The sequence below is a fragment of the Tasmannia lanceolata genome, unplaced genomic scaffold (genome assembly GCF_043159265.1).
Source record: "Tasmannia lanceolata isolate RefF3 unplaced genomic scaffold, GAP_Taslan_0.1 ptg000015l, whole genome shotgun sequence".
Classification (NCBI taxonomy): domain Eukaryota; kingdom Viridiplantae; phylum Streptophyta; class Magnoliopsida; order Canellales; family Winteraceae; genus Tasmannia; species Tasmannia lanceolata.
In genome coordinates this window covers 2,919,467-2,991,555 of record NW_027518692.1, presented here as the reverse complement: position 1 = coordinate 2,991,555, position 72,089 = coordinate 2,919,467, and the positions used below count along the sequence as shown (strand labels likewise).

The 72,089-nt window shown below is 38.3% G+C and overlaps 1 protein-coding gene across 1 annotated transcript; it reads right to left on the bottom strand.

The window, feature by feature from the left end:
- Positions 1-24,038: 24,038 nt before the first annotated feature.
- Positions 24,039-58,728, bottom strand: LOC143845802 (P-loop containing nucleoside triphosphate hydrolases superfamily protein). Its single transcript, XM_077354211.1, has 4 exons — positions 57,880-58,728; positions 30,871-30,940; positions 25,049-25,211; positions 24,039-24,601 (listed from the first exon to the last, which is right to left on the bottom strand). The coding sequence occupies exons 1-4, from the start codon at positions 58,406-58,408 to the stop codon at positions 24,383-24,385; spliced, it is 981 nt and encodes a 326-aa protein (XP_077210326.1). The 5' UTR covers positions 58,409-58,728; the 3' UTR covers positions 24,039-24,382.
- Between the last annotated feature and the right edge of the window lie 13,361 nt (positions 58,729-72,089).

Below are 72,089 nucleotides of genomic sequence, written 5' to 3'. Positions count from 1 at the left end.
ACTGATTATGCTTAAAATACACCCATATAATATTTGAAAATTTTAATCTTGGGCAACAAATTATTCTCACAATAAAATTTAATCTTGGGCAATAAAACAAGTAATTCCCGAAATAAAAATCAGCAAAAGACAGCACTTCTGGCCTAACTTGTAAAACTCATATCTCCCAATCCGCTCATCCGATTTTGATGATTCTTGATGCGTTGGACTCTTATTCGAGTCTACTTTTTAACCATCAAGATTGATCAGATCAAAAATCATAATAAGTAGATCGAAATTACAGATCTTTACACAACAGTCCATATGTTGATTAATTAACACTACGGAGTAACAACCTCGGATAGCAGGGATAAAACGTCCGACTCACTGCGGATATACCACATGATCTATATTTGGTTAATTTAATCCCCTAATATGAGCCCTATTTGCTCTGATACCACTTGAAGGAAGGTTATCCCCTTCCAGCAAGATCGATATGTGCAGCATAACAAAAAATTGCATAAAACTTTAAAATTTTCTTTTCAATCTTGCTTTTGCCCAATATCCTAGAGTCTAGATTAGTTAATTATGTTAATCAAACATAAATAAATACCTCATTGAAGAAGAAATCAAGGAATCACGCTGCTTGATTTACTCCTCTAACGGTTGGGATCGTTCTAAACGTCGCGGACCCATCAAGTTGAACCGATGGATTGTTTTTCTTTGCTTAGACTATTGTGGATGTGAATAACTCTGATCCACCTATTTAAGGTCTGATCTAATCACTACCTTTGATGTAGAGAATAGAGAAATTGATTGGAAGCATTTCTCTTTGAAACAATTTCAATTGGAAGATAAATCCTTTATATAAAGTAGCATTTTGGTTTGATAAATCCTTGTTTCTCTCTTCCAATTCCAATCCAATTGAGAAACCAACTTGAATTGAGACTCCTCGAGTGAATGGGACTTTCCCAAACCTCCAAGGCTGGGTGGGGACACTTAAGATACATAGGAGAAAATGTATGGACGCCTCTCTCCAACCCTTGTGGCCTTATCTCGTATGAGTTGGTGTTGGAAATAAATTGCTGGCTTTGTAGATCCTACAATTTAGCAATTCTTATTCAACAAGGAGTTTGAGTGCAACTCAAAGTCCTTGAGCAATTGAGACTCTTTTCTTCAGCTCTCCAACTGATTTAGAAGTGTTGTGGGCCCCACAAACCTTATCCAAATGTGTAGTCATATCCCAATTCCGTTCCAATTCTGCAACTTTTGTAAAACCGGTTTTAGAATAACAATCATCATTTGGATTACATATTATTATGCTTATTATTAATCAAATTAATAATACATAATAATGTATAATAATTAAATAATTAATTAATTAATAATTTAATTGATTAAAAACTCACATCCAATGGGAGTTATTTCGGCTCCAATTTGTCTTCGAAAAATTCTCTTACTGTCTCTTGTTACTTACATAACAAAGACATGTATATATACATATATCAGCATATATATATATATTTAATTAATATCCATATTAATCTAACGAATCATATCCATCCGTGCAATTACATAAAATGCGGAACCCTGATCCATTTGGATGTTACCGGGTCATTTGAGTTATGAGTGGGATCGTCGCAGGGATCCAATGGTCAATCCTGCAGAACCCTATGGTGGGCCCCACTGCGATCTCACTCTGTAGTTAAACTACACTCACATTAGGTCAGTGGCCTCCATCGAGACGTAACCCTGAAGATGACTGTCAGATCATCTTACCCCTAATCACATCATGTATGTGTAAGTCCTTTCTTCGTAACCACATCTACTAAGTTGAGTCATACAGGAGGTGGACACCATTTACCCCCTTGGTCCACTCTTGGTATACCATTTTGATCAAGCGGTGTTCGGCCTCCAAATGCATTTGTAAAAATCCTTTGAAAAAAATTCAATGTTTAATAATAATTTCCGATAAATATTTTATCAAATCCGCCTGGCCAGGTTATTTAATATGCCTACCGCTCTGACAAAATTGTAGATGTCAATCCCTAAATTTTAGGACAAAGAATCCCTTATTAAGTATCACTATTGGTCTCGAGGGTTTGCTCTAGGATATAATTCTATCCGAATGTGACTCTAAAATAAAATCACTATAAGATAGACTAACACCCTAGAACGAGCCGACAGACCAATAAAATTCCTCAGGTTTAAGGGTCCTATCTGGAAGAACAACTTTATACTTTCTTGTCCAAAAGTTGTTCTTTATTTGATCCGATTCGGTTACGTGATCCAATCGTCGCACCCACTCTTCTTGCTTAGGGTCCACTACCCAGATGACTGAGATAAGTCACCTCAGCACACGTGCATGTAGGCAAGATTTGTGCTAGTTGTGTACAGAAAGAGATGTCCAATCTCTTTCCCAACTAGGAAGTAGTAAGGCTTGTATAGAACCGAGATGACATATCTCCTTGCTCCCTTAAATCTGTGAATCCTTTGAGCATGGCATTTCTACTATGCTACCTAAGGACGAAAATGTGTCAATAAACAAGCACATCACACACATTCATTAATATAATTACCCATTCATGTGATGATACTAGCTTTTCAAGGCATATACTCTAACAGTGTCGGCACGGCCCACGACGTGCCACCCACGTCGGGCCGTGCCGGGTGTGCCGAGGGCCGGCACGGCCCAATTGCCACCTTGACATTCACGGTAACGAGATAAATAGGCCTATACTAATTTACCCCATGAACAAAAGCAAGCAAGCTGGAGTGAGGACACACACACACAAAGAAAAAGGTGAGCCTATTGCTTTACATCTGTTGGAAATAAAATCTGAGGCAGCTTGGTATTTGTGGATTAAACAGCCCTTTATTGGAGGGGAGTTGATGCAGTTATAGCACAATTACCATGGGATGCAGATTTTAGGCCTAATTCCACCTGCTTTTCGCATAATCTGGAGTTCCGGACAACTCATCATGCATGCTACATTCCATAGCACATGCCATAGCTCATGATGGTGCCTAAAAATGGTTAGTAAATGCCATCGCTACATGCCACAGCACATGCAATAGGTACATGCCATAGCACATTTTATGACCATGTGGATTGGGGGCTTCTGGACTACTTAATGGAAAGAATGGGGGTTGGGGGTAAGTGGTGGTGGCGGTGGATGAGGCGATGCCTCTCTTCAGCATCGTCCTTTGTCTTAATAAAATGAACACCAAAGGGGTTCTTCAATAGCAGCCGGGGATTGAGACAGGGGGATCCACTTTCACCGTACCTCTTCATTATTGTGGCTGAGGCGTTTAGTGCATTATTAACAAAGGCGGAAAGGTGTGGTTTTATAACCGGCCTCAACCCGTCTCAGAATTCATCCACGGTATCTCATCTGCAATTTGCAGATGATACGGTTATACTTATAGAGAATCGCACATCTCAAATGGTGAATGTTAAAAGAATTTTTCGGTAGTTTGAAATAATGACAAGCATTAATATAAACTTCCTAAAGAGTGCGATCGCCAGAATCAATTTGGAGCTAGTGGAGGTCATTGCTTTCGTGCGGATTCTGGGAAGTTGTGAAGTATCACTCCCAATCCGATACTTGGGATTACCATTAGGTTTCAGAACTCCAAATGAAAACTTATGGGAGCCAGTTATCGAGTGAATAGAGAGAGAGCTAGCGATGTGGTAGAGGAGGTATTTATATTTGGGTGGGAGAAATCACACTCATCAAAGCAGCACCAGCAAACATGCCGGTCTATTATATGTCTCTGTTCAAGATACCAGCGAAGGTAGCTCAACAGATAGAGAAGCTTCAACGGGATTTCCTATGGGAAGGCAGAGAGTGGCAAAAAATAAAGCATTTGATGAAATGGGAAAAAGTCTGTAAAGCTAAATCGAAAGGCGGCTCAGGAACATATGATTATTAGGCAAATGGCTTTGGCACTTCGGGGTGGAAAAGGAAACCGGCATTCTTTAATTGTTGAAAATTTTGGAACAGAATGGGGGGAATGGATGACCAGAACTCCTTCATCAAGATTAGGATCTGCAATTTGGATATCGATCTACTCAACAAGGAATTTGTCCATTAATAATATCAGATTTAGGGTTGGGAAGGGGCTGTCGGTACGCTTTTGGGTAGACTTATGGCTGGGAAATAATCATCTTGTTGTTCAATATCCGGCGATTCACCAGTTGGTCTTGGTGTCGGATTCAAGGGTGGCGGATTATTTGGTCAAAGACAATGGGGATGGAAGAGCCTTTTGGGACATAAGATCGAACAATTCGGTTCACTCATGCAAACCTTGGAATCTCACTATATCTCAAGGAATGCAGAGGACAAGTGAATATGGATGTTGATCCTGAAGGTGGGTTCTCTATGCGGTCTTTTTTCTAGAAAATGTGTGAAGGAAATGGTAGAAAGTCCAGATGGGCATGAGTATGGTGTACCGCAGCCCCACTACGCATAACAGCTTTCATATGGATGATGGTTCACAGGAGTATTAACAATGGGGATAGACTCAAGAAGAGGGGATTCCGGCTTGCCAGTTGGTGTGCTGTGCCGTAAGTCAGAAGAAATGATTGATCACTTATTTTTACACTGCCGATACGTAAATTGGGTGTGGATGGATATTCTAAAACAATTTGTGATGTCCCGGGTCTTCCAACAAAAAAACACCAGTGTTGTATTGAATTGGAATGGGGCCTTCCCCGGATGCATCGGTCAATCCATGTGGAAAGCCATCCCTTATGCACTAGCATGGCTTCTATGGGTGGAACGAAACAATAGAATCTTCAACGATAAAGAGAGGGTCCAGCAATATATAACACTAGATATTAAGATATATATCATCTCATGGGCCCGGGCGAGAGGGGGGATTCCATATTCAATGGGAATTATTTGTCGTCATTGGAATAAAGTGGTAGGAGAGAAGAAATGTCATCACAAAATATCACCTCGATGGGAACCTCCACCGGAAGGGGTCTTCAAACTCTTTGACGGCAGCTCATTCGGAAATCCAGGACGGGCCGGAATTGGGGATGTCATTCGTGATCACAGTGGAAATATTGTTCTCTTATTCTGGCCCCTCGCGTATTTGTGATGCAAACGAAGCGGAAACCCCAGCCTTGTTATTCGAGTTACGATGCTTCGTGTCACATAACTTAGGGCCCTTGATTGTGGAAGGAGATTGAACAAATGTGTTCGCATAGGCAGCGAACCTGTGGTCCTTGGCGCCTGGCACATAGTAGTGATGAAATTCGTGATTTTGTGGAATCCATCAGACCCCAACTCACTCACAAGCGGAGGTCTACAAATGTCTTGGCAGATGGCTTGCCTAAGGCAGGTGTGAATCGGGATAAGATAATGGTTGAGGAAGGAATCATAGTGGGGGATAATGTGTAAATTGAACATAATGTTCTGTGGGTTCACATTGTAACAGCCTTCTAGTGCGGACGTCTTGTCCTCTGTTTCGTTTTGTTTTAATAAAATTTTGTTAATACCCCCCCCCCCCCCCCCCCCCCCACCCCCCACCCTCACCCCCCAAAAAAATGATAATATATGATATGCTTGACAAGCCCATGATTTTCTAAAAAACGAAATGGCTAGTAAAGAGAAGAAATCAAATAGTTCATACTCACGTGATCGGTGAGTTGCTTTAAATAATGTCATCATAACGAGGACCATTGGATGCAAGGGTCCAGATCATACCGATTTAGATCTTCTTCTTTTTTCAAATTTGGATAAAAAAACAGAATGCTTTATGAGAAAAATGATGTCCATGTAATGCAAGTTTTCTACAAATAATGTATGATGAAGGCTACTGAATAAAGAGGCATTCTTTTGGGGAAGCCAAGAGAAATTCCAATAAGAATTTTTTTGCACACTTACTAGATTTGTGAAATTAGATTTGGTTCCATTGCATGGTATGATCTGCCAGAACCGGATGGGTGTGGCTCTTTGGCTTAAAATCATGGGTATGCTCCCCAGTAAGAGAGTTTGAATCCCCCTGTAGTAAACCCGACGCTCGTAGTTTACGTGTGATTGTGCGCATCCATAGGGACTGGTCCTTTCTAAAATGGGGTGGGGATACCCTATGTCATAAAAAAATGAACAATGGTGGTTTCTATCAAAGATTGTGTACCCTTATCTAGGAGTTAATTTCATAGTAAATGCCATCCCCACTAAAGCCTGCACCAGCGTCTAGATGCGACCATTGTTATAACAACCCGGATTTGGGGCTAATTTTTTTGAAATGAATATTTTTTTTAAATCCCAAAATCCGAATCGCTACCCCAAAAAGGGAAACGACGGCTAAACTTCCATCGAACATGATAATAAGTCGCCTCGAAAAGAAATTATGTGAGTACTCTTTCCCATCCTAAGTATCACCTAACTCTATTTATCGGCAAGGGCTCCTGAATTTTTCCTCACCTATAAAGCCTGAAAAATATTCTAAGTCAAATAGCATGCTCATGTGACTGGCTTGAATAATAAAAGTGACAAGAATGAAGATCTTTATTATAGAAGTGTTTCTCATGGCATTCACAAGGGATAAGGAAAAGCAATAAGAATTATAAGATTTATTGCTAAAGATAAAGAATATAAAAAAAGCATATGCGAATGTTAAGGAATATACTAAAGATGGGAAATTATGGAATCATATAAGAGAGCCTCAATCATACGGAGTACATATAGACAGTTAATTACGAGAAGTATCATGTCATCTCGATGATGTATATGGGTCATATCTATCTCCTCAAAAGTATATATTGAAGGAAGGTTATCCCCTTCCAGCAAGATCGCTATGCGCAGCGAAACAAAATCGCATAGAATTTTAAAATTTCTTTTGATCTTGCTTTTGTCCAAGATCTTAGAGTCTAGATTAGTTAATTAAGTTAATCAAACATAAATAAATACCTCTTTGAAGAAGAAATCAAGAAATCACGCTGCTTGTTCTACTCCTCAAATGGTTGCGATCGTTCTAAATGCCGCGGACCCCGCAAGTTGAACCGATGGATTCTTTTTCTTTGCTCGGACTATTGTGGATATGAATAACTCTTATTCACCTATTTAAGGTCTGATCTAATCAGTACCTCTATTGTAGAGAACAAAGAAACTGATTGGAAGCCTTTCTCTTTGAAACTAGTTCAATTGGAAGAGAAATAAAGAGAGAAAGAGATGGAAAACTATTTTTTCCAAAGGGGGAACAAAGGAGAATGAATTTTTTAGTATTCCACACTTGAAATTTTGTTCTCAACTCTCTTTTATATAAAGTAGAGTTTTGGTTTGATAAATCCTTATTTCTTTCTCCCAATTCCAATCCAATTGAGAACCCGACTTGAATTGAGGCTCCTGGAGTGAATGGGACTCTCCCAAACCTCCAAGGCTATGTGGGGACACTAAATATGCATGGGAGAATGTGTATGGAGGCCTCCTTCCAGCCCTTGTGGCCTTATCTCATAAGAGTTGGTGTTGGAAACAAATTGCTTGCTTTGTAGATCCTGCAATTTAGCAATTCTTATCCAACAAGGAGTTTGAGTGCAACTCAAAGTCCTTGAGCAATTGGGTCACTTTTTTCCAGCTCTCCAACTAATTTAGGAGTGCGGTTGGCCCCATAAACCTCATTCAAATGTGTAGTCCTATCCCAATTCCCAATTCCGTTCCAATTATACAACTTTTGCAAAACCGGTTTGGGAATAACTATCCTCACTTGGATTACACATTATTATGATAATTATTCGTCAAATTAATAATACATAATAATTAATAAATTAATTAATAATTTAAACGATTAATAACTCACATCTACTGGGAGTTATTTCGGCTCCAATTTGTCTTCGAAACATTCTCTTACTATCATTTATTACTTTCCTAATAAAGACATGTATATATATTATTAATATCCACATTAATCTAACGGATCATATCTGTCCGTGCAATTACATAAAATGCGGAACCTGATCCATTTCGATGTTACCGGGTCATTCGAGTTGTAAGTGGGACCATCGCGAGGATCCGACTATCAATCCTGCAGAACCCTATGGTGGACCCCACTGCGATCTCGCTCTGTAGTTAAATTACACTCGCATTAGGTAAGTGGTGTCCGTCGAGACATAACCCTGAAGATGACCGTCAAATCATCTTACCCCTAATCACATCATGTATGTGCAAGTCCTTTCTTCGCAACCACATCTCCTGAGTTGAGTCATACAGGAGGTGGACACCATTTATCCCCTTGGCCCACTCTTGATATAGCATTTTGGTCAAGCGGTGTTCGGCCCCCAAATGCATTTGTAAAATCCTTTGAAAACAATTCAATGTTTCATAAAAATTTCCGATAAACGTTTTATCAAATCCGCCTGGCCAGGCTATTTAATAGGCCTACCGCTCTGACAAAATTGTAGATGTCAATCCCTAAATTTTAGGACGAAAAATCCCTTGTTGAGTGTCACTATTGGTCTCGAGGGTTTGCTCTAGGATATAGCTCTATCCGAATGTGACTCTAAAATAGACTCACTATAAGATAGACTAAGACCCTAGAACAGGCCGACAAATGAATAAGATCCCTCAAGTCTAAGGACATGTGAAGGGTCCTGTCTGGAAGAACAACTTTATACTTTCTTGTCCACAAGTTGTTCTTTATTTGATCTGGTTCGGTTACGCGATCCAATCATCGCACCCACTCTTCTTGCTTAGGGTCCACTATCCAAATGACCGAGATAAGTCACCTCACGACACGTGCATGTAGGCAAGATTGGTGCTAGTTGTATACAGAAAGAGATGTCCAGTCTCTTTCCCAACTAGGAATTATTAAGGCTTGCATAGAACCAAGATGTCATATCTCCTTGCTCCCTTAGATTTGTGAATCCTTTAAGCCTGGCATTTCTACTATGCTACCTAAGGACGAACATGTGTCAATAAACATGCACATCACACACATTCATTATTATAATTACCAATTCATGTCAAGAAATAAACCTTTATTAATTTATAAATGTCATTCTGCTGGCTTTTCAGGGCCTATAGTCTAACAATCTCCCACTTGCCCTCAAAGCCAATCATGCATGTATCTTAGACTCATTCCCTCCAAAAGCTCGTCAAAAACCTTTTGAGTAAGGAACTTGATCAAAGGATTTGCCACGTTGTCCACTGAAGCTACTTTAGCTATGGCCACATCCCCTCTGTCGATAATCTCTCGTATCACATGATATTTGCGAAGGACGTGCTTTAACTTCTGATGAGACCTTGGTTCCTTTGCTTGAGCGATCGCCCCACTGTTATCACAATACAGCGTAATAGGTCTCTCAACAGAGGGTATGACTCCAAGTTCGTCTATAAACTTCCGTAGTCATACCGCCCCCTTCGCCGCATCGCTTGCAGCGATGTATTCCGCCTCAGTTGTGGAGTCCGCCGTGGTGTCTTGCTTGCCACTCTTTCATGAAACTGCTCCATTAGCTAAGGTGAAGACAAAACCTGATGAGGATTTTATGTAGTCAACATCTGACTGAAAATCCGCATCATTATATCCAGAAACGACTAATTTGTCTCCTTCAAATATTAACTAGTAATGTTTAGTTCTTCTAAGGTACTTAAAGATATGCTTAATTGCTGTCCAATGCTCTGGACCTGGGTTTGATTGATATTTACTAACCACACTTACAGAGAAACAAATATCTGGCCTTCTACATAACATGGCATACATCAAGCTTCCCACTGCCAAAGGATAGGGAATTCTATTCATTTCTTCCTTTTCTTCAAATGTCTTAGGACACATCTTCTTAGAGAGCCTGATTCCATGCCTAAAAGGAATTAACCCTTTCTTGGAATCTGTCATATGATACTTGGTCAATATCTTCTCTATGTAAGTTTTCTGTGATAGTCCAAGTGTCCTATTCCTACGGTCTCTAAACAATGTAAGGCCACGGATATAAGACACTTCACCCAAATCCTTCATCGCAAAGGTTCTAAATAGCATACTTCTGTATTACACAACATTCCAGCATCATTCCCAATGAGTAGAATGTCATCTACATACAAAACAAGATATGCTACAGCACTCCCATTGACCTTTTTGTAAACACAAGCCTCACCTACGTTTTGTGTATAGCCAAATTCTTTGACTGCTTGATCAAAACGAAGATTCCAACTATGGGATGCTTGCTTTAATCCATAAATGGATCTTTGCAACTTGGATACTTTCTGACTTCCTTCTCCGGCAGCTTCAAAACCTTCTGGTTGAATCATATAGATATCATCTTAAATGTTTTCATTCAAGAAAGCAGTTTTGACATCCATCTGCCATATCTCGCAGTCACAATGTGCTGAGATAGCTAATAGAATCCTACATAGACTTTAGCATGGCTACTGGTGAGAAGGTTTTCTCATAGTCAATTTCAGCCCTTTGACTATAGCCCTTCGCCACTAACCGTGCTTTGTAGGTCTCTAACTTACCATCAGGGCCTTTCTTCCTCTTGAAGATCCATTTGCATCCAATGGGCTTAATGCCTCGAGGTGGATCCACTAAAGTCCAAACACCATTAGTGTACATGGAGTCCATTTCGTATTTCATAACTTCCATTCATTTTCCCACATCGATGTCTAACATCGCTTCTTTGTAGTTAAGGGGATCATTAGCATTTTTATTTGAAATCATATCATATTTTTCACCCAAGTAGACTAATCTATCAGGTTGTGTGATCACCCTTCTACTATGTTGGAGTGTTTGTATAGGTATAGTGGGCTCTTGCTCAATGTTTTCTCTTTCCATTGGAGTTTCAGGTTGCTCTTCTGAGGCAATCATGTCCTTCTTGACAGTACATTGGATGAACTTTTCCTGCAAAAATACCGCATTCCTGCTTACAAAACAGTTTTGCTCACTTAGGTTATAGAATATATAACCCTTTGTTTCCTTAGGATATCCAATGAAAATACACCTTTCGGTTCTTGTCTCTAACTTATCAGCACTTATCTTTTTAATATATGTGAAACACCCCTATATCCTCATATGATTCAATGAGGGTTTTCTGCCTGTCCACATCTCATATAGAGTAGATGATACTGATTTAGTTGGGACACAATTTAAGACATAGAGCGTCGTTTCTAGGGCATATCCCCATAGAAACAGAGGTGCTTCTGCAAAACTCATCATAGATCGGACCATGTCCAACAAAGTCTTATTTCTACATTCTGAAACACCATTCAATTCTGGTGTTGCAGGTGGGGTCCATTGAGAGATGATTCAATTTTCCCTTAAGTAATCCCTAAACTCATCCGAGAGATACTCTCCACCCCTATCAGAGCAAAGAGTATTTATTCTTTTATTTAACTGATTTTCTACTTCATTCTTGAACTCTTTGAACTTTTCAAAGGTCTCAGACTTACGTCACATAAGGTACAAATATCCGTACCTTGAATGGTCATCCGTAAAAGTCATGAAGTATATCAGCCCTCCCGCTGCCGGGTGAGAAATGGGACCGCATACTTTACTATGTATAATCTCCAACAAATCTTTGGATCTTCCACTCTTGCCCTTGAAGGGAATTTTGGTCATTTTCCTTGAAGACATGGTTCACAACTTGCAAAAGGTTCCACTTGGATAGAATCCAATGGACCGTCTTTTACCAATCTTGTAATCCTATCTAGGTTAAGATGGCCTAATCGAAGATGCCATAGATGTGTAGGATTGGTCGTATTCCTTGCCCTTTTGAGGTTTGGAATATTCTGAATAGGAATATCCTCAATGTTACTTACATTTTATAAAGCATTTATTATAAATAATCCGTCAACTAATGTACCTTCTGTAATCAACGAATTACCACGTTTGATAAAAACACTACTTTTATTAAAACTTGTAGAATAACCATCAATCAATAGTTTAGAAACTGAAATCAAATTTCTTCTAATGGAAGGTAAATAAAGACAATTATTTAAATGTAAATATCCTCCTGAAAATGCTAGTAGTAGATCACCCACAACTTGGACTGCAACCGTTGCATCAGTTCCAACCTGTAGGTAGAGTTCGCGCTTAGTTAACCTTCTACTTTTCCTGAACCCTGCAAAAAATTGCATATGTGTGAGGTTGCAACAGTATCCACACAACAGGAATAAGTAGGATCAATCAAATTGGTTTCTCCAACAAAGATTTGCAACATACCTTCAGAAGTCTTGTTGCTCTTTTGGTTGCAAAATAATCCCTGCAATTACGCTTCCAGCGACCAACTTTTCCACAGTGGAAGCATGCATCCTTGGATTTAGTTGACTTCTTCTTGAAATTTTTCTTGTTCTTGACTTTGAAAATATTTTTCTTGGAACCTTGGCCTTTACCTTTTCTTTTTCCCTTGCCTTTCGGTTTCGGCATTGAGACTACATTAGCTTCAACTAAGAAAGATGATTTTTTATTCTTTTTCTGAAGATCCTCAGTAGATTGAAGATGATTCAATAATTCTGTCAACATCATTGACAGTTTGTTCATATGGTAATTCATGACAAAGTCAGTGAATGATGGTAGTAGGGATGCTAACACCATGTCGACTAGCGACTCAGCATCTAATATGGCCCCCAAAACTTCGAGCTCATTTAGATAGCCCATCATCTTCAACATATGATCTTTAACTGGGGTTCCTTCCACCATTTTTGTGAAAACCAGGCCCGTAATCGCTATTTGTCTGGCACTGCAATTTTCTTGTCCAAACATCTCCCTAAGATTGTACATAATATCCACGGATGAAGCCATTCCAACATGCTATTGTTACAACACGTTTGACATCGACCCAAGGATATAGCACTTAGCTATTTGGTCATCTTCATGCCATTTTGTGGCTCTGTCCCTAACATCCTGGGGAGCATCGGGACCAGGCAACTCAGGTGCCTCAGTAGTCAAGACCCAATGAACTTTCGATGCTGTGAGCACTAGGGTTAAGTTCCTCTTCCAGTCCACGTAATTTGGACCAGTAAGTTTGTTGTCCTCAAGAATCCTAGCTAATGGATTGAAGGATGCCATATCTATGCAAAGGAAAGAGGCATAAAATTAGCAAGACTAACCATTTTAGATTTATCATGACATGTAACCATTAGATCTGGGTTTTTGATCTATAATGGTACTGCCCATTGTTTGTCACATTTATGTGCCCCTCAAACACATAAATCAAGAGAAATAACATGATTTCTCCAATGGGCATCGGAATCTCATTAACAACAACTTTGTTAAGTACAAGTGGATTCATCTAATCTATCAATATGATATCCGATTTGATTTTGGCCTCCAAGCATCGCAGTGTATCTATCATTTGGGCATCAACACTCTTTACTTGGTTAAGTTAACACCCATTGCCTCGGAACCATTTTACAAAACATACTAGCTTCTCTTTGGCATATGACTAATGTATTTTGCAAATATCCCTTATCCTTATAGGAATCTATTAGTTACTCTAGATAGAAAATCAAGATCAGCTTCTGCTTTGGCATATGATCGTCTTGTTCTCTAAACTAGCCAACCAATAGATGGATATGGAAGGCCATGGAGATTAATCATTTCGATTTAAATCCCCATTTACAACTTGATATTTTATAAAGAGGGTTTCTTTTAAGTAGAAAAAACTTATTCCTATGCATGCATCTAAAACAAATCATCTAATGGAAATCCATACATAAGAAAATGAAAATGCAATCATCCATCACACATCCAAACCACAGAAAAGTTAATCAACCACATCCATAAGCTTAGTTTTGGCATCTTGGATTTATAGGGATTCTCCCACTAACCTTTTAATAATTATCTAACCATTTTAAAGTTAGTTAATCCCCATAATTCCATATTACCAAAATTAGGGGTGAAATTTGGGCAACTATTAGCTATTCGCAATAGGAAAAATCTGCCAACCTCAAGGTGATTTTTCAAAGGTAATTGTACTGATATACTGCATCATGTAAAGTATCTTAGATTAGTAAAAAGTTATGAAGAATGCGTCCGCCCTCCATTAAATAGACAGAATCAAGGTTCGCCATCATTTATAGCCTTTTGAAGCATCACCATGTCCAAGTCCTTCTTTGATTCTTCGATTGACCATGTCAAGAGTGATTTTCTTTCTTCATTACTTCTGATGTAATAAGAAAATAAACTACTCTATTATCCTACACTAGCCTAAATAATAGGTACATCAAAAGAAATTATCCATGGGAAACCAGTTGTCCGCACAACTGCCCAGAGGGAGTACATAAGCCAATAAATCATTAATTATTACACTGCGGACTTTTAATTGCTACATCCCAACAGTATCAAACCATAAAAATAAATAGAAAACATCCACAAATATTATCCTTATGCATCTCATGCATTGTTAGAGGTCGAGTAATCATTTTTGCCCAATTTTCACAATAGAGATCAACTCATGCTGAAATTTAATCAAATAATTTTTAATTCAGCCATAAAAACGACTGACATCTAAAAAAACTTAATATAATCATTCATTATGATGTCAGAAGTCACCACAAAAACTTTCGGGTAAAAATGAAATTGTTTGAGCGAGAAAACCTAAAAATAGTGGTTTTCAGGAACCCTTTTCAGAATAGTATAATTTCCGAATATTTTAAGTGGGAGAAAAATATTTGGACTACCATATTAGCTACTGATTATGCTTAGAATACACCCAAATAATGTTCAAAAACTTTAATCTTGAGCTATAAATTTTTCTCACAACTTTGGGGTCATTCCGAAATAAAACAAGCAATTTTCGAAATAAAAATCAGCAAAAGGCTACACTTTTGCCCTAACTTGTAAAAATCATATCTCCCAATCCGCTCATCGGATTTTGATGATTCTTGATGTGTTGGACACGTATTCGAGTCTACTTTTTAACCATCAAGGTTGAACAAATCAAAAATCAGAATGAGTAGATCAAAATTACAGAATGGCCCCAAAGTGACTCTAAAATAGAATCACTATAAGATAGACTAAGACCCCAGAACGGGTCGACAGACCAATAAGATCCCTCAGGTCTAAGGACATGTGAAGGGTCATGTCTGGAAGAACAACTTTATACTTTCTTGTCCACAAGTTGTTCTTTATTTGATCTGGTTCGGTTACGCGATCCAATCGTCCCACCCACTCTTCTTGCTTAGGGTCCACTGCCCAAATGACCGAGATAAGTCACCTCATGACACGTGCATGTAGGCAAGACTGGTGCTAGTTGTATACAAAAAGAGATGTCCAATCTTTTTCCCAACTAGGAACTATTAAGGCTTGCATAGAACCGAGATACCATATCTCCTTGCTCCCTTTGATCTATGAATCTTTTGAGCATGGCGTTTCTATTATGCTACCTAAGGACGAACATGTGTCAATAAACAAGCACATCACACACATTCATTATTATAATTACCCATTCATGTCACGAAATAAACCTTTATTAATTTATAAATGTCATTCTACTGGCTTTTCTGGGCATATAGTCTAACATATACACGATGGGAATCCTCAAGTACCCGTCGGTAAATAAAAACACGTAGTTCTATGACCTTCTTGTACTTTGTATGAGGCCAATACAAAAACATCTTGTATATAGATTACGGCATAAAAATAAAAAGTATTACCACAGAAAATTCTACGGGGATAATCAGTTAATTCAATGATGTAGGTGCAAAAAGAATACGAATAATCATAGAAAACGAGATATAATTACATAAATTATTATTGTAACTAATATTATAAAAGTCAGTCATCACTTGCCTTTGAGTGTGTAAGGAGAAGCAAAACCCTATATATCAATTGAGAAGAAACCCTGTACAAATTACATAGCAAATGTTATTATTCGTTAAGTGTTAGAATTTTCTTCTAACTGATTCGCCTTATTATGTTAATTGTATAATGTTGTCTTCTTACATTACTTAGGTAGATTTCATTTGATTATATTCTTTAGGTAAATTTTTGTGAGTGATATCAAAACAGAATATTTATTGAAAATAGACAGTTTGTTCCAAAAATGATAACAAACCGAGTTAGTGCGGTTTTCAAAAATCGAACTTCATTTAAAATTTAGCAGTTTGTCTTAAATCAGAAAAGACAAACTTAATTTAGTGTGATTATAAAAACTGAAATCAGTAGTTTGTTCCAAAATTCATAATAAGACAAACCGAGTTAGTGCGGTTATCAAAAATGAAATTTTATTTAAATTTCAGCAATTTACCTTAAAATCAGAAAAGAAAAACTTAATTTAGTGTGGTTATAAAACTAAAATCAGCACTTTGTTCTAAAAATAATAATAAGACAAACCGAGTTAGTGTGGTTATCAAAAATAGAATTTTATTTAAATTTCTGCAGTTTGTCTTAAAATCAGAAAAGACAAACGTAATCTAGTGTGGTTTTAAAACTGAAATCAACACTTTGTTTGAAAAAATCATAATAAGACAAACCGAGTTAGTGCAGTTATCAAAAATGAAAATAAGAAAATACAAAGTGAGTTTATGCCATTACAAAAATTAGTACTAACTTCTCGACGAAAAAAAATGAATGTAGACACCTCTCCCCCTTTCTTTTCTTTCTTTTCCTCTCTCTCTCTCTCTCTCTCTCTCTCTCTCCTCCCTCTCTTTCTCTCTCCTCCCTTTCTCTCTTTTTTTCTCACTGTGAGTTTATAAAACCCACAATTTGATTTTTTAAACCCTTTTTTTTATATTATATTATATATATATATATATATATATGAGCAAAGTGTTCCTGCGCAGCTGCTCAGTTAGCTTAACTGAGCAGCTGCCCCAAAAAACTCATGTGGCCCCATATTTTTTGAGTGATTCAAAGCATTCATTTGATGGGCCCTTCCATGGATTGGGTGTGTACCAAAAATCAGCTCCATTGGATCACCAATGGGTGTCCATTTGTGGGGCCAAAAATGGACAGATACTGTTTCTCCACAAATCTGTCCATTTTTTGCCCCACAAATGGACACCCTAAGGTGATCCAATGGAGCTGATTTTTGGTGGACACCCTACCCATGAAAGGGCCCATCAAATGAATGCTTTGGATCCCACCCAAAATGTGGCCACATGAGTTTTTGGGGCAGCTGCTCAGTTAAGCTAACTGAGCAGCTGCGCAGGAACACTGCCCTCTATATATATATATATATATATCTTATCTTATCTTATCTTATCCTTTTGCATTATGATTCAATAATAGTTCAATAATTTTGTTGCAATTATTAGATTCTATAGGTAGGCCCCCTACAAGCGGTGGTCCCCACCGTTGGTGTGGACCCCATATTGCGGGTCCCACGTATGGTAGTGGGTCCCGCTTTGTGGGTCCCACGGATGGTAGTTAATCCCTCTTTGTGGGTCCCACGGGTAAATAGTAAACCCATGGATGAATAGTAAAATAAATAGTACTAATGAATGGTAATTGATAAATAGTTTTTATAAATAATAACTTATTTATTATTATTATTATTATTATTATTATTTTACCGGGTATTACTACCCTTAAACGAATTTCGTCCCCGAAATTCCTCTCTCCATACTCTCAGGAAAAAAAATGGTTCTACTATCTATATTTCATCTATCTAACCCATTTCCTAAGATATAAGCAAAACTCGTACGGAAGGTGGGGGGAGCTACACAAATAGCCCAAGAACTTTTTCTCTCCGCTTCCGATGTGGAACCAACACACTGTACTAGAGGAGATACAACTTTGATACCAACTGTAACGACTCGGATTTGGGGCTAATTTTTTTAAAATGAGTTTTTTTTTTTAATTTCAAAATCTGAATCGCTACCCCAAAAAGGGAAACGACGACTAAACTTCCATCGAACATGATAATAAGTCGCCTTGAAAAGAAATTATGTGAGTACTCTCTCCCATCCTAAGTACCACCTAACTATGTTCATCGGCAAGGGCTCTTGAATTTTTCCTCACCTACAAAGCCTGAAAATATTCTAAGTCAAACAGCAAGCTCATGTGACTGGCTTAAATAATAAAAGTGATAAGAATGAAAATCTGTATTATAAAAGTGTTTCTCATGGCATTCACAAGGGATAAGGAAAAGCAATAAGAATTATAAGATTTATTGCTAAGGATAAAGAATATAAAAAAAAAAGCATGTGAGAATGTTAACGAATAAACTAAAGATGGCAAATTATGGAATCATATAAGAGAGCCTCAATCATACGGAGTACATATAGACAGTTAACTACTAGAAGTATCATGTCATCTCGACGAGGTATATGGGTCATATCTATCCCCTCATATACGATGAGAATCCTCAAGTACCCATCGGTAAATGGCCACACGTGGTTCTATGACCTTCTCGTACTTTGTACGAGGCCAATACAAAAACATCGTGTACATAAAAATAAAATGTATTACCACAGGAAATTCTACAAGGATAATCAGTTAATTCAATGTGTAGGTACAGAAAGAATGCGAATAATCATAGAAAATGAAGATATAATTACATAAATCATTATTGTAACTAATATTATAAAAGTCAGTCATCACTTGCCTTCGAGTGTGTAAGGAGAAGCAAAATCCTATATATCAATTGAGAAGAAACCCTGTACAAATTACATAACAAATGTTATTATTCATTAAATGTTAGAAGTTTCTTCTAACTTATTCGCCTTATTATGTTAATTGTATAATTTTGTCTTCTTACATTACTTAGGTATATTTCATTTGATTATATTCTTTAGGTACATTTTTGTGAGTGATATTAAAACAGAATATTTATTGAAAATCAGCAGTCTGTTCCAAAAAAATGATAATAAGACAAACCGAGTTAGTGCAGTTATAAAAAATGGAACTTCATTTAAAATTCAGCAGTTTGTCTTAAATAAGAAAAGACAAACTTAATTTAGCATGGTTATCAAAACTGAAATTGACAGTTTATTAAGAAATGATAATAAGACAAACTGAGTTGGTGCGGTTATCAAAAAATGGAATTTACCTAAAAGTCAGCAGTTTGTCTTAAAATTAGAAAAGACAAACTTAATTTAGTGTGATTATAGAAACTGAAATCGGTAGTTTGTTCTAAAAATCAAAATAAGACAAACCGAGTTAGTGCGGTTATCAAAAATGAAATTTTATTTAAATTTCAGCAATTTGTCTTAAAATCAGAAAAGACAGACTTAAGGCTCGCAAACATGTTTAGGTTCGGCTCATTAAAAGCTCAGCTCGGGCTGGTTCGTTTACTAAACGAGTCGAACCCGTGCCCAAAAATTAGGCTTGCCAAAATAAACGAGCCGAAGTTGAGCTTTGTATAGTTTTCTCGGACAAGCTCGTGAGCTTTTTAGGCTCGGTTCATAAACGAGCCGAGCCGAGACGAGCTTTAAAGCTTGGATTATGTTTGTTTTTTATATATAAAATAATAGAATGTGGGTTATTTACCACAAATGAAGGTTTGGTCGAGTCGTTAAGGCTCTGGATTTAGAGGGGGGTTAGGTTCAAATCCCACAGATGTATGTTTTTATCATTCTTGAGACGAGCCGAGCTTAAGCTCGGTTCATTCCACTTCACGAGCCGAGCCGAGCTTTCTCGAATATTTCACGAGCCGAGCCTTTTCGAAAACTAAACAAGCCGAGCCGAACACGAGCCTTCTTAAAAACTAAACGAGTCGAGCCCGAACACCCCAAAGCTCGGCTCGGCTCGGCTCGGCTCGTTTGCAGCCCTACTCCTCCTTCCCTTTCTCTCTCTTTTTACTTATTGTTAAGAGATGGAGATGAGTGGAAAGGGTTGAGTTGAGTTGAGTGTTGAGAGATGGCGATGAGAGGAAAGGGTTTGGAAAAACCCACACATGGTGGGTTTATAAAACCCACAATTTGATTTTTTTAACCCTTCTTTATTTTATTTTATTATTTTATATATTATATTATATATATATATATATATATATATATATATATATATATATATATATATCTTATCTTATCTTATCCTATTGCATTATGATTCAATAATAGTTCAATAATTTTGTTGTAATTATTAGATTCTATAGGTAGGCCCCCCACAAGCATTGATCCCCACGGTTGGTGTGGACCCCATATTGTGAGCCCCACGGATGTTAGTGGGTCCTGCTTTGTGGGTCCCACGGATGGTAGTGGGTCCCTCTTTGTGGGTCCCACGGGTAAATAGTAAACCCACGGATGAATAGTAAAATAAATACTAATAATGAATGGTAATTGATGAATAGTTTTTATAAATAATAACTTATTTAATATTATTATTATTATTATTTTACCGGGTATTACAATTATCAGCAATTTTCATTTCAACCAATAGAGGATATTTTAGGGGTGCAATTTGGGTTGGGTAGACTGAGCTTTTGTGAAAAAAATGAACCGGAATCAATTCGAATCCATCCAGATTTTATTATAAAAGCTTAAACCGACTTTCCAAAAACCCACCTTAGTTGCACTTCTTGGATCAGTTTGGTTACACAATTTCTGGAGTGTACTGGGTGTTTTGACTGGTTTTGATGTATCATGTCATCTACTTTTATGCTCTGCTTCTTTCGATGTAAAAATGGAAGTAAGATTTGTTTTATGTTGTAAAAAGGAACATAAAACAAATTTTACATCCATTTTTACGTCGAAAGAAACAGAGCCTGTGAAAATGCATGGAACTTTTGCGTTATATTAATGAGCAACAAATATAAAAGAATAACCTGCATTTAAATAAATCATAAACAATAGAAATGGGGCAGTGATATCCCCCGTCTCGGATAAAATCCCCCAGGTCCACAGCCGGTACAACACTCTCTCTCCAACATGAAGCCTTGGTGGGCCCCACAATTAATTTGTTTAAATCTGTGCAAGGTAGGCCCCACCCATGTTTTCCAAAATGAACCATACGGCCCACACCATAGTGTGATCCAAACCGTCCATTTGATGGCCCACAACGTAAATAGGTTGCGCCGTAAAATATCATTTCCACAGATGATCCTAGCCCTCCGATCTAGGGAAGCGTATTATGGAAACCTCTATAGATCAGAGGGTTGCGATCATCCTATGGAAATGATTTTTGGGGGCACAATCTATTTACGTTCTGGCCCATTAAATGGATGGCTTAGATCATCCTATGATGTGGACCATACACTTCATTTTTAAAAATATGGGTGTTGCCTACAATAACTGTACGACCCACACCATAGGTTGATCCAAATCATCCATTTGATGGGCCATAATGTAAATAGGTTGTGCCCCCCAAAAATCAATTCCATAGGATAATCTCAACCCTCTCATCTATAGAGGTTTCCATAATATTCTTCTCTTTAGATCGAAGGGCTAGGATCATTATGTGGAAATGATTTCTTGGAACAACAAATTGACGGTTTGGATCATCCTACAATTTGATGGGCCATCAAATGGACGGTTTGGATCATCCTATTGTGCGGGCTGTACAGTGTTGTACCCGCTGTGGACTGGGGGGGGGGGGGGGGGGGGGGGGTGGGGTGGGTGGGGGGGGCTTGTCCTAAGCGGGCAGAAAGCGTGCTAAAGGCTGCAAGTGCATCCTCCCTCGTAAGGAGGTGATCTTTGATGGAACGGCCTCGAGTTTGCTCAACCTCTAGGCTCCTTTTATCTAAAGGACTTGACTTTATTTATGAACGGGACTCCACTTTATAGACAGTCTAACCAACTCAACTCAAGTGGTTTGTTGGCTTCGAGTCGAGTGGTGTAGGACTATTGGAGCGGACGAAGGCCCCGTGATCGAGTCGCGTAGTCCTGACCGTTATGGTCCGGTGAGAACTGTCTCTGCGAGTAAAGATAGATACATGGATAGGAAGAAGGTGCTTCTACGAAACAAATCACAAAATCTCTTCAAGCAACACATCATCATTGACTACAGCAGAAGAGTACCATCGAAGAGAATTAAGCAAAAGATTCGACCAGGGGCGTCAAACCATGCGTTCCATAATCTCGTAAATAGAAAGTCTAGAGACCATCCAACCATCCCTCTCTTTCCTTTTTGCGCCCTGTGTGGGGCATGGGGGCACAAAAAGGGGATCCTATCAACTTGTTCCGACCTAGGATAATAAGCTCATAACCTTGGTCCTACTTCACCGTCGAGAAACGAAAGAAGACTTCCATCTCCAAGCTCTAAGCTTAGCCCTACTAGTTTAGAGTTTAGTAAGGGCGTAGCTCGCTTCTTTTTGAGTGTGAAGCAGTGTCAAACCAAAATACCCAACAAGCATTAGCTCTCCCTGAAAAGGAGGTGATACAGCCACACCTTCTAGAACGGCTACCTTGTTACGACTTCACTCCTGTCACTAGCCTTACTTTCGGCTGGGCCGACACTGACACTGAGAGACGGAAGCTACGGGAACGAATGGGATTAGATACCCATGTTTTGTCTCCCACTAAACTACTTTTAAACAAATGTTGTTTTTTGTTAGTAGTCTTTGGATTTAGCACTCCTCTCTTTCTAAACTGGTAATGACACTCCTATTGCCTCTTATTTTAGCAATGACACTCGGCACTAGGAAACTAAGGGTGTGTTTGGCAACCATTCAGTTACAGGATTCACCCCCATTTTAGGTGTTGAGAATGAGATAAGCGATGGTATCTAAGGGCATGTTCGGCAAGACTTCTCATTCTCGCCTAAACTATCGGGCGGAAACGGAGTGATGAGAAATTTTGAAAACGGTTATTTATCGCTTCAAGGAATCCTATTTTTAGTCGAAAAAGTAGCAGAAATTTTGAAAACGGACCTTAGCGGGTCACGCAGCCGAACATGATTTTTGAGATTTTTTTGGCTTTTGTCATTCTCCACCCCTAAAAAGGGGGAAAATCCCGTAAAAGAATAGTCAGCCGAACACACCCTAAGAAAATCTTATTTGGCTAACTAACCCGCAAGAGTCCGTTTCTAAATATTTAGGCTAAAAATGAGGATTCTTTGGAGCGACTAATAGTCGTTTCCAAAGATTCTCATCAATCTGTTTCTCCCCGTTCCTTGCCAAACACACCCTTAAAGTTGACCACCAAACACTTCTTACTTTTATGAGGAGACTACCTCACTGCTATTAAGCTTGTTGACTACTTCAGTTGTAGTTCACTACTACTATACAAGGCAACTGAATGCACACCAAATTGACCGCCCAGCCAATCCAAAATCCACTTTAAGTTTTGAATTGGAATTTTGGCACCTTTTGCTGGTCAAAATATATGTTGTATTGGTGCCGGAGATTGCTGGCTATTGTTTTGAAAATCTGCTCGAGGAGTGGATGTATATTGGTCAAATGTTGGAAGCCAAAGATCAGTCTGGACAGATAAAGCACTCTTTCTTGCACACATGTTGTGTCTCTTTAAAGGAAACACATTACTCTTTCTCCATTTGTAATAGGGAAATGATATCAGCTGCAATGTTATAATAACATGCGCGAGGTATGTTGTCGTAGAGCTTTTTCAGAATTAGACTTTTTCAGAACTAGACGATAAGATGATTTCGCCCATCTTATAAAAATTTTGGTGTGTTGATATCATTGCCCTTTATAATATCTAGCCAGAATTTTTGACACTTATTATTAAAATGTGGCTCGAATTTTCGACATTTCTTTTAATTTAACGACATCCTGTCAGTTTAATGCTCTTAAAAAAATTAGGTAAATGATTTCGGCACTCCAATGTTTTGATAAACATGTGCTCCACTTGTTTGTCGTGCGGCAATTAAAGGGCTTTAAACAATAATATTCCTCTGACAGCCCTTTAGGTGCTGACATCGGCAAAATTACTGTGTCAACATTTGTCGTCACAACAAAACATGAAATTTGATATGAAGGGTAGCCTCAGGGGAAGTTTGAATTTAGTGGAAAAAATCTCATGGAAAATAATATTCTATGAAAAAATTCCAGCGACTGGAAGGTTTGCAATTTTCCTTCAAAGCAAGGAAATTTTTTGATTTTGGAAAAAATTTCAATGGCCTGAAGATGCCACCCTAAACATTAACATACGCCATGCACGCCTCCTAATCTATTTCTTTTGTTTTGAAGAAGACATTCAAAACATCAAAAACTTCCCATTGTTGAATGTGAACCGTTTCCTGCATGTAGATTTTGGCCAACAAAAATACACAGTATGGAACGTTAAGACTGGCTGATTGACAAAGCAAGTCGCCATCAAATAGATAGTTCGGATCAATTGAGGGTGGACCCATGGTCATACTGGGCACGCCACATTGTTTTACATTGAGATCACCTCATACTGAAGCATTCTTCTCCTGTCCATAGTATCAGCAGATTTTGCCACATAGTTACAACATGAAATGCTTCAACTCATTAGATTGCACACTTGCAATTGAACCCAATACTACTTGGATTGTTCTTTCTTTTTTATAAAAGGACTTAAGAAATGCAGGAATCCATCTACTACTGGTTTAGACTTGAAGACTAAGTCTTGGGTGAGGATTGCAAAATGTTTCTGTTCTAGTGCTTAAGCCAGTAGTTTCTGAGCTGGGCCATGTGTAGTAGCACCTCGTCCCGGCCCTGGTTTGTAACGCTGCTAGTCATGATCCAAGGTGGTGCGGCTGTGAAGAATTCCCGTATCAAGCTCTGGAAATCTTCAACGTTCTCTTCGGCTCTCTTACCCCCAGTCCTCTTCTTCTTCCTCTTGTCGCATTTCGTAAAAACTAGCGTCATTGGAATCTGAAAGAACAAGACTACTGATTACCAGTCCTTGTTTATTTCGTTTCTCATTTTATAAAAAGAATGGAGACTTTGTTAGGGTAATCCACAAAAGAGCCACAAAAGCAAGGCACATAACTTGCACAGCTCTCCTTGGAAAGAAGCAAATTCCCACCACAAGTAGAAAACTAAGGTCAAAACAAACATTTAAGTACTCAAAACAGGGAAAATCCGGATTTAAAAAGGATAGAAAGAATAATGCTCACCTCACTTGAGAAAATCATGTTTGGTCCGTCTGTAATTTTTTTCCTAAAGGAACTGTTTCTTCTGACGTTAAATGGGCGTAAAGCAAATTTTACGCCCATTTTTAAGTGGAAAAGTGAGCATAAAATTTGTTTTACACGCATTTTAAATCAAAGGAAAACGGAGCCCAGGTAAATAGAATAAGAAAAGAGTCACAGACTATACCTGATTCTGGCCTAGCCAACTAGCGTATTCAAGATCAATCTTTTTAGCTGGAATGCTGGCATCTATAAGGAGAAACACTGAAACCAGGGTTTCTCTGTTGAGAAAGTAGTCTTTGGTGAACTCATTCCAATCAATTCGAACTTCATGCGGTGCAGCTGCATACCTGTTTGCTATCAATATTCCTGTTAGCAGCAGCAAAGATAAAAAGCTATAAATAAAAAAAATTACACCATTTAAGTGTTGCACCCCTTTATATCTTAAAAGCGAAAAAAGAAACTAAACCGTTACAGCAGCCAAAACCATTTCTTTTAATTTTGATAATTTAAGAAACGTACCCCAAAAACAGAGTAAATACAAATTGAATGAGCCGCAATTCTAAGATGGGGTGGAGGCCCAAACACATAACTAGCCAAATTGTTCACAGCAGTCTGCTTCCCTGAAAAGTAAGAAGGATGTCCCCACTTCTCTAGACACTATAGTTATTTTGGATTGTATTCCTGATAGTCAGTTTCAAAATAGTGCTTTAATCTGTTTATGCTTAGTTGCTCTCCCCAAATGATTCCAAAGCTCTTAACTGCTCTCCCCAAATGATTCCGAAGCTAAGAGAGGATGACGAGTTGCGGTAGAGAAGTGATGGGGACCATCTATGACCTCTACAATATTTTGGGTGACATAATCAATTTGGGCATCGTAATTGAAAAACAACCAGCTACTCCAAAAGCTTAAGCTATTAGAGTTGCCATTATTTAATAATTTATACGAGTTGGCATTATTTAATCTTTTATACTTCAACACTCCCCCTCACGTGTGCCCCCCTCTCTCTCTTTTGTGTGTGTGTGTGTTGGGAGGGGGGGTTGGTTTGGGTTGGCCATACATGTGGCCCCTCTTTTGGGTGGACCATACACATGGAATTTTAGTATCAAGGAGTTGTTGGGTTTTGAACCCAGGACCTGCTGCTAGGCAATGGCTCTGATACCATGTGAAACAACCAGTTACTCCAAAAGACTAAAGCTGTTAGAGTTGGCATTATTTAATCATTTATACTTCAACAATAATGAAGGGGGTGCCATTATCAAATTTGGCCCAAGTGTTCTTGACACTTAAGCCACTTAAGTGCACATGGAGTCCACTTGTTATTTTGACCTTCTTTGAGGAATCCTAGATGGACCTGAGTGGATGAGTCCAAGTTGTTTAGTAGAGTCTAGTTAGGAGTCTAATTAGAGTTTTGATAAGAGTTGGTTTTAAGAGTTTTAGCATATGAAGAGCTTCATTAGACAGAAATAGTTTTCTTATGCAAGTAGAATTAGTTATGCAAGTAGGATTAGGTTGCCTCCCTTGTTATTTTCATGGGGGTTCTTTCTATAAATATGTATGGCCTAGGACCTTATTTTATATATTGAGATGGAATGAATAATTGAATACTACTATTTGCTTGAGTAGGTGTGAAGCCCCTCTCTCCTTCGTAGGGTGTGATGCCTTTCTCCCAAGTGTGATGCTTGGAAAGTTTGGAGTGATTCCAAGTTAGTATCTTCTTTCCCTATGCTTCTTCCTCTCTTCTTCTGCACCCCTCCAACCTTCTTTTTTTTTTCTTTGTCTTGTTAAGACCTGCAACCATGGTTTTAAATTTCGGCCGAAATACCGAAATTTCGGTTGGGACCTAAGTTATCAATTCCGTTCCGGCCGGAACGCACCGGAATTCCGGAACGGAATGCCTATATTTTCCGTCCGGTCCGGATTCCGGTCCGTTCCGGCCGGAATCAGGAATTCCGGCGGAATCCGGAATTCCGGGCGGAACGGGCGAAACCCCCTATTACGGCCGGAAAGTGCTGGAATGTTGGAAAAAATTCAAAAAAATCCAAAAAATTACAAAAATGCCCTTATGGTCATTGGGGAGTGTATTTTACAAATTTACCCTCGTTTTATGACCGTGGGGGTGCTGTTGGGAGGGCTATTTTCGTCTTTTGAAAAAAAATCGAAAAAAATTCAAAATATTCCAAAAAATTCCCCTCGCCGGTGCTGAACAAAAAATTCCAAAAAATTCACTATACCCACTAGATTTTTTTCATATTTTTAACTATTTTCCTAAAAAAAAATTCCCCTCGCCGGAGCGGAACGAAAAGTTTCAAACGAAACGTCGAACGAAAAGTTTTGAACGAAACGCCAAACGAAACAGCCTAAACACTAAAACGTTCCGTTCCAGTAGCCAAAACGGAACGGCGACAGGAACGGAATTTATAACTTAGGTTGGGACCGAAACCGAAACCACCCAAACCCGAAATTTTTGCTAGAGTACCAAATTTCGGTAATTTCGGAAAAATGTGACGTTTTAAGTTTGTTTACAACATTTTGGCCGCAATTTCGGTACAAGAATGAAATTTGCTTTGATTTTTTTTATTGAATTTCGGCCAAAATTTCAGTCTCGGGACACAGCCGAAACCGAAACCGAAATTTAAATCCATGCCTGCAACCTACGAACACCATATCCTCTCTAGCCCTTCGAATCTTCGACTGCTCAACCTAAACCTCCCCCATCACTTACGACCACGATAAGCCTCCTTCCTTACTTGCTGCACTTCTACCATACAACTTCACTTTTCCTTCCAACCATAAACTTTAAGCCCTGCACTTATACAACTGCCCATACCCCCTTCCTGATAGTAGAACATCCAAGAAAACCTTTAGCCTGCTTTACCCACCATCTACCCCCAGTCCTTGACAAACCTAACACCCAGCACTTTTTTCCATTAACCTTAGGCCCAATCCATCAACCCCTTGTCTTTGCAAACCCACAACCCAAAAACTTACTCCACATTTCCTTCGACCACCTTAACCACCACCATAATTTTCCATTACCAAGCCCATTGCTCTTTATTTTCCATCCATTTACCTCTCCCACTACAACCCTTTACCAAGCCTAGATCCATTAAATCCATGATTTATCCCAGAAACTTAACCTCTACACCTACAGTCGAACACCCTCTAATTTCCCTAGGCCAAATCAAACCCTTACCAGTTTCAGATTTCAATCGTTTTACCACTTACCACCATAAATGTTGCAAATCTGATGCAAAATTATAGACCTGTTACCAATTTCCTACCCCAGAATTATTACCAAATCTCTGTTATAAACCACTGTGTTTTCTTTAGCTTTTACCACCAATTAAACCATTGTTACAGACCCAAAACCTCGCCTTCAACTATCTGATCATAACCCGAATTAAACCCAGCATATCCGTCTTAAATCTGTAACCTAACAGAGCGACCAACAGTGCACTCTTTGGACAGTTCAGCCATGTCCCACTCTACACCAATAAACTCATTTGATTCCGCTTCCAGGACCCTAAAATCCCTTTTAAGCCTCATACCCTTTTACTGTGATTAGTATCCATTCCGTCCAACCAATAAAAGTCCCCGTACAACCTACCAAAGTCCATTTCTTTAAACCTATAGCCCTATATAGTCTGACCCTGGACCTGTTATTTTCTTAGCCCTACCTGAATTTTACAGATTTTGCACACCTGAAAGAATCCAAATCTGATCATCATTTTAAACCCTACTAAACCACTCTGGAACTTTGTTTCCCAGCCTATCAAAACCTGTCCATAAGATCTTCTCAATGTTGATCAAGATCTAGCCTTTGGAATAGAGAGATCACATCAGTTGGCTGTACTATGTAAATTAGTATCAGAGCAAAGTATTATTCCTTCTAGTAGCGGCCCTACATCAAGGAGCTTGGTGGGCTCGTCACACAAATTAGCCATTAGGCAACCAAATGCAATATAGATTTGCATAAAGTAATTCAAAATCATCCCACGTGATGGGGACATCAACAATGCGAAAGAATTCAAGGTTTACAAGCACCAACATGGACGAAACTGAAGGTGGAGACTCTAGCATGGCCAGAGACATGGGCGTCCTTTTTTTATTATTTATCTTCTATTTACGTCATTTTATTTGTAGCCTAATTTTTAGGCATCAAATCTCATCTGTTTGGCATGTTTTTGTATTATTAGAAAGGTCTTTCAATTACCTATCTAATGAGCCCAAGATTACATGATTTGGATGTGACTTGAGCAAGTTTTGGGTGTTTTTAGGAAGTGATATAAGTCTATTACGGGATTACTATTTTAGGTAACTTTTTAACTTTATTTAGTTTACTTTGGATTAGATGAATGGTTCGGATTAGTTGCTTAGGTCTTAAGTTATCTTCTAGGATTTCTTTTCTTATAAATGCAGCTTATGAAAGCAATGTAAGTGACTTTTGAATATGGAATAGAATTGACGTTTTGCTTGAAGCCAGAATTTTGGGTTTTCTTCTTCTCTCTTCTTCTTGGTGGTTTGGAACCATTCTTCTCATCTTCTCTCTTCTTCTCAAGTCTCTTCTCAATCAAATCTGCACAACAAGGTTAGTACATCAACCTTTTCAATTTCTTTGTGTTTTGGACCCTAAAGTTGGAAAAAACCAAAATCTATATATATTGTATGTTCTTCAAGATCTCAACCTGAGATTTTGAGGGATTGATTTTGTGATTAAACCTTAGCTAAAACACTCAAGATCCCTTACCCTAAACCCCTTTTGAACCTAGTTGAGATTTTTACCCTTTTCAAGCCCTAAAACTAGTTTTTGAGATACATAGCCGAAACTTACCATCAAAACCCCTCCCTAAACCCTAGATTTACTTCCTTTTACCTTTCTAGATCATAACTATAATCTGAACAGCAATATAACCCCAAAATTCCAGATCTGTAAAATTGTCGAAATACCCTTTTAGCCTAAATCTGGACTACTTTGAACCCCTCACACTGTTGTTTATAGTTTTTCTGATGTTCTTCATTGATTATTACCATTTTCATGCTTGTTTACATCTAATTCATCCGTATTTGCATTCGCTTTTAGTTCTTTTAATTGGTTGCATGGGTAAAACCTAGTTTAGCACTAATTTTGCCATTAACAATTTTACCTATTGATTAATGAGGAATGATAGATGCAAGGGCCCTCTTTATGCAAGGGGTAAAGAAGGGCCCTTGAATAGATCCACGTCATTAAGTGCAACCGAATTCAATTTCTCAACTGACTTTAAAAATGACGTGGATCTATTCAAGGGCCCTTCTCCAGCCCTTGCATAAAGAAAGCCCTTGCATCTATCATTCCTTTTGATCAATTTGCATAAGGTTTATTTCTTGTTAATTGTGATTTTTCTAGTTATTGAAAGCATTTAAAGTCTCGTTATTGCTGCTGCCCTGTAATAAAATTAGAGCCAAATCAGCCCTAGGTTAGTTCTGTAGGTGTTTGAGTCGTCCGTGTTAATCCTAAATCTTTCCTAAAGCCTTAATCCGAAATATTTCGGTTTCGGCACACACCGAAACGAAATTCGCATGAAGTCCTCTCTTTACAAGATTTCACCGAAATGTCACTGAAAGTTATGTTGAAATTTCATTTTTGGACTTTTTTTACAAAATTTCCACCGAAATGTTATAATTTCCACTGAAATTTATGAAATTTCAACCGATATCACCGAAATTTTAGACATTTCGATCGAAATTTAAAACATTTCGGTCGAAATTTTAAAAAATAAACGAAATCATAGTCATATTTTTACATGATTTCGTCCCGACACCGAAACATTTCAAACCTTGATTAGAAGTGTAGGAGTCTCTCTAAATTAGGTATTGTCCTGCATCACCATGTCAAGTATCAGAGAGGAGAGACCAATGCAACGAGTAGTTTAGGATATGCAGCAGTGCAAAACATTCGCAGAAAAATACACAGAGCAACATATTTAAAGAGTCAGATCATGAATAAAGTGAGTTTCAGATCTTACCCATATCCAGGCAAATCCACAAGGTACCAATTATCATTTATTCTAAAATGATTGATGCACTGTGTCTTCCCTGCAAGGACAGATCAACCTCTTCTTTAGTTAAAGGGAAAAATATTGAAGAATGTAAAAACCCTAAAATAGCAAGCATCCCATACAATTAAAAGTACCAAGGTGGGACAATTACTTACTATGACAAGGACCCTACTGACGCATGAATCCAAGTTCCAGAATATTAACAAGAAGATCTCAATGTCATTCAAGATCTTCTTAACAAGCTAAAACAAAGAGAAAGTTGCTAGGGAATGAAAAGTAAGGCGGCGAGGAAATATTTGATAGTCAAAATAGCAAGTCAGTTAGCAATTCAATGTCTGATAGGCAGATATTGGCAACTATTGGCCACATGCAATTCTCATAGCAATGGGTGTAGCTGATATCCATAAAACCAGCAGTTGCGGATCTTTTAAAGAAATAATAGTATGTGTGTAGGATATCTGGTTCTTGTGGGATGTGCTGAAAAAGTGGTGTAATTAGTATGCCCTACTGAGGGTATTCTTGTCTCTTCTCTTGTATGTAACCCTAGTGCGCGCCTGCCCACACACACATATATTTATATCATATAATGTGAGAAGTCTGATTATTAGACTCTCACTTCTTTCTCTTGTTTTCTATTCTTCTCGTCTCTTTGTTCTTTTTCTTCTTCCATCGAGGTGCGGTTACATCGAACATGGTATCAGAGCATTAGGTTCTGATTCCTTGGATTAGTGAAGCAAATAAAAAAATAAACACAAAAAAGAACCCAAAACCCAAGCAGCCCACCCCACCATTCATTGCCGCCACTCCATCCACAACCCCAAACCCTAGCCACCCCACCCTTCCCCTCCCTTTGTTGCCGTCGCCCCTTTCCCACCCTCAACTCAACTCAACTCAAGTCAACTCAACAAAGCCTTTGTCCCAAACTAGTTGGGGTCGGCTAAATGAATCCTTTAGGAAAAATTCATGAAGAAGGTAAAAGGAATCTACCCGGCTCTAATCCTGGTTCTAGTTGGGTTCTTCTATGTAGATCATTTTCTTCCATTCTAACCTATCCAAGGTCATGTTCTCTGTTATGTTCCTAGCTATCAAGTCTTTCCTCAATGTTTCTACCCAAGTTGTTTTTGGTCTGCCCCTACCTCTTTTTACTCCATCAATTTGGCACGAGTCGCCTCTTCTCACCGGAGCATCCAAAGGCCTACGTTGGATATGTCCAAACCCCTTTCCCACCCTTATCTCCACACAAAAAACCCACTTTTGTGTTTTCTCCTTACCGTCCACCCCCCTCCACCCGAAACCCATCTTTGGGTTTTTCCCTTGCCACCCACCCCCCTCCCTCCAACCGAAGAGAAGTACAACATAGTCTCAAAGAAAGTGACATCCGCAAAAACAAACAACTTCCGCAAACGTGGGCTGTAACATTTATACATTCTGAGTATGAGAATGACCAATGGAAACCCACTTTTTTCGCACGAGGGTCCAATTTGTCCAAGCCAAGAGACAAGTTTTGAACAAAACAGACAGCCAAACACACGTGAAAGCAAATGGAATGGATTTCCAGATGGACGTAGGACAGAGAATGGGGACTAGTTTTTCAAAACAGAGGCAGGAAGCCGATTAGCCAAAAAACATGCAGTTAGAACATCTCCCCAATCAACTTTAGGAACCCTCATTTGGAACATGAGAGTTCTGGCTATATCTAAAAGATATTGAAGTTGCCTCTCTGCTACACTGTTTTGTCGAGAGGTGTGGGCACAAAAGGATGGGTGTAAAATACCACGGCTGTCCGAGAATTCTTGAAATCCATTACAAGCAGAAAGATACTCACACGCAATATCAGTACGCAAGCACCCCAAGAGTACAATGATATTGTTACTAATCTCAGTATAAAATGTAAGAAAGGAAGTAAAAACTTCAAAATGATCTTCTATTAAAAATAGCCATGTCATTCTGGAATAATCATCAACAAAAACAATGAAATATCTGAAGCCAACTAACGACATAGTCCGAGAAGGACCCCATACATCGAAGTAAACCAACTGAAAAGGACGACAGACACGATTCGTGGCTCTAGAAGGAAAGGACACCCTATGGTGTTTTCCTAACGCACAAGACTAACATTGAAAAGAACCAATAAGACTAGAGACCAAACTAGACTTCTAACGCTTTTCCACTGAGGGATGGCCCAAGCAACAATGCCACTAAAAGGAATCGACCGAGCTCCGTAATGCTGCACCAGTGGTACCGTGATCGAGATAATAGAGCTCATCAACGTCACGAACCGAACCAATCTTCCTCCTAGCCTTCAGATTCTAAAAAACACAATAAGGGGGAAAAGGACATAGAGCAGTTAAGATGTTTGGTCATCTGGCTAACCAAAAACAAATTAAACGAAAACTTTGGTAAACAAAAAACACATGGTAGAGAAAGAATTGAATGAGAGGAGGCTACTATTAGAGTTGGTGCACTAAAACCCAGCATATTCCGCATGTTAATCAATAAAAGTTTTTTTTCATGATAATTTATAGGTACTAAAAGTTAAATATGTGTGACATGCTACTTGTTATTGACACGTATTTGTCATTAGGTAGCAAAGTAGGAAACTCATGCTCATGGATTCACAGATCCTAAGGAGCAAGGAGATATGGGATTCCGGTTCTTTGCAGACCTTAATAGTTCCTAGTTGGAGTTGAGGTTGGACACCTCCTCCTGTACACAACTAGCATCTATCTTGCCTACATGCACGAGATGTGGAGTGACTTATCTCAATCACTTGCGTAGTGGACGCTAAGCAAGAGAAAATATGTACAACAATCAGATTGCGTATTGAACAGGATCACATTAGAATAGTTAGTGGACATGAGACAGTTGAGTTATTCTACCAGACAGGACCCTTTACATGTCCTTTGACCTGAGGGGTCATATTGGTCCATTGGCGAGTCTCTCATTCTTGGTCTATCTAACCGTGATTCTCTTAGAGCCACCAGAGGGTAGTGCTAGAGTGTTGGACAAACCTTCGAGGTCAATAGTGATACCCGACATGGAATTCTTCACCTATTTTATAGGATAACATCTACGGTTTTGGTCAGAGCAGTAAACCTAGAAAAATACATGACCAGGTGAATTTGATAAAGTATATATCAAAAGGATTTCACAAAATAAGTTTTGAAATTGTTTTAGCAAATGCATTTGCGAGCCAACACAGCTTGACTGAAAGGTATACCGTGAGTGAGCCCAGGGGGTAGTTGATGTCCACCCCCCTGTAGGACTCAACTCAGTAGATGTGGATTTGGAGAAAGGACTTGCATATTTGATGTGATTAGGGGTATGATGATTTGACGGTTATCTTCAGGGTTATGTCTCGATGGAGGCCACTGACTCAATGCGATTGTAACATTGGCTACGGAGCAATAATCGCAGTGGGGCCCACTTGTGGGTTCTGCAGGATCTACCGTTGAATCCTTGCCACGATCCCACTCACTACTGGATTGACCTATTATAATCTATTAGATAGAAGTCCTGCATTTATTTAGTTGCTTACACGAACTAGTTTCGTGGCATTGGATGCATTAAAAGGATAACACAATGTATATAGTGTATATGCACTATAGGATACATTGGGAATACCATAATGGTTAAATATTAACAATAAAGTTATTTTGGGAATATCATAAATTATATTGGAGCTTTAATTCTATTGGATAGGATTGGATTGCATAATTTAACTGGGAATTAAATGTGAAATGCAATGGGAATTTGAATTGGATAAGTGGACCCACATGGGACGAATTTGGGTGGGACCCATTGCCACGCGACCCATGTGGTGTGCCATTATCAATTTGGAATTCAAATATTATTTAGAATATTATTGCATGATTTGTTTACTCAAATTAAAGCAACACATGTGAAATTAGAAAGAGAGAGAGAGAGAGAGAGAGAGAGAGAGAGAAGAAACAAACCAAATTAGAAACTAAGGAACCACAAGTGCAACCCAACGGATTGTTTGGGCAGCAAGCAATCCCTATGGGACATCCAATATGGGTTTCCATAATGGGGCGTTGCTTGCTTTGCCCAATTGAGCTTCCAATTGTGGCTAGTTTCCATGTTTTTGAGATTTCTCTAGAAACTTTGGATTGTGCATATGGAAATTGAGAACTGAAATCCAAGTGTGACAACCCAGGGGGGTGAATTGGTCAATTAGAAATTTTAGGCTTAATTAAGGGAAGATTAAAAGTTAATGCACTAATTAAGCACTAATTAATCTAACCCTTGTTCAAATAGATATATTAATGAAAGCTAGGATTTAGACATTCTAATCATGCACATTTACTAACCCTTGTTCAAATAGACATTCTAATGCAACTAGGGGTTTTTTTTTAAAATGGACAACTAGGGTTTATATATTTCAATTAAGTGCATTTACTAACCCTTGTTCAATCAAAAGCATAAATATAAGTTAGGGTTAGAGTTTACCAATCACCATACGTATAAAGGAAGAAGGAGAAGAAGAGTCATCCACAAAAGGCACGAGATTTTTATAGTGGTTCGGTCTATCACAAGACCTACTCCACTCTTCCTAGTTTTCCTCCTTGGATGCTCCACTAAAGTTGGGATTCTTCAATGGGGAATCACCAAGCCGTACACCACAACTACTTCAACTCCAAAGGGCACACACCCTTTCTGCACGAAGCCTTGCGAGGGACACTCCCTCTTACATGATTCACCTTTGTTAACGAGCCGAATCGGAGACCCTCATCTTCACAATTCTTAACGGGACGAAGAGAAGACCCTCATCTTCACAATTCTTAACGGGCCGAAGAGAAGACCCTCAATGAAGAACAAAAGAAAAGAAAAACTCTCAATGCCTCTTAATATGCGGATTACAAAGTTTAAGCTCACAATCACTCCAAAGAAATAAACAAATAAAAGCCCTATGAAGTGCCTGTTGATAAAATGTAGAAATGCAAGCTCAAAGAGGTTTTTGGTTTTGATTTTCAAAGATGAAGCTCAAAGATAAATGGGATTTTTTCTTTCTCAAATGTTCAAAAGCTTGTTTAGATAGGTTTTGATAGTGTATATATAGTGTATTTGAAAATATTACTGTTTGGGGGTAAAACTGTAAAAAACTGGAATGAAAAAGTCAACCTGCGAAAGCCCCAACGGCTAGTTTGCTCGACCGTCACGGTCGACCGAGCAACTGCGGTCGCCCGCCCTTATCGGGCGCCTTTTTTGTTTTCAAATTTCTTACCGTCGCGGTCGACCGGCCCATGAGGGTCGTTCGGCGAGGTCAACCAGTTTGCTCAAAAATTCGGCTCAAAAACCTATCTCGGTCGACCAACCCACGGCGGTCACCCGGCCTAACCCGGTTGACAGCCCACTATTTTTCCGCAAGTGCTGGAATTCCAGCAAGCTTGCCGCGGTCACCCGATATACCCCGGTCGACCGGCCCTATGTAAAATTCCATTTTAACTTTAAAAATCAGGGGCTTTTGGGCCATGGTCTTTGGGCTTAAGTCCTAAGTTTTCAAACACATTTTTGGGTGTGTTGATGGTTTTCAAGGATGTAAAGTGTTAAAAGTGTAAAAACCATTTGAAAACCTTTTGAAAGTGCAATTAAACATAAAATCAAGAGGACTTCCAATACAATCTAAAAGATGTAAACCTTAAGTCTTCTTGAAATGTATAGGCTCTTTTGCACTTTATTGGACTTCTTCAACTTCTGAGAGAACTTCTTGACCTTGCTTGGCTCTAGTGACTTCTCCTCTAATCTTCAATACATGTTGAATGGTACATGAGGTGTCACCAATGGTTGGTTCAACTCCAAGCTCTTTCTTGACACTTGCTAGGAACTTGTGGAATCTTCATGATAAGCTTCTTGATTTGAAGATCTTCAAATGAGGATGTCTTCACTGTAGGTGCAAGCTCTTGGTTCCTTTGCTCTTGATCCACAAGCCATGTGTTGTGAAGAGTTGTGTAACAGCGATTATGACATGAAATTCCTGTATACAACACAACACCTCAAAGCAACACATTAGTCCATAAATTCTAATCAATTTGAGTTTGCTAGGATTGAAACAAGAGGTAAGATGAATGATTAGACCCATGGGAACCCTTGGGCTTACATTCTCCCCCTTTTTTATGATGGCAAACAAATTGATTAGGGAAGTAGGAGATATTAAACAAATAGATGAATAAGCATTAAATAATATAAACCATGAAGCAATACTCCCCCTCACTATATGCACAAGTACAAAATGATAATGTAAAGCATGTGCTGCATATACAATGTGGACTACCTAATCAATTCCCAAAACTCTCACCATTTTGGCAGCAGCAAAAAGGTGATATGCAAGTGAAAGTGCAAGTAGTTTGTCAAGATGAAGAATAACTCATAAGAGTTATTCAAAGTGTATATGATGTGTCAATGAAGCTCATATGATGCTTATCAAAATATAAAACAAGGTAAAATGCATGATAAGCAGATTTTTTTTTTGTGCTAAAGATTAGCAAGTTAACACAACTATGGGGGCAATAAACCATGTGAACACATTACAATGGTCTATATAAATATGAATATGAAACCATTTTGCTTTCCCCCTATGTATTTGTCCTTGGCCCTAAGTAAAACCTATGTTAGGGCATGACAGGGTAGAATTGTTGGAAAGGTGATGGGTTTTAACTTTGAACTCTTAGGTAATGAGCAGACAAGTCTCTTCCAGAGCATGGATATACTCTGAACTTATAAAATAACTTTTAAGCACAAGTTGCTTACCCTAGATATTTGAAATTAAAGCTCCCCTGACTATGTGCATATGGACTAAATGTAATAGCTCAAGCACATAAGGCAATTGAGTTGCCATTTTACACCTTTAACCATTCATTATTAATCCATTCAATAGAATTTTTCATTTAAAATGTGAATGGAGGAATATCAGACAAAAGATATACCAAATGAAATGAATATGGTCTGACATAAAAATGCACATGGATACAAAAATACATAAGTAAAATCTCATACCCATGGTAAATAATGGAACATGTATATATAGATAAAGCAAAATAAAATTCTATATACATGAACTAAAAATGGAAGAAAATTTACAATTAAAGCTCAATTTATAATATCATGATTTCTCTCCCAAAGAACTTATCATGTATATAAGATGTCTAAAGTGAATCATACATGATAAGAACAATCAAACATAGACATGTGAAATAGCAGTGTAAAGCCCATCTATGTTTGAGGATGGGCATAGAAGAAGTTTATTATTGTAAAGCACTTCTACTACCCATGAAACTGCAAAGGAAATGCTTAAAAAAGTTAGGCATAATGAGTGATAAGCATATACCTTGCTCGGAAGGTTGCTAAGGAAGCCTTGGACATGATTAACAATCCTCTTGGAATTAGAAGAAATGTTACTTCTCGAGATGATTTGGAAATCTCTCGAAAGAAGTAAAACTTAACTGCGCATCATCCTTTCCGGAACTCTTTTTCAAAATAATTTAGACGAGCTCTACAATACTCTACATATAGTTAGAGCTCTCACGCAAAGCCTTTTGACTCTGTCAAATAAGTTACGAAATGACTCTCCAAGATGGAAACGATTGAGATACAAGACTACTGATGAAAGTTTAGAAGAACTTCAATCAGTGCTTGATCTTTTCATTGTTGTCCATAATGTTGGCATCCTTAACAATCTTCCTGGTTTGAGGGACTGTGTACTTGTCTTAAATCTTTTTCTCTCATCAAGCATAATCCTTAAGAGGATTCAGGAAATGCACTTAACTGCGCATCATCTTTTCCGGAACTCTTTTTCAAAATAATTTAGATGAGCTCTACAATACTCTACATATAGTTAGAGCTCTCACACAAAGCCTTTCGACTTTGTCAAATGAGTTACGGAATGACTCTCCAAGAGGGAAACGATTGAGATACAAGACTACTGATGAAAGTTTAGAAGAACTTCAATCAGTGCTTGATCTTTTCATCCTTGTCCATAATGTTGGCATCCTTAATAATCTTCCTAGTTTGAGGGACTGTGTACTTGTCTTAAATCTTTTTCACTCATCAAAACATAATCCTTAAGAGGATTCAGGAAATGCACATGCCAGCCTTTAGTCTTGAATTATCAATTTCCTTAATCTCTGTTCATCCTTCATTGTGGAAACGGATAGGACTGCACAGAGGAAAATTGTGTACATTAACCATCTTATTACATCTGACACAATGGAGAGAGACAAGTACCTTAGACAAGCTGCAAAGAACCAATTATCTGAATTGGTCTTTTCTTTCGCAAGACAAGCGAGATGATGAGCAATGGGACATGACAAACTCAAGGATATTAAGGAGGATACCTTGCCAGCCCAAAGAATCATCTCTCCCTGAAACAATTGTCATTGGCCTTAGATAAAATCTACAGGGTAAGGTATGACAATACACAATGGCTATAGATATGTCTATAAATGTATAGTCATTGGATCTTATCATTATGAAAGATGTTCTTCAAAACACATGATAAGAGATAACTCATAGGAAACAGGATGATCAACTAAAGTATGATCCTATGAGGAAGAGTTCTAGAGATTTTTCAAACTCTAGAACAAGATACTTATCATTGGAGATGATGATATCATATGAGTCCATTCAAGATAAGTATGAAGCCTAAAAGGATATGGCACTGAGGCACAGGCTAAGGGATTTTGTCACAAATGAGAGATGATCTCAAAATGTAAGCATATGACAAATCCCAACTACCACACATATGAAGCAATAAAGCTCCATATGAGTGAACTCATCACATGTAGTGTGATACCCATATCAACCTACATATGACAAGATGGAAAGGACAGATATTTTAATGTATTGCTCTCCCTTTGTTAGATATTCATATATGGTATGAATCTAAAGGGCTGTCCTTACACAAAAGCACCATGGGATTTTGGGGTGAATGATTGACAAACAATCCTTGGGCTACGAATGCATGATTGCTATAGGTAGTCATATGATACTAAAAGAGATGACAACCTAGCAATCCATGCTCCCCCTAAATATGTGCATATAATATATATAACACACAAGGCACGTATGGCTTATCATGGTTAAGATGTTGGCTAGAAGCCAAAGTAATTAGATATTTTAATTAAGATGAAGGTAAAATCTCCCTCTTAATTAGTAAGAAGGCTAAAAGCACCAATTGAGTAGCTTTTAACTTTAAGGTTTACCATCTAACCATGCAGCTAATACCATACAAGGGGAAATAACTATAGATTATATATACATATGTCTATTAAGCACAAATCGATAGAACTCAGACAGAGGAGAAATAGACTGTAGATAGCATGTCTGAGAGACATCCATGGCTCATGCAAGTGATAGTTTATTACTTATGGGTAAACATGAGTAAGATATGATATTTTTAAGCATCCATGGATAGTCTAAAAAGTTTGGACCCAAATGACATGAATCATAGGGTTCATGGTCCAAACAACTACGTTTTCATCCACAAATCACCTATAAAATAACAAAGGTGAACGAATATGTAGAAAGCCAAAATGTGAGGGAGATAAGTATTCCCATCACAATGTATTGCATGTCAACTACCATAATAGGTAGATGCCCAATAATGAGCAAGATTCCTATGACATGTGTCTAATCTATGTCTAGCAAAGTTGACAAGCAAGGCCTTCTAATTGTGGATGCTAAGTGCAAATGTGATGCAATTTTGCACTTAGATGGGTTTTTCAAAAAGATATTCAATAAGTACAAAATATAGTCTAAACACAAATATAGCATTGAATTACATTTAGACTAAAGCAGGTAAAAGATGTGATCATTAAGCTCAAATGAATATAGAGACTTTCAAGTTAAAAACATCACACATGAGTATTTATATTCATGGATAACAAGATATATCAATTAAGCTCATATATTCTAGATACAAAAGATGAATCAATGAGTTGAGGTATCTAGAATGAATGTGCATGATATGAACATTTTAGCACAATCCCTAAACTAAGTCATTCACTAATTAGTTTAAATGGGATTCTTTGGAACCCAAATCCCTTTGGTTCCATCCAAGTTTGTTTGTAGGAGTGTATCTGTTCTTATCCAAACAAACTTGTTAGATTTTACAAATCTAAGTTTACACTCAGATTTGTAATGTCCAGATCTACCACACTGAGTACAATATGGTTCGGTAGATGAGGAACAAATAGAATCACAAGACTTTAAATTTAAGCAAATATGCTTATCTTTTTCTTTTTGTAGTCTTTGATTCTTAGTAGAGAGTTTTTCATTTAATTGTTTTTCCTTTTCACAAACATGTTTATATTTTTCAACAAGTTCAATGTTTGTGTTTTCAAGGCTTTTAATTTCTTTCTCAAAGGCATTGCATCTTTGAAATAAGTCAACATTTTTCTTTATTAAAAATATGCTCAATTGACTAAATTTTTCATTTCTTTTCAAACATACATTTATTTCCGATTTTCAATTTTCAATTTGAATTTCCAACTCGGAAATTAAATGTTTGAAAGAACTTTCTTTTGCAAAAGATTTTTGAGAAGTCTCTTTTTGACTAAAAATTTTATCATTTGAAAAGAGAAATATTCTTCTCATAAATGTTTTCTAATGAAGTCCAAATATCTTTTGCATTGATGCAATTTGAAATATTGTCAAAAATATTTATAGTTAAACCACAACACAATAAAATCATTGCCTTTGAGTTCAAGAAAAATAATTTTAAATCACCTTCAGTGCATTCCCTTGAAAAAGAAATTCCCTCTTTAATAACATCTAAAATGTCATGATCTATGGTTTTGAGATAGGCTTGCATTTGTGCTTTCCAAGCTCCATAATTCGTTCCATCAAAGAATAGAGGAATTATGGTGGATCGGCCTTTCTCAAAATCCATTTGGATTGTCACAAATCTTCTCTTGTACATTTTTAAAGTTAAAAATCTCTTTAAGAGCCTAAGCTTTGATACCAAATGAAATCCAAGTGTGACAACCAAAGAGGAGGGGTGAATTGGTCAATTAGAAATTTTAGGCTTAATTAAGGGAAGATTAAAAGTTAATCCACTAATTAAGCACTAATTAATCTAACCTTTGTTCAAATAGTTATATTAATGAAAGCTAGGGTTTAGACATTCTAATCATGCACATTTACTAACCCCTGTTCAAATCGACATTATAATGCAACTAGGGTTTATATATTTCAATCAAGTGCATTTAATAACCCTTGTTCAATCAAAAGCATAAATATAACTTAGGGTTAGAGTTTACCAATCACCATACGTGCAAAGGAAGAAGGAGAAGAAGAGTCATCCACAAAAGACATGAGATTTTTATAGTGGTTCGGTCAGCACAAGACCTACTCCACACTTCCAAGTTTTCCTCCTTGGATGCTCCACTAAAGTTGGGATTCTTCAATGGCGAATCACCAAGCCGTACACCACAACTTCTTCAACTCCAAAGGGCACACACCCTTTCTGCACGAAGCCTTGCGAGGGACACTCCCTCTTTACATGATTCACCTTTGTTAACGGGCCGAATCGGAGACCCTCATCTTCACAATTCTTAACGGGCCGAAGATAAAACCCTCAATGAAGAACAAAAGAAAAGAAAAACTAGCAATGCCTCTTAATAGGCGGATTACAAAGTTTAAGCTCACAATCACTCCAAAGAAATAAGCAAAAATAAAAGCCCTATGGAGTGCCTCTGGATAAAATGTAGAAATACAAGCTCAAAGAGGTTTTTGCTTTTGATTTTCAAAGATGAAGCTCAAAGAGAAATGGGATTTTTTCTTTCTCAAATGTTCAAAAGCTTGTTTAAATAGGTTTTGATAGTGTATATATAGTGTATTTGAAAATATGACCATTTAGAGGTAAAACTGTAAAAACCTGGGTTGAAAAAGTTAACCTGCGAAAGCCCCAACGACTAGTTTGCCCGACCGTCACGGTCGCCCGCCCCTATCGGATGCCTTTTTTATTTTCAAATTTCTTACTGTCGCAGTCGATCGGCCATGGCGGTCGTCCGGCGAGGTCAACCTATTTGCTCAAAAATTCAGCTCAAAAACCTATCTCGATCGACCGGCCCAAACCATGCTAGAATAGTTCTGTTTCAACAGAACTCATTCCGCGCTCGCCCGGCCTAACCAGGTAGACCGGCCCGCTATTTTTCCGCAAGTGCTAGAATTCCTACAAGCTTGCCGCGGTCGCCCGGTATACCCCGGTTGACCGGCCCTGTGTAAAATTCCATTTTAACTTTAAAAATTAGGAGCTTTTGGGTCATGGTCTTTGGGCTTAAGTCCTAGGTTTTCAAACACATTTTTTGGTGTGTTGATGGTTTTCAAGGATGTAAAATGTTGTGTAAAAACCATTTGAAAACCTTTTGAAAACGCATTTAAACATAAAATCAAGAGGACTTCCAATACAATTTAAAAGATGTAAACCTTGAGTCTTCTTAGAATGTATAGGCTCCTTTACACTTTCTTGGACTTCTTCAGCTTGTGAGAGAACTTCTTAACCTTGCTTGGCTCTTGTGACTTCTCCTCCAATCTTCAATACATGTTGAATGGTACATGAGGTGTCACCAATGGTTGGTTCAACTCTAAGCTCCTTCTTGACACTTGCTAGGAACTTGTGGAATCTTCATGATGAGCTTCTTGATTTGAACATCTTCAAATGAGGATGTCTTCACTGTAAGTCAAGCTCTTGGTTCCTTTGCTCCTTGATCCACAAGCCATGTGTTGTGAAGAGTTGTATAATGGCGATTATGACATGAAATTCCAGTATACAACACAACACCTCAAACCAACACAATAGTCCATAAATGCTAATCAATATGAGTTTGCTAGCATCAAAACAAGAGGTAAGGTGAATGATTAGACCCATGGGAACCCTAGGGCTTACAAGAACTCTATAATATAAGACATATGAATGGAGTTTTCATGAGCTCTTCCATAATTCCATGTGCTGAAAATCGGTAGACACACCCCAAAGTCTTTTCTTTTTCTCCTTCAATTCCGTCAACTAGTTTTGTCTTTTCTAGATCAAAGATAAACATCCAACCAAGCTCCATTGATCTAAATACATATTCCCACATTATAATCTGATTTAGATCAGGTTATAAAGTGAACAAAGAGTTGTACATAAGATCCTTTACGCAACAAAAGGAATCCATCGAGTCACCATGAGGTTTCGCGTCGATTAGATCACCGGCGAATTTTCGAGTAGATCAGGCGGACAAGTTCTTTTTTACATAAAGATATTTATATTTATGTTTATTAAATCACAATAAAAATCAATTAGTCCCTAGAAATCCTAGGTTAGAGCAAAATTTTTGTTCTACACGGTTTATTCTTCAGCAACGTGTAGCGATTTTAATCGGGGTTTTACAACCAATCCAACAACTACACCCACTTCAGACACTAGAGATGTAGTGTAGCGATTCTGCTCGGGGTTTATTCCTCACTGTAGGTTTATACTCGTGGCTTTAGACGAATTGTGCAAACTTCTCCAGATATATCACCTCCACCCGACCAACCCAACTCCCAGCCAGACAGATCGACATCTAGTACTCAGGTAATTGATGTTTCCATCCTCCTCCATTTCTGTTGACTCTCCAGTAGCTTCTCGTACACGTTCCTGTATTGTTGCTCTTCTGATATCTAATTCTGTTTCCTATGATCGAATTTCAACCGTTTGTCTTACCTTTTTTGTCTACATTACCTTTGTTTCTTTGGCGAGGTATGTTGCAGATGCACTTGCTCATCTAGGTTGGCATGCTGCCATGGATGCTGAGACAGATGCTCTCCACTCTAATCGCACTTGGGAGTTGGTTTCGTTGCCCCTGGTGCTCAGACAGTTGGTTGTCATCTAAGTTATAAATTCCATTTCGTTCGCCATTTCGTTCGCCATTTCGTTTTGGCCATCGGAATGGAACGTTTTGGTGTTTCGTCTGTTTCGTTCGGCGTTTCGTTCGAAACTTTTCATTCTGCTACGACAATCGAATTTTTTTTATTGTCAAACCAACACTTTTTTTCGTTAGATAAGCAGAGATCGAAAACAACCGAATTGTTTTAATAGTTTAAAATATGAAAAAATCCAAAAAAAATTGTTAAAAATATAAGAAATAGTTAAATAAGTTGTATTTGTAAAAGATCCAACATTTACTTAAAAGAAAATCACTATCCACTTAAATGCCTGGGTTGACCCATGTCTGACAAGATGAAAACTTTTAGAGACCAAATTCTGAGATTTTTTTACCGGACTTTTGGGATTTAATAATGTTTTGACATGATAGAATTTATACTCAACTCAACTTAACTCAACTCAACTAAGCCTTTTTCCCAAACTAGTTGGGGTCGGCTAATGAATCCTTTAGAAAATTTTCAAGAAGGTGAAAGAATCTACCCGGCTCAAGGTGACTAAGTCTAATCCTGACACTAGTTGGGTTCGTCTACATGGATCATTTTCTTCCATTGTCTCCTAACAACGGTCATGTTCTCTGTTATGTTCCTAGCCATCAAGTCTTTCCTCACTGTTTCTACCCAAGTTGTTTTCGGTCTGCCCCTACCTCTTTTTACTCCATCAACTTGGCACGAGTCACTTCTTCTCAGTGGAGCATCCAAAGGCCTACGTTGGATATGCCCAAACCATCTTAAGCAGTGATCTCTCATCTTCTCCTCAATTGGTGCCACCCCCACCTTTTTACGGATGTCTTCATTACTAATTCTATCTACCCTTGTGTGGCCGCACATCCATCTAAGCATTCACATCTCTGCTACACTCATTTTATGCACATGCTGCTTCTTGGTGACCCAACATTCTAAGCCGTACAGCATGGAGCTGTCTTATAAAACTTTCCCTTCAACTTGGTAGGTATTTTACGGTCGCACAAAACCCCTGAAGCATGCTTCCACTTCAACCAACCTGCTCTTATTCTGTGGTTAACATCCTCTTCCATCTCTCCTTCCTTATGTAAGATTGAACCAGGAAAGCGAAAGATATCCCTCTTAGGTACCTCCTGTCCTGTCATATTTACTACATCGTCCCCACGCTACTACATCCTCCCCACGCCTCCTTACACTACTAAAGTTGCACTCCATATACTCTGTCTTAGTCCTACTCAGTCTAAAACCGTTGGATTCCAAAGTAGTTCTCTATAACTCTAACTTAGCATTAACTCCTGCTTTGGTTTCGTCAATTAATACTATGTCATTATCAAATAACATACACCACGACACCTCATCCTAGATACCCTCCGTAACTTCATCCATAACTAGCGTAAAAAGATACGGGCTTAGAGCTGATCCTTGGTGCAATCCTATTTTAATTGGAAACTCACTAGACGTGCCATCCGTAGTTCTGACACTAGTTACTGCTCAATCATATATATCCATAATCATATCAATATATTTAGTAGGCACTTTTTCCTTTCAACGACCCACCACATAACCCTCCTAGGAACCCAAACACGTTTTTTCCAAATCAATGAAAACCATATGAAGGTCCTTTTTATTTTCTCTAAATCTCTCCATTAACCGCATTAATCAAGAAGATAGCTTCCATAGTCGACCGTCCAGGAATGAAGCCAAACTGATTATCTGACACCTTAGTCTCTTTTCTTAGTCTATGCTCAATTACACTCTCAAAGCTTTATGGTGTGACTCATTAGCTTAATTCCCCGGTAATTGGTGTGACTCTAAATATCTCCTTTATTCTTATAAATAGGTACTAATGTACTCTTCCTCCACTCATCAAGCATCTTCTTAGTCTTCAAAATATTGTTAAATAATCTAGTTAACTAAACCAAACCCACATCACCCAAGCATCTCCAAGTCTCAATAGGAATACCGTCAGACACCATTCCTAGTTTCATATTTTTCATAGCTACTCTTGCCTCTGGTGTTCGGATTCTACGAACAAACCTCCGGTCTGTATCATCAAAAGCATTATCAAGTTCTACCAAATTTGCTACGGGTTCTCCATTAAACAACTTATCGAAGTAACTTCTCCACCTCTCTTTAACCTCGTTTTCTTTTATTAAGAATCTTTGATACTCGTCTTTGATGCATTTTATATGATTCAAGCTCTTCCTTTCTCTCATCTTAGAAAGCTTATAAATATCTTTTTCACCTTTTTCGTCCCTAACATGTGGTACAAATCCTCATAGGCCTTGCCTTTAGCTTCCCTTACTGCCTTCTTAGCTTCTTTTCTAGCCAATTTATACTTCTCAATGCAAACATTTATAACACTCCCTTTTAGACCTAATCGCCTTTTGGACCTCCTCATTCCACCACCACGTATCTTTAAATGGTGGTCCACTTCCTCTAGATTCTCCAAGTACCTCTCTAGCCACTTTTCTGATATAACTAAATATCTTTTTCACCCTTTTCGTCCCTAACATGTGGTACAAATCCTCATAGGCCTTGCCTTTAGCTTCCCTTACTGCCTTCTTAGCTTCTTTTCTAGCCAATTTATACTTCTCAATGCAAACATTTATAACACTCCCTTTTAGACCTAATCGCCTTTTGGACCTCCTCATTCCACCACCACGTATCTTTAGACAGTGGTCCACTTCCTCTAGATTCTCCAAGAACCTCTCTAGCCACTTTTCTGATATAACTAAATATCTTTTTCACCCTTTTCGTCCCTAACATGTGGTACAAATCCTCATAGGCCTTGCCTTAGCTTCCCTTATTGCCTTCTTAGCTTCTTTTCTAGCCAATTTATACTTCTCAATGCAAACATTTATAACACTCCCTTTTAGACCTAATCGCCTTTTGGACCTCCTCATTCCACCACCACGTATCTTTAGACGGTGGTCCACTTCCTCTAGATTCTCCAAGTACCTCTCTAGCCACTTTTCTGATATAACTAGACATCTCATTGCACATAATATTATTCCTTTCGTTCCGACTCTAAGATCCTTCTTTAAGCAGTCTTAAACATATTTAGTTTTTCCCCTTTGAGATCCCACCACCTAGTCCTCGAATGGGTAACATCTCTATCTTTTCTCTTCCAATCTCTTCCAATGTTTAATGCATATATCCAACACCACCAGCTTATGTTGTGTGACTAAACATTCCCCGGGTATGACTTTACAATCTTTACACCCAGCTCTGTCCTCTCTCATAGTGAGGATAAAATATATCTGGCTACAGTTGGTGCCACTGCTAAAGGTTATCAAGTGTGAATCTTTTTTCTTAAAAAAAGTATTTGTTAACATCAAATCATATGCCACTGCAAACTCCAAAATATCTTCTCCTGGCTCATCCTATTGCCAAAACCCAGTCCTCCATGAACCATCTCAAAACCTCCACTAGTTCTTCCCACATGCCCGTTTAAATCTCCTCTTATAAATAACTTCTTTCCATGTGGTATTCCTTGGACTACTTCATCCATATCCTCCCAAAATTGCCTCTTAACAGAGTCATTTAATCCTATTTGAGAGGCATAAGCACTAATAACATTAATTCTCTTCACCTAATATTAATTTAATTAGAATAATTCTATCCCTTCCTTTTAACATCACGACCTCATTTCTTAGGCACTTACCTATTATAATCCCTATACCATTTTTATTCCTCTCATTCCCGTATACCATAACTTGAAACCCATATTTTCTATTTCCCTAGATTTTTCTCTTACCCATTTAGTCTCATGGAGGCAAGCTATATTAACTCTTCTTCTACTCATCGTATCAATTAATTCCCTCATCATTTGGAAGTTCGAATTTATGAATTTTTCAAATTGGAAAAAAAAACCCCATCGTTTGGAAGTTAAGATACTGACCCAGCCCGATTTTTTCAATTTTGTACTAGAATTGGTTTGCTTTTAGAATTGGGTCTCGAAACTACTTTTAATGAATCCAAATGGGGTATGTTCCCTTATTTACATGTAAATCTTAAGTAAATGCACAATAAAAATAATAAAGACATTTAATATGTTTCGTCTGGAATTTCAGATTCCAGCTGAATTTTGTCCGAAATGGATGAAACCGAAGGAAATCCGAAATGAAACGGAAATCCCCAAAAATTTATTCAAAAAATAAATAAAGTCTGAAATCCCCTAAATGAGAGGGAATCAAGCTCTCTTATAGGCTTCCTCAATTATAAGCAAGGAGAAGAATACCCCTACCAATTGACAAAATGACTAAAAGGACAAAGCAATGTAAATTGCCTAAACTATCGATCGGCTGATAAGCAGGTTGGAGAAATCATCCGAAACCACCTCGGTAGGGGTAAGGGACAAATTATTCCACTCGCCTACAGTAGGCTTTGCTTTGGGATAAGCCATCGGGCGTTCTCCTCAGTCTTTAGACGATACTGGCCTTTTGGCTTTGGACTCCCCTTTATTACTTAGAATAGATGTGAGGAGTTAGAAATCAAACCATACTACCAAAGTTATTTTATATATATTTTCATTAAAGTTTGAACCTTGGGGAGTGGGCCACCTTAACTTTTAGTGCTAGATAATATATATCTCCTTATCGAGGAGCGGGAAGTTGTAAGGTCTTGGACTTGGAATTAAAGGGCATCGCCAGTACAGGACTTTGAAGAGAAGTGAGAAGCCCAAAGGAATACTCGGTTTTTTAGGAGATTCTTCCTCTTGCTCTAAGTAATCAAACCATCATCCAAGAATGGATAATCAAGACAACACGGGTGGTTCTTCCTCTGATTCAGGTGGGTAGAGCAGACGGTTATTTACAGAGATTATAATTTTAGAAAATATCCTCACAAGAATGAAATCGATGACTTACGATGAGGAGAGGGCCTTCACTATTGACCCGACCCACAAAGAAATGACCGGAGAGTTTCTCCAGAAGCAGTGGAAAAATTTTAAGCAAGACGCCCAGGACTGCCCCTTCACTTTGTACAACCTCTGTGGGACAGGCGAGGTTAAAGATACCCACTCGCCGTTATTTAAAACCCTTTCTTCAAACTACTTTTAGCTGAAGAAAGGGACGAGAGGAGAATAAATTGGGAGGCTAATAAGGTGGTAGGCATCCACCTAGTGGAAGAAAGGATCACTGAAAGAAAAAACCATGGTCGCCTGGATCGGATTCCGGAGGAACTCCTCATCGAAATGCCGGATTTCCAAATTCAGCACATCTTGGCGGACTTGGAGAAGTACTCGAGATAGGTGAGACGTTTAAAGATGATAAGCTGGTGTCGTTTTTCTATACACAGGGAGGCCTCTATAGCCTTTAGGACATTGTTAGAAGTTTAGGTTTTGGGGGACTGAAATGTAAATGCGGAGGTTTGGAGGAAGTTTTAGTAGTGTTCATGTTCATAGCATAGGATAGCCTTTGTTCTAGATGCTTTTAATGGCCTAGGAATATAATCCTGACCAGTCTTAATTGATTCTATGTAATGCAAGTCGGGACCTCTGGTCCCTAATGTATCTTTCATAGTATCAATGAAATTGTCAACTTTCAAAAAAAAAAAATTGCGTAAACTACCCTCAAACTACTAATGACACCTAAATGGATGACAAAAGACAGAGTTAAGCTATCCTACATGCTTAACAATAATGAATAAAGTGGAAAACTATGCTAAAGGGCGTGAAAGGGCCAATGTAGAGATTTCAAGGGATGCTCCTGCATTAGTAAGCTCATTTACATGCAGTGAGTCATTTTATAAGCTCTCCACGTACTCCCATTGAGCAGCAGTTACCCAAATTGTTAGATACTTGAAGAGAGGGCTCTTGATAAAGGCTTATTCTTTAAGAGACATAACCACATGAACCTTGAAGTGTTCACTAATGCAGACTGAGCTAGATCTCTTACAGATAGAAGATCGACTACGGGATATTGTACCGTTGTTGGAGGAAACTTGGTGTCATGGCGAAGCAAGAAGCATGATGTGGTGGTTAGATCTAGTGCAAAGGCTGAGTATCAAGCTATGGCACATACCTATGGGGAGTTGACCTCGTTGAGGTCATTTATGTCTGAAATTGGTCCCCCTTCTTCATCTCCAGCCTTACTACATTGTGATAATAAATATGTTGTTCAGATCACCTCAAACCTTGTTTTCCATGAGAGGACTAAGCACATTGAGGTAGATTGCCATTTTATTCGTCAGAAGATACAAAAGGGGGGGATATGTACAGTTTTTACTAGATTAGGATACTTGGTAGGTGATGTGTTTACCAAACCTCTTGGAAAGGTAAAATTGATTGACATTTGTAACAAGCTAGGGTTGTATGAGAGGACTAAACACATTGAGGTGGATTGCCATTTTATTCGTTAGAAGATACAAAAGGGGGGGAGGATATGTATGGTTTTTACTAGATTAGGATACTTGGTAGGTGATGTGTTTACCAAACCTCTTGGAAAGGTAAAATTGATTGACATTTGTAACAAGCTAGGGTTGTATGATAAACACACTCCAACTTGAGGGGGAGTGTTGAAGAAGTGGTGTAATTAGTATACCCTACTGAGGGGTATTCTCCTCTTTTCTCTTGTATGTAATCCCAGTGCGCACGCAAACATATATACATCATATAATGTGAGAAGTTTGATTATTAGGCTCTCTCTCTCTCTCTCTCTCTCTCTCTCTCTCTCTCTCTCTCTCTCTCTCTCTCGTCACATTGTTCTTTCTTCTTCTTCCATGGAGGAGTGATTACATCGTACAGGATGGATAAGTCAAGCAGCTCCAGAGCTCCATGCTTAAAGTAAATCAAGCACTCGTTCTATAAACTAAGGCAGGGGTTGGATCCAAGCTATGTAAAGTTCTCGTCACGTATGGATCTTAATTCATAGCATGCATCACTAAAAAACAATCTCTAGAAAGTAATTAAACAACTACTTTGGTTACCAAGTAAATCCCTGTTCCTAAAGTTTATCCACCAACTATTGTCTTTCTCCCTTCATTTTGAGACTGTTGTCACACAAATTAATCACCAGATGTTTAGAAGCTGAGCAAGCATTAGAGATGTGCTACCTCAGTACACTTCAACCATGAAAACCCCATTTTCCAAATGCCACGATCGTAGCTTTTCTATATGTTGGACCACGACGAATGACAGGCAACCTATTCACAAGAACAATCAAGATGTGCTCGGTCTGATTGAAGCTTTTCATTGGGAGACTTAACTGAACAACATACAGCTCCTCTTGCCAAATAATTAATCATAAAAATGAGAGAATTTTACAGAGGTAAAGGAGCAACAAAAGCTGGTGTAGGACCTCCACAATGTAGATGATACGATGAGGAAGTTCTAGAGTAAATTGACTAATTCGTGGACACGTTGAAATATGAGAGAACCAATTGTTCTTATTCTGATTAGTCTCATAATCAAGAAACTAGGAAGTAAATGGGATGGGCTATAACGAGCACTCAACATACTATATAAGGCCCGCCTCCCAAAGCCCTATGAACCAGCTTTTCTTTCATGGGAGAAAAATCTTTCCTTTCATTTTTAGCTTTTGTTGATATCTAATTAATCTCAAGAAGAAAGAGATGTCTCACAGCATAGAAACTGATGCAAGAACCTCATTTCCCAAAACCCTAGGTCTAGTTTTAGTAACTGTTAGAGACAACTTGCCTTTTGTTTCACTGCTGTTCTTATTCTGATTAATCTTTTTTTTGAAAAGTGACTAAGCTGTATTAATAATTCATCGAAGGTTACATGAAAAGGAACCAGGAGTCCCCCATGGGGTATATCGTATGATGGCCTAGGATATAATTCCAGGGTCCTAAAAGATAAAGTTTACAACATTATTCCCCTTTACAAAGCTATTTCCCCTTAAATACCCCATTACATTATCCTTTCCAAGACACTAAAGTAAGGAAAAAATCCTGCGACCTCCACGAAGGTCAAGTTAAAACACCCATGTTAGATCTCAGAGTCTTTACGATCTTCATTGAGGATCTTGATAGCAACTCCTCCGTAAATTAATAGCCTCCCTCCACCTTGCTCGATCTTCCTCGAAGATCTTGAAGAAAACCTGAAACTGGGTTAAAGCGAAAACCCTCAATACATTCCATCGACAACCCTTGTGTCGAGAAGAAGCCAAAGACTATGGGCAATCCTAACTCAGAAAAAACTATACGAAAGAAAAAACTATACGAAACTAAACCACGAACATAATAAAATTGTCTCCTTGGGGTTTTTCCTTTTTTTTCCCCCACATCCCTCCTCTATTTCAAAGAAGATTTTTTTTGTCTCTTCAATATATTCCCCGTACCCTATTCCCAGGCGGTCCCCCATTTTTGACATTTTTTCAGACTCGTCAGAGTAGGCCTTCTCTTCTTCTTCAGACACTTCCTTCTCATCCTCTTCTGAGGTCTCCTCATCCGATTCCAAAACTACCTTCTCTTCTTCCTCTAAAGCTTCCTTCTCACCTTCTACTGAAGCCTGTTCAGCCCTCTCAATGCAGGATTTAATTTTCCCACTGAGTTTCTCTTCCATCGAGTCTCTTGTCATTTTAGATTCCTCATCGGGGAAAATTATTTCCTTCTCCTTCTCCTTTTTCCTGCCGAAGCGGCCTCCAAACGATCCTTTCTTTCTTTCCGTTCCGTTCCTCTTCCAATTGTTGTTGAAAGAATGGTAACTTTGATTGTGGTATGCAAACTTCTTTGACAGAATGTCTGTCGAAAGAATCCTTCCTCATTGTCCTTTGCTTTATTCTTGTATATTTTCCATTAAACTTTCATGAATTCCCTTGCAATCTCACTTTTCGATGGAGAGTCTTCACAAGGTCTCTTCTTTTCCTCCCATCCACTTTGGGGTGTTGGGACATCTTCTCTTACAGCATTCCCTTTACCTCTTACATCCACTCTTTCCTCTTCTTCTTAGGACGACGAATCACCTGGTTTCTCATAACATTCTAACATTTTTAAGATATTTGAGACGAGCTGTTTCTTTTTTTGTTCATTTCTATTTGAATGATATCCTTCCCCTTTCTTCTTAAGGGGAACGGAACCACCTTTTGTAGCCTCTCTGAGAGGGTAATTGTAATGAAGACCCTCGATCTTATCGAGGCGATTTAAAAGAGAGACATTTCCAACACGGAAACTTTTCCAATCGTTTACACCTTTACGAGCCAAGTGTCGCTTCTCAGATGTTTTCATGTTCAGTTTACGAAAATTCTTTTTGTAGCCAAAATTTAAATTTTTCAAGGCTACACCCGGTCTGAAGTCCTTTCTCCCCCTATGTCCTGATTTTGGAGTAGGACCTTTAGGAGTAGAAGACTTTTCCTGTCGGCAATTTAGTCCCCCTCGGTTTAGGTTCTCTTGTAAGAGGATGCCAGGTGTTGGGGCATTAAATGTGCCTTGCTTGTCAGCCTCGAAGTTCATGATCCTTGGCCTTAGAGTTCTGGCTAAGGAAGTCTCAGCGACCGACTGATTAGGTGGGAATTTGAATTTGAATTTGAAATTCAATGGCTCCTTCTGGCCCTCCTGTACTTGCCTTGACTTACCTTTTTTGTCCTCCTTCTCCACCATGCTCTCCTCCGGCACCGGAGGGAAAAAACAAGTGATATTTTTTTTCGATCTGGCTTGCTATTGGGGATGAAACTTCCTCATTTTTCGATGCATGCATACATCTAACTTGGACTAAGTAAATTTTCTTGTCCACTTTTAACTTAATAAATGGTGTTATTGACTTCCAGTATTGAGTTAAGACTTTTACTGAGGCGAAAGCCACACAATAGTCATGATTCCCTGATAGTTAGATTTGAAGCACTTGTCCAAAAAGCTTTCCCAAAGCTTCGATTGTTGATAATGACCATGCATGAAGCGGAATGTCATAAAATCTTAAACATACCGTTTTTGCCCCAGAATGTATGGCCGGGTTCCAGGAATGAAGGGAGGACATATAATGACCCAAAGCATCCCCCCCTTTTCAGAGGATCCGTAATGCTTGTTGTTCTGAGTCAAACCTGAATAAAACCTCCAAGCTATTAATTACAAGGGGCTTTGATAGTAATGGTATATTCCAATCTTTAATAGCCCACTGCGCCATATCTCCTCAAGTCCCATGGGAGATTTTTCATACACCCCACCAAATATTTTTTCAGTTCCTTTTTACGATCTTCCACCTCTTTTCCTGCTATTAAGATTTCATGGTATCTCGCCAAAGCTCCCAAATCAGAGGGGGATGACGCTTCTCTCTTTTCTTGCCTTGTACTGACCCCGTCTTCTTCCACTAGCCCTTGGTCTCTAGTATTTGCAGCTACATTTATTTCAAGTGCCAAAGTTGTAGTATCTGCAGGTTGTGCAACTCCAATTCTCGGATTGTTTCGAGGTCGATGGTAGTCCCAGTTCCTCCGCCCATCTTCCTGAGTGTCTTCTGCGACTAGAGAGATTTCCTCTGACTTCTAATGTCCTCAGCTCTATTCCCGAAGATTGTATCATATCTCGAGGGCTTCTCGGCAAAGATCGGGGTGATGATAAACTCCGGCCATTTCCTAGCAGCACCAAGTTTTTCTGACAACAGTCTCTATCGATCTCCGACCATTGTAGAGCTTCAAGCACTGTGTAGTCAGCCTCTATTATGTCTTGGTATAAATCCTTGAGGCTTTCTATCCTGTAGCCACAGCTGCAAGTTCCGTTGGCTATGTTCCTTCCCAAATAAAGAATGTCCGGGGAGCTTTCCGGACGCTTGCCAAAGTACTTCCGAATTCCCATCTCCCCTTTCCTCTGATTAATCAATCTAAAGAAATGACGAAATCGGCAATCAAAAGAGATGGGTTTCTCCTGAGCCCGAGTTTGTCAAGTTAAATTTTGATGGTTCTTGCTTAGGCAACCCGGGCCCGTCTGGCATTGGGGGCGTCCTTAGAGATGAGTTGGGGCGGTTAGGTGGGCCTTTTCAAGCCCCATTTGTATAGCATATTCAAACGAAGCGAAAGTGTGTGCTGTTCTTCAAGGAGTGAAATTCCTTCAAAATATTGGTCTTGACAAGTTGGTCATTGAAGGGGATTCTCTAAATGTGATAAGATGGCTTAAGGGTTGGCACTCGGCTCCTTGGAGAATTGGTTCTCTCCTAGATGAGATTCAAGGTAGGCTAGGTGATGCTCGTATATCATTCATCCATGTTCGTCGCTCGGCTAATGATGTGGAGGATAGGTTGGCTAGAGAGGGTGTTCCGAGGAGGGAAGTGGAGCTCTTTGATTTCCTTCCCCCGTGATTGTCTTCTTTTTCTAATCATTGTTCTTCTTCTCTCTCATTGAATATCCCTCTTTTCTCTTGTATAGACCGCCTTGGTCTTTTTCTTTAAATGAATTTTTTTACCATTCGATATATATATATATATAGAGAGAGAGAGAGAGAGACGAAAGTTATATATATATAGAGAGAGAGAGAGAGAGAGGAAAGTGTTCCTAAGCTATAGCTTAGATAAGCTTATCTAAGCTATAGCTCAAAAACACATGTGGTCCCACATTTTTTTGGGATCCAAAGAATTCATTTGGAAGGCCCTTCCATGGATAGGGTGTGTACCAAAAATCAGCCCTATAGGATCATCCTAACCCTGCCATCTGTTGAGGGCAAAAATGGGCAAAAACATGGACACACAGTGTCTGTCCATTTTCCACTCCACCTTTGATTGGGTTAGGATGATCCTATAGGGCTGTTTTTTGGTGCACACCCTATCCATGGAAGGGCCTTCCAAATGAATGCTTTGGATCCCCCAAAAAATGTGGGGCCTAGTTTAGATAAGCTTAGATAAGCTATAGCTTAGGAAAACTTTCCTCTCTCTCTCTCTCTCTCTCTCTCTCTCTCTCTATATATATATATATATATATATATAGAGAGAGAGAGAGAGAGAGACAGAGAGGAAATGAAGTATGTGCAGCTACACATATAAGCTATCTGTGCATGGCTGCACAAACCATAGTGGGGGCCATATTTTTTGGGGGATACAAAGCATTCATTTGGAAGGCCCTTCCATGGATAGGGTGTGTACAGAAACAGTGTCTGTCCATTTTTCCCTCCAACTTTGATTGGGTTAGGATGATCCTATAGGGCTGATTTTTGGTACACACCCTATCCATGGAAGGGCCTTCCAAATGAATGCTTTGGATCCCCCAAAAATGTGTCCCCCGCTATGGTTTGTGCAGCCATGCACAGATAGCTTATCTGTGCAACTGCACATACTTCAGTTGCACATGCTTTGGATCCCCCAAAAATGTGTCCCCCGCTATATATATATATATATATATATATATATATATATATATATATATATATATATATATATAGAGAGAGAGAGAGAGAGAGATGGATTTCCTAGGAATCCTACTACCCATACAGAAACCCACCTCCATAAAATCCATAGCACCCAACATTTCTACTCTGTGAGAAAAATTGCCTTATATCATTGCTGTTACACCCAGACAAAAAACCCATTTCCTAAAACAAGGCTACCATGCTTACAGCCAGTTTTGTGCGTGCAATCTAATTGGATTTCAGATGCAATTTATTTTTAAACTTGCAATCTGTATGTTATTCTGATTAACTAAATGGAAATGATACCCCCCCCCCCCCCTCCTTAATGTTTTTCTTTGCCTTTAAAAGTTAACGTTAAAGGGGGTTTTTTTATCCGCGGGGGGGGGGGGGGGGGGGAGATATCATTCCCCTAACTAAAGTCAAGAGATTGAGCAAGGAGATGTGTTCAGACACCACATAGTCCTACCACCCATGATCAACCTCATTTCCCCAAATCCTACCAACCAGCATTCCACTGTGAAAAAGGACTTGTCTTCTAACATTTATACCATTGCTGTTCCATGAAATCAAAACCCCATTTCCCAAAACCCTAGCTACCATGATATCAATACATTATTTCATCTTTGCTGATATTCTTGTCAATCAACCTCAAAACATAAAGAAACAGAGCAAGCAAAACAGATATCCAAGAAGGCATAAGCTCGTCAAACTAAACATCAAGAAACTACAATCAAAATCAAAAGAGAAGGACGAGGAAAAATCCAAGCAACCAAGCACAGGAGAAGAATATAGGGACCAACAAACCAGGTTTCTTAGAGGTGAGTGCGAGCTTCTTGCGCCTGACAAGAGAATTAAGCAAAGAAGATTTGCCAACATTGGACCGTCCAACTAGCGCGAACTCTGGCAGCCCATCCGACGGGCAGTCCGCCCACCTTTTGCTGCTCTTCACAAACTCAGCCTGTGATATCTGAGCGTCTCTCGCGTATTTACTCAGGACTATGTTGGAATCCTTCAATACCCTTGTGCTCAACGGAGAGTTTTCGGAAGAAATGTCGACTTCCGGTGGAATGAAGAGCTTTTCCACCTGAATTTCTATCTGGGTTTCTTCTGAAAGGGGAATTCCAAACTGGGTCGTTTCTAAAACTGATGAATTGCGTGGAATTTCAATCTGGCTTTTTTGTGAAATGGAGGAATGGATGGTGTGTGTGATGGTGACATTAGGTTTGGCTATGCAGCGTAGAGTAGAGAAGATGGGCAATATTCTTTGGGGGAAAATAGCGTATAGAGAGCGTGGGGAGATGCAGAAGCGAGGCAGATGGTGAAGAAGCATCATATCACGGAAATGGCAGTGGCTGGTGTGGGGAAGGGATGAAGGATATGCTTAGTTCATCATTGCTCCATGTTAATACTAGCTTTGTGTGTTTTGCTGTCACCGTGTTTGTACTTTTGCAGACGCATTGCAGGGATAGTGAAGACAGAAGCAACAATAGGTTTGGTTTGCCTAGGTTTGGTTTCTTCTTGTGCCGACTCTCTTTACCCTACGAAATATTCAGCCTGGAAACAGGCGCTGTGAGCCATTTCCCACGGCTAGGGTTCAACCAAAGTTTGGCTCGGGTAGGGGTTGGGGTTTGGTGTTACGAACCTGATTCAGTTTACAACGGATTGATCTTCTTAGAGGGAATATCAGCCTCTTGACCTATTTTGAGGGAAGGGTCATCATTCTTTATGCACAAAACACTCTTTCTCAAACAAGTTTCTCATTTTCCCAAGGAAAGTTTCATGCAATTTATTTATAGAAAGTACCTAATCTAGATAACCCTTATCTCTAGGACTCCTACATAAACTAAACAATTGGAGAGCAAATCTAAAAATAATAAATACCTCAAATAATTTATTTCAACCACGTGGGGCCCAGATAAGTGGGGTTGGGAAAATCCAACTCCAACCCAATTTAATTTCGGGTTTGGTAAGGGCTGGGAAAATCCAACCCAATTTAGTTTTATGTTGGGTTAGGGTTGAGGGATTGCTATCTTGGGTTGGGCTAGGGTTTGCCTCAACCCAACCCAACCCAAGTTGCACCCTGATGCAGGTGGAAGCGTGAAATGATGGTCAAAAGAGTGGTGACAAGCCCTAGCTTTCAATCGGAGAAGATTGCAAAAGGAGACACTACAATTGAGTGTAACTAATGAAGAAACAAGCACAAGTAGTCACAGAATTCTTTTTATTCAATGCAATTTCAAACAACAGATGTAATTGGATGAGGAGACATCCAAACTAAGAAGAAATTGATTGATTTCTTGCAAGGTACAAGGAAGAACACATGAACAAGATGATTAGCTTGAAATCTTAAGCTCAATTCAATCTTGTCGGAGAGGAATACAATCAGTTGAACTCTCTTTCAAGCAGCTCCTTTTCACACTTTCAGATCCACTTTTTATTCTCGTATTCTAAGAACTAAACTAAAAATAAAACAGAGAAATGGCTATTTATATTCTAGGTTTACAACAGAGACTTAAAGTGGATAAGGAAATGACATTGCTGCCCTTAAATGGAGAGGAGAATGACGTTGCTACCCTTGCTTCCAAAACACAAGCAGCTTAGTGACGCCCTCAGATCAGCTTAGTGACGCATTCGAATCCGCTCGGACCGTCGGATTGTTTTGGGGTGCTCAAGTTGCCGATGCACCTCCTCTCGCATCTCATCTACCTTGTTATCTTCGAAAAATGCCCCTGCATCACTCTCCCCTTCTTGGCTTGAACTCGACCTCGAGTTCTCCCTATCTTCATCATAGAATGGAAATATATGGCGCACATTAAAAAGATTATCAATCTTCCCATCTTCCGAAAGTAGTACTCGATAAGCATTGTCACCGATCTTGGTAAGAATCTCGGAAGCGAATTTCTTACTTTGTAGCTTGTTATATTGATCGGTAGGGAACCTCTCCGGTGGTACATACACCCAAACCTTGTCTCCAACCTCTAAAGAGACATCTTTGCGCTTCAAATCAACCTTTGCTTTGTATTTGGTGTTGTGCTTAAGCAAGTTGGCCTTCACTTGGGAGTCAATTTGCTGCAAACTTTCCCAAATTTCTTCCACTTTTTTAGAGGCTTTTCCAGCTGAAATAGGTACTGAAAGCAAGTCCAAGGGACCTTTAGGATTCTTTCCCAAAACAATTTGGAAGGGAGTAAAACCGGTACTACGATTGATGGAGCCATTGAACTCAAATTCAATCTTTGGTAACACCAAATCCCAATTGTCGAAACTCTTCACCGTGGTCCTCAACATGTTCCCAAGAGATCGATTAATCACCTCCGTTTGACCATCACTTTAAGGATGATACGGACTAGACAATTTCAAGGTGGTACCAAGCTGTTTCCATAAACACTGCCAAAAGTGACTTATGAACTTCGAGTCATGATCCGACACTATGGAATGTGGAAGACCATGATAACGAATTACTTCTTTGAAAAACAAGTCGGCAACTCTTGTGGCATCAAGAGTCTTCTTGCATGGAATAAAGTGAGCCATCTTTGAAAAGAGATCAACAACTACATAAATGCTATCCCATCCCCTAGGTATCTTGGGTAGTCCCAACACAAAATCCATAAAAATATCCTCCCAAGGGGCTGTTGGAATAGGTAGAGGCTGATATAATCCGGCATTTGAAGTGTGACCCTTGCTACTTTGACACTTCCAACACCGTTTCACAAACCGGTCAACATCTTTGTCCAGAGCCGGCCAATAAAAACATTCCTTCAAGGCGGCTCATGTCTTGTCCTTGCCAAAGTGTCCCGCTTCATGAGTTTCTTTCTACACTTTCAACCTCAATGAAGTATCTGGCAAGCACAATGCATTTCCTTTGAAAAGATAACCATCTAGTAACACAAAGTCCGGTTTTCCCCCATTTTCAACTTCCTCAGGAAGCTTGCTAAAGTGTGGATTATACTTCAATTCTTCTTTCAACATTTCAAAGCTAAGATGTTGAACTTGCAAAACATTTAAGAAAGTGTACCTCCGTCTTAAGGCATCGGCGACCTTATTTTGAAACCCGGCTTTATGCTTGAGCGTGAAAGTGAACTCTTGGAGATAGTTCACACATTTTGCATGCCTTTGAGACAAATTTTGTTGCATATTAAGGTACTTCAAGGCTTCAAGGTCGAAAAATAGAATAAACTCCCTTTTCACCAAATAATGCCGTCAATGGTGCAATGTCGTCACGATGGCATACAATTCTAAATCATAGGTGCTGTAATTTTTCTTAGCACCATCCACTTTCTCACTAAAATATCCCACGGGACGTTTCTCTTGACTTAGAACCGCACCAATTCCAACCTTGCTTGCATCACACTCCAATTCAAACAAAAGATCAAAGTTTGGTAAGGCAAGTACCGGAGCCGTTGTCAAGGCTCTTTTGATGACTTCAAAACTTTCTTGGGCTGCCTTGGACCCATTTAAAGTCCCCCTTCTTTATACAATCAGTTAGCGGTGCCATAAGAGTACTAAACTCTCTAACAAACCGGCGGTAGAAGCTCGCTAGCCCATGAAATGCTCTAACTTCCCGTATAGTTTTTGGAGTCAGCCATTCCACGATTGCTTGCACTTTAGGCATGTCCGGTTTCAGCCCCTCATTTGAAACTTCATATCCCAAGAAGATCAATCCGGCTAGTGCAAAAGTTGCACTTCTTCAAGTTGGCATAAAGATGTTGATCCTTTAGTGTGTTGAAAACTTATCGAAGGTGTGATAAATGGTTGTCCATGTCGCTGTTGTAGATAGGTATATCATCAAAATAAACGACCACAAAACAACCAATAAAAGGCCTTAGAAGTTCATTCATGATCCGCATAAAAGTACTAGTGTGGGACCCGATCCCGCGAGAGGGGCGTGAACCGTCTCCCTCTATTGTTCTCTCGTACCCACGCGAATGGTGTGTGTTTTTTTATTTTTAATATAAGTCATCTTTTCTGTGAACTTGGGATCACTAAAGCAATCCGAATTTCACACAAAAGAGAATAATCAGAGTCGCCACCTAGGTAAGAGACATAGAACCCATAAATGACGAGAAATCTAGATTCGTTACCTGATTATGAGAATTGAATGTATGGGGAATTACCACCACATGCACCATTCTTGCCCGATAATCTGGTCTTCAATTCCAAAGTTTAACTCTCTTGAATTTCTTTTAATTGACTCATTTGAACTCTTTTGATGTGATCCATGTTACATGCATCATAAAAATCTAATCTTGATATGGTTCCTAGATGCATCTTTTGATTATCTTAAATTGGTTTGGTTCGATCTATGTAAAAGTTCTCCTAAAATTCTAATTTGAAAAAAAATCCTAAGTGATTTAATCAATTTAATTTAGGGTTTTAAATGAGAGAAGAAATAAAAAACTACCATAAAAACTCCACTGATTGTGTGTGGGGCCGACTCGTGCGACGAATGTCATCCAAACATCCAAGCTGCCTACGTACCCAAGCCTCACTGGGATCAGAGTCGACGTAGTTTGGTGGCCTAAACTAAGCTACATGCCTAAGACGTCTAAGACACCGATCTAAACTGGATTGTCTGTTTTAACAGTTTTCAAGAGATTATTTAATTCAAGTTGTTTAAGTTTTATTATCTTAGGACTTCATCTAAAATGCTATATGGTCCTATCTAAGTGCAGAACAAATCTTAGACTAATGCAGGTGGGCCCTACATCCCAGGTTAACTAGGTTTGTCCTCTAGGGAAAAAGAGTTAACTAGTGTAACTAAATCTATGGCCTAATTGCTATCATTAACAATAAGTCGTGATGAGGCTGGACTCCTAACTAGAACACTCTAAAACCTAGATCGTGACGTAAGGATTTCTAAAGAGGGATCTAAAGGTTCCTACGAGATGATACTGTAATCCAACGGTTCCAAAATGACTTAAACATTGATTAATCCAACTCAATTTATTAAGTTACTAATTTTCGGTTCTCTTATGCTCTGTTTGGATGCCGGGTTTTTTTTTTTCCTGGGATTTATGTGGGTAAAGGTAGGAGACAAAAGAGGGGACAAGCATTAATTAGAGAAAGATATTATGATGAGTGGAGAGAGAGGGTAGAGAGAAAGAGAGAACACCCTTTTCAAGACAAGATTTTGCTGATGTCAGCAAGAAAAAGCTGATGTGACCACTAAACCTTTACCCACATAAATCCTGGGAACAAAAAAAACCCAGCAACCAAACAGAGCATTAAGGGTTACTAATGTCTAAAATTTAAGAAAAACCTAAGGCTCTAAGGGTTAACAAGTTTCTTGCTTAGGTTGAACTTATGGAAGGAAATCGTGCTTTCTACACTTAAACAATTTGGCATATAAGTTATAATATCTTATTACCTGGCATGTTCTCAGCATTTCCATGGACAACGACCTCAGAGCCAATAATATATTATAACTTAGATACTTAAACCCTACAAGATAGATCGCAATTGGTAAACGATTATGAGTACAACCCATGCACCTAAATGACCTAGAAAAGTAAATTTTCAAATGAAGTTGTAGAATTTTATAGTTTATGTTTAACTGCCTTAAGAATTAGATGCATATTGATAAATTAAGATGTTCTGAAAATTTTTGGGACTTTTGGATTTAAATTGGATTTTATCAATTTCAGACCAGATTGTGATTTTACAAAGCAACACATACCAATGCAATTTCAATTCGACTCAAACATTAATAGAAATTCAATAATGATAAAATATGACATTCAAGAAATTTTTCATGATTTTTTTAAATTAAAATAAATCTTTTATAAAGTTTTTTCTAAATATGAGTGGTAAATTTACAAAGAAACATATATAAATCCTATTCAAATTTGATTGAAACTTTTACCGAAATATTATATTAATATTATAAGCCTACTGTAAAATTTTCATTGATTTTTATTATGATTTACCACTAATTAAAAATCAGATAAAATATGGCAATTTTGAAAGAACAATAAAAAAATACATATCAATTCTAATCCTAAAATCATGAAAATTCACCAAAGATCAAATATGAATCATATTATTTTTGTTCCTAATTTCAGATTCAGAAGATCAGAATTTAATCAGAAAAATTAAATTTTATTGGAAACATAGCCACTTTATGCGCAAAACGAAGTTGTGATTTTAAAATAATAAAGGAAATTTATTTTTCAAAATTTTCTCCCACAAAATCTCTTAAATATTTATAATATATTATTCTAGAAAGTTTCGTGATTTTTCAAACTCATTTAATATTTATTTAAATTAAAATAAACCTTAAATCAATTAAAAATAATATTAAATAAATGCGAAAAAATCATGAAAATTTTTGAGTGATCTGAGAAGCTCTCACACTAAGCTTATTATTTACACACTAAGCTTCCTTAGTTTCATTATTTACACACTAAGCTTCATTTTCTCTTAGTTTCCAAATTAATTTGAATTTTAATTGTGATTCCTTGCAAGCCAAGGCATACTATTTTTCATAAGGTAGATCTTTCAAAACTCTTCTAGAAGCTCTCACACAATGGAAATAACATATATATGAAAGATTCTCGTCCAAAAAGGACTGCCCAACATTGGAGCTCATTGACCTATTTATGAGAAGAATCAGGAAACGTCTTAAGCTAGGAAGTTGTAGATCTTTTCGAGACGTTCGAAACAAGTGTAATCGTAAATTTTTTGGACGAGAAGGTGAAAAGTTATTACCGTTTTAGTAATCTAACCATACTGGCCCTTTCTAATTATAATTCTTCCTTTCTTTTTCTCTTTATTATTTTTTTCAAAACAAATATGATGTCATCAACCACCTCATCCCATGTTGGACGATTTTGCATGTGGCCTCTCCATGTGGGGCGCCCAACCATATGGGCCAACCCACATGGGTGAGTCCATATGGGCCTCTCACATGGGCTTTCATCCAATTGGGCTTTTTATACATGTTTTGGGTTTTTTTTTCATTAAAATTTCTATAAAACCTCATTAAATCCAATCTTTTATAAATGAACCTAGCCCATATAATCTTTATGGTACACTCCCAAGCACATAGTCAAGCCATCTTCTTTTGGAAAAATAATTTTCATACCAAAATACTCCTATTCGATCAAAACACCCAAAAGCAACCAAAATGACCTCAAATCGGATTGTGTAAGCCCAAGGGTCTACTCTCCTATCTTATTTTGATGATTCTAAACATAATTGATTATGTTCTTGAATACTAATCAATTTGCCTTGAAGTGTTGTGTTAAGATAGGTTGATCATTGAAGAAACCAACACTCCACATGGTCATGCTTGAAGATGTACCAAACAAGAGTCAAAGGAGCTAAGTGGAGCTCACATTATCTCTCAAGCAAGCATACACAAAGTGGAAGAGCAATTGAAGACCAAGGCTAAAGAGAAGTTTGAAGGTTACCTAGAATTCAATGTACATCTTTTCTCTTTAGATTTCTAAGTCAAGGCAAAGTGTTTTAAAATAGTTTTTCAAAAACACTTAAGAACTTAAATGGTTTAGTGAATGGTTATGTGGTGGACCAACATGTTGGGACCCTCATAACATTCCAAATTATTTTAGGAATTGAGTTCCAAAAGCCCAAAATCAAATAGCAACAAAAAATATAAAAAGTCTGCTGATTTTAGGCTTCTCGGAACTCCGAGATTTTTCTCGGAGCTCCGAGCTCGGAACTCTGAGAAATGGTCTAGTAGTATTTTTTACTTCTGGTCATTTTCTCGGAGTTCCGAAAAAATGGTCTAGTAGAATTTTTCTTCTTCTGGCCGTTCTCTCGGAACTCCGAGAACCTCGTGACAGCACAGAAAAGAGCCGTTGGGATTTGAATTAAAATGTGGTTTTTGATATTAACACCCCCAAACGGTCATATTTTGTCAAGAGACTATATATACACATTCAAGAGGATTATTTTTTTCTCTTGAATATTTTGGAAAAACCTCCTTAAGCATTCATATAAACTTGCAACCCATTTGAGCTTAAGAATTTGTTTTCTCCCCAATCTTGCCTTGAGTTTGGATTTAGGCTTTCAACTTGCAACCTACTTTGGAGAAGCATTCAAGGGACTACAACGTGCATCAAGCTTTCAAGAGAAGCCAAGTTATTAATCTTCTTTTCTTGTAAAGTTGGCTATGGCATCCTATCTTAATACCCTAGAAAGTATCGCTTAGAACTCGGCGAAGAAGGAGAGTCGGTGTAAAGGTGTAAGGGCATCCTCATTTAATATCCCTTGGAAGTGTAATCGTCTCGGAGCCGGACATCGTGGAGGTCTCGCATAATGGAAAACCTTAAGGACGATCTTAAGAAGAGTGGAGTAGGGCTTTGCCCGAACCACTATATATCGGTGTGTTCTTTCTTTTTCTTGTACTTTCATTCTTGATTTTGGTTTGATATTTCATTTTGTTTTGATCTCATTTGAACTAACCAAATTCCCATCAAGAGAAGAAAATTCAAATTAGGTTCAATACCTAAATTTCAAAAGGCATAATTTAGTGTTAAAATCAATTCACCCCCCTTCTTGCATATTTCAATTAGTATCAGAGCCTCGTCTCTACTTATTTTTAAAACCCTAACCGGTCTAGAGAAAAGATTCTAAGAAAAATGGCAAACTACGCTCAACACTATGAAGGATACTCAAACACTAGGCCACCCTATTTTGATGGAACCAATTATGGATTTTGGAAAACCAAAATGAAAATCTTTTTAACCCAAGATTACCAAATGTGGAGAGCCATTCATACTGGATATACATTACCCACTAGAAATCTAAATGATTGGACCGAAGCAGAACAATAAGCCTCAAACTACAATGCCAAAGCCATAAATTCTCTAATTTGTGCCTTATCACCCGGAGAATTCAATAGAGTGTCAAACTTGAATTTGGCTAAGAAAATTTGGGACACCTTAGAAGTTACACATGAGGGAACAAACCAAGTTAAGGAATCTAAAATGAATCATATATTTAGGCAATATGAATTCTTTCAAATGACACCCGATGAAACTATTGCCGACATGTACACTAGATTCACTAACCTAGTAAATGGACTAAGGGGACTTGGAAAATAATTTTCAAATAGAGATTTAGTGACCAAAATCCTTAGATCCCTACATTTGTCATGGGAATCCAAAACTTCTGCAATCACCGAAGCCAAGGACATGAACACTCTAAACCTAGATGAACTTATAGGGTCCTTGATAACCCATGAGATGATTTTCAAAACAAAAGCACCCGAAATTGAAAATAAAATTGAAAAAGGAAAAGGTGTTGCTTTTGCTTGCAATGTAGGTGATGATGAAGATGCTAAGGAAGACATGTAAGATGAAGTAGCCCGCCTAACAAGAAGGATCAAGTTCTTGCAAAGGAACATGGGAGGCATGAGAAATAGAAGGACCAATCCTCCATTCCAGAAGAAAGAAGAGCTCGGTGACGGATCATCTCAACCCTGATGCTATGGATGCAAGAAACTTGGACACATTCGCCCGGATTGTCCACTCTACAATGAGCCTACCTTAAACAATCGTTTCAAGAGAAGAGAAGGCAAGAAAGGAATGACCGACACATGGGATGAAGAAAATGAAAGTGAAGGCGAGCCAAATGATGGAGAAGATTGCTTGATAGCAACAAATGTTTGCTTCATGGCCTCAACAAATGACAATCAAGAGGTATGCCCTAAAAGCCATAACAAGAAGAACACATGGTACCTTGATAGTGGATGCTCTAAACACATGACCGGAGATCTCACTCAATTTGCATCCCTATCACTCAAGGATGGTGGAGACGTTACCTTTGGAGATGATAAGAAAGGAAAAGTCAAAGGAGAAGGCACCATAGGTAACTGTACCTCTCCCATACATGATGTACTTTATGTTGATGGCTTATCCCATAATCTTATTAGCATTAGTCAATTATGTGACAATGGTTTTGAAGTAGTCTTCAACCCCAACAAATGCATTGTTAAGAATAAGATAGATGGAAAAGTAAAATTCATAGGCTCTAGAGACAATAACATTTACACAATGGGGCTAGATGATCTTAGACTCCAAAATGTAACTTGTCTTAATGCCATTAGTGAAGATTCTTGGTTATGGCATAGGAGATTGGGTCATGCCGGAATGGATCTCATTTCAACCCTCTCCTCAAAAGACATTGTTAGAAGATTGCGTAAGTTCAAATACACCAAAGATCACATTTGTAGAACTTGTCAATTAGGCAAATAATTGGAGAGCTCATTTGCCCCTAAAAATATGATCTCTACGACTTACCCCTTGTAACTACTTCATATGGATCTTTTTGGACCAATGAAGACAAGTAGCCTTGGTGGAAAGAGGTACGTGTTTGTCATTGTGGATGACTACTCACGATATACATGGGTCATATTTTTAGCACATAAAGATGAAACCTATGAAAATTTTCTTAAATTATGTAACCAAGTCTAAAATGAAAAAGGTATTTCCATATCTTACATTAGAAGTGACCATGGAACGGAATTTGAAAATGTACAATTTGACACTTACTGTAATGAACATGGCATCAAACACAATTTTTCTGCACCTAGGACACCTCAACAGAATGGGGTTGTAGACAGGAAGAACCGAACCCTCCAAGAAATTGCTAGAACTATGTTGCATGAAAATGATCTCCCTAGATACTTTTGGGCGGAGGCGGTTAGCACCGCTTGCTATATCATAAATAGGGTATATATGAGGCCAATTTCTAAGAAAACACCTTATGAGCTTTGGAAAAACTTGAAACCAAATATAAGCTATTTTAGAGTGTTTGGTTGTAAGTTCTACATCTTGAACATTAAAGATAACTTACACAAATTTGATAAGAAGTCGGATGATGTCATATTCTTAGGGTATTCTACACATAGCAAGGAATATAGAGTATTTAATAGAAGAACCCTAGTTGTAGAAGAATCCATGCATGTGACATTTGATGAGAGAGAGCCAACACCTCAAGAAATGCCACATGATGAAGATGAACCTATTGAACATCTCTTACCTAAGACAAATGCTCCTCCCCATGCATCTACAAGCAACACATTACCTAGTGAGGAAGTTGAGAATGTAAATGATGACTCATTGCCTAGGGATAGGAGAATATTGGTAGATCATCCTGAATCCCAAATCTTAGGTGATGCCACATCACCAGTAAGAACTAGATCATACTATCGTAGTGTGAGTAACAACTTGGCGTTCCTATCCGAATTAGAAGCTAAATCCATCAAGGAAGCCGAAAAGGATGAATATTGGTTGATGGCTATGCAAGAAGAATTAAGTCAATTTGAAAGGAACAAGGTGTGGAAGCTAGTGCCTAAGCCTAGTGATTATCCAGTCATTGGCACAAGATGGGTGTATAGAAACAAAATGGATGAAAATGGAATTATCACTAGAAATAAAGCTAGGCTTGTAGCCCAAGGGTACAATAAGGAGGAATGAATAGACTATTATGAGACATTTGGTCCTGTTGCCCGTATGTAAGCTATTAGGATACTCTTGGCATATGCATCTCATAAAGGATTTAAACTATATCAAATGGATGTCAAAAGTGCCTTCCTAAATGGCTATATCCAAGAGGAAGTGTATGTTGAGCAACCTCCAGGTTTTGAAGACTACAAACATCCAAATCATGTCTTTAGGCTTGATAAAGCTTTATATGGATTAAAGCAAGCTCCTAGAGCTTGGTACGAGAGGCTTTGCACATTCCTAGTGGAAAAAGGTTTTAAGATGGGAAATGTGGAACATTATTTATCAAAAGAGAAAATCAAGATATCCTCCTTGTTCAAATTTATGTGGATGACACCATCTGTGGCTCAACAAATCAAAAAATGTGTGATGAATTTGCAACTCTAATAAAAAATGAATTTGAAATAAGCATGATGGGTGAGTTAACCTACTTCTTAGGACTCCAAATTAAACAATACCAAAATGGGATATTTATAAATCAAAAAAATATACAAAGGAGTTATTAAAGAAGTATGGCATGGATAGCAGTAAGACATCAAGAATTCCCATGAGTACAACTGCTAAGCTAGAAAATGATGAATTTGGCAAATCTGTAGATCAAAAAATGTATAGGGGTATGATAGGTAGCTTACTCTATTTGACAGCCAGCAGACCAGATATTATGTTTACTGTTTGTCTCTGTGCTCGATTTCAATCGGATCCAAAGGAGTCTCACCTATCGGCAGTCAAGAAGATCTTCAAGTACTTAAGAGGAACCCAAAGTCTGGGACTATGGTATGAAAGATCTACTGCCTTCACTCTCATTGGATATTCAGATGCAGAATTCGCTGGATGTAGAGTGAATAGGAAAAGCACTAGTGGGACTTGTCAATTCTTGGGCAAATCACTTGTTTCTTGGTTTAGCAAGAAATAAAATTCAGTAGCTCTGTCCACAACAGAAGCAGAATATGTGGCAGCTGGAGCTTGCTGTGCACAAATCCTATGAATGAAAAGCACATTGATGGACTATGGAATTAAAATGGAAAATATTCTCATCCAATATGACAATAATAGTACTATAAGCTTAACAAAGAACCCCATACGACACTCTAGAACAAAACATATTGAAATTAGGCACCACTTCATTAGAGATCACTCACAAAAAGGGGATATTTGCTTAAAATATATCAACACTGAGGAACAATTGGCTGATATCTTTACAAAACCCCTTAGTGATGATAGAATATATTATATCCGAAGTGCCTTAAACATTTGGAGTGCGGATCAAGTAAAAGAAATTGCCAAATAAATACTTTGTGCCTTTCAACAGCTTATCTATAAAGTATATATGTATCATCCTTGTTTGGTAGTATCTGCATGAATGAAATGTCAAACATTAATCTTAAAAATCACTCAATTGGTACTCTTAGCCTTCTTAGTTCTCTAAGATGGAGAGGTACCTTAACCTTAATTAAAATACCTAACAATTTGACCATATGTCAACATCTCGATCATGAACAGGTATATGTGCATTACTTGGCTACATATTTTATACCATAAGCATTGATTTAGGAGGAGTACCTAACTCAATCTTCATTCACTCTTAATTGCAATACATTTTAGTTCACCCTTTCTGTCGATGACAAAAGCGGGAGAAGTTTGAAATTGATTATCTATTCACTAGCCTATATGCCTAATTGTTATTATTTATCATTGTGCATATATTGAGAGGGAGTTCCTGCATTCACTTGCCTATCATGTCACTCCACACACACCTCATAATCAATTTTGTTTGTCATCATAAAAAAGGGGGAGATTGTAAGCCCAAGGGTCTACTCTCCTATCTTGTTTTGATGATTCTAAACATAATTGATTATGTTCTTGAATACTAATCAATTTGCCTTTAAGTGTTGTGTTAAGATAGGTTGATCATTGACGAAACCAACACTCCACATGGTCATGCTTGAAGATGTACCAAACAAGAGTCAAAGGAGCTAAGTGGAGCTCACATTATCTCTCAAGCAAGCATACACAAAGTGGAAGAGCAATTGAAGACCAAGGCTAAAGAAAAGTTTGAAGGTTACCTAGAATTCAATGTACATCTTTTCTCTTTAGATTTCTAAGTCAAGGCAAAGTGTTTTAAAATAGTTTTTCAAAAACACTTAAGAACTTAAATGGTTTAATGAATGGTTATGTGGTGGACCAACATGTTGGGACCCTCATAACATTCCAAATTATCTTAGGAATTGAGTTCCAAAAGCCCAAAATCAAATAACAACAAAAAATATAAAAAGTCTGCTAATTTTAGGCTTCTCGGAACTCCGAGATTTTTCTCGGAGCTCCGAGAAATGGTCCAGTAGTATTTTTTACTTCTGGCATTTTCTCGGAACTCCGAGAAATGGTCCAGTAGAATTTTTCTTCTTCTGGCCGTTCTCTCGGAACTCCGAGAATTTCTCGGAGCTCCGAGAATTCCTCACTAACGGCGAATTGATTCAAACCCAAGAAACTTTCCTGGATTTTCAGTGGTGAACAGTCCTGACATGGAAACAATGAAAATGGTATATGAGC

Coding starts and splice junctions, on each gene's coding strand:
- LOC143845802 (XM_077354211.1), bottom strand. CDS start 58,408: ATGATGCTTCTTCACCATCTGCCTCGCTTCTGCATCTCCCCACGCTCT. Junction 30,941..57,879: donor ACTCACCTCTAAGAAACCTG/GTTTGTTGGTCC, acceptor CTGTCCTTGCAG/GGAAGACACAGTGCATCAAT. Junction 24,602..25,048: donor GTTGGCTAGGCCAGAATCAG/GTATAGTCTGTG, acceptor TTGTTCTTTCAG/ATTCCAATGACGCTAGTTTT.